Below are 68,307 nucleotides of genomic sequence, written 5' to 3'. Positions count from 1 at the left end.
ATATCTGCCCCAGGCCCTGGACACAGCGAGAGGCACCAGATGAGTTCCCAATGACTGAGACTTCCTGAGGGCCTGGCCAGTGCTCCAAGTTTGCTAGTGAATGTTCCCAACCACTCGAAGAGATAAATCCTGTTTCAATCCAACAGTGACTATTGAGCAACTATTGTGTGTCTGAGAGCACTGTTCTGGGTGCTGTGTATACAGCAGCAAACACAACCAAGTCCTGGTCTTCCCTCTCATGGGACAAGATTGACACCAAACAAATGAGATACAATGTCAGGTTGGGATAAAGGGTGTGTGTAAACAGAGTGAGGGGATGGAGCCTGATGGGGATGCAGTATTATAACTGAGGACTCTCTGAAGAGGTGACATATGAGCTGAGACTTGGAGGTGAGAAAAAGCCATGCTGACATCTAAGGAAGAGGGTACCAGGCAGCAGGAACTGCAGGTGCAAAGGCCCTGGGGCAGGAATGACCTTGGCCTGTACAAAGCACAGCAAGGCCAGTGCCAATGGCTTGGCAGTAGAGACAGCTGGGGCAGGTGAGCTGGGGCCAGAGCTTGCAGGAATGATTTTGGAGTTTATTCTGAGTGAGAAGGGAAGCCCTTGGAGGGTTGTAAGCAGAGAAGTAACACAAGCTGTTTTACACATGTGACTCAGAGAGAGAAGCCCCCAGTGAACGAGTGGACTCATTGTAAGGGCAGTGAGTGTGACTTCAGCCCTGCCTCCTCTCTTGGGGTTTCCTGCAGCTGGGTGGTGGTGGGGAGAGGCTCCGGCTGCTCCCAGGTGACCTGCGCCAGAAGAGAAGGACATTGCCAAAGCAATTATCTTATCAGATCTACCCACACTTGCCCCTGGAGACACGTCCACCCTGTGAGGCCCAAGCATGAGAATATCAAGGACCTGCCATTCCACCAGGCCAGCCCCTCACGTCTGCCCATGGAGATCCCTGACTGGAGGGGTTTCGAGGGGGTTCCCAGACCTCAAACCTGGCACTAAGCACCAAGTTCAAAAAGTCCTTTCCCTACTTTGCACCGTGGTTTCCCCACCTGGGCAGGTTGGGGTGGGGACAGGGGAATGATTGAGGGCTGTGATGGCTGTAGCTGGAGTGGGGCATGCCTCTGGGGTCCTCTGAGCCTCAGTTTCCCCCTCTGCACAATGGGAATAATAGTGCTGCCTTCACAGGGGTTTCTTGCAAGGACCCATGAGAACACATATGTGTAGCACCTGGCACATGTTTGGCAGTGCTGCTGTGAAGTGTGAGTGTTTTCACTGATGGTACCATATGAGAGCCAGGCTCCGGGGTCAAACCTGGGCTGGAATCCTGTCCCTGATACTTAGTCATCGCAACCTTAGGCAAAGTCCTTGACCTCTCTGTGCCTCAGTTTCCCCATCTGTACAATGGGGGCTAATAAGAGAACGTAACTTTGCAGGGCTGTTGTGAGGAGCTAAGGAAGCGTTCAAGCAAAGCACACAGGGCAGACCCAGCACGGAGCAAGTGCTCCCTGAACTGACAGCTATTACAGCGACTGCTGTGAGCACCCCCCCCACCCCTCCTCCGGGTGTCTGGCTCGGCTTCGAAGAGGACACTCTGCAGCCAATCTGCCTGGTTCTGCGTCCTGCCTCCCACGTCCTAGCTTGGGGACATGGGCAAGTGACTTCACCCCTCCGTGCCTCACTCTCCCCATCTGTAAGGGGAGTGGGTAAGAATGGCACTCACCTCAAAGGGTAGTTGTGAGGTTAAATAAATTAATATGTGAAAGCCCTTAGCACAGTGCCAGGCACATAATGAGCACCGTATGTTTGCTATTCCTCTTGTTAGTACAGCTATTCCCAGTGGTTCCCTGATCTCAGTGACAGGTTGCGATGGGGTCCGGGCAGGTAGAGCAGCCCAGTAGGGAATGCCCAAGCTGCCCGGGCCTGGAGGTCACCCCAAGGAGCCCCGTGATCAGCTGTAATCAGGTCCGCCCTGCTCCACCTCCTCTCTCCCTGGGTATATCAGGGCTGGTCCAGGTCCCAGGTTCCGTCTCCGGCAAAGGAGGGCGGCTGCACCGGGCACCATGGGGAAGGCAGTGAGTAGGGTCAGGGGTCGGGGGGTGGAGGTTGGAGGCAGGGGTTCCAGAGGGACCTGATGCCTTCCCCGTCTCCCAACCCCCAGGAGAATTACGAGCTGTACCAGGTAGAGCTGGGTCCTGGTCCCAGTGGGGACATGGCAGCCAAGATGAGCAAGAAGAAGGCGGGCAGTGGAGGGGGCAAGAGGAAGGAGAAGCTGGAGAACATGAAGAAGGAGATGGAGATTGTGAGCAGAGGCCCCAGGGGGCCTGGTGGGGTGGGGGGCGGGGCGGGGCTGGGCAAGGGGAGGCGTGGGGACCCGCGAGACAGTGAGTGTTGTGCCTCCTCCATGCAGAACGACCACCAGCTGTCAGTACCCGAGCTGGAACAGAAATACCGGACCAGTGCGACCAAGGTGAGCTGGGGCAGAGGGAGGGGTGGGTATAGGGAAGAGGAGCCGGGGGTTGGGGGCGCGGGGGGTGGGGGGAGAGGGAGGGAGGGAGGGGGGGAGAGAGAGAGAGAGAGAGAGAGAGAGAGGGAGGGAGAGAGGTGGGGGGAGGGAGAGAGAGGGGGGAGAGGGAGGGGAGAGAGAGGGAGGGAGGGAGGGGAGAGAGAGAGTGTGGGGGGAGGGGGGAGAGAGAGAGAGAGAGAGGGAGGGAGAGAGGTGGGGGGAGGGAGAGAGAGAGGGGGAGAGGGAGGGGGAGAGAGAGAGTGTGGGGGGGAGAGAGAGAGTGTGGGGGGGAGAGAGAGGGGGGAGAGAGAGAGAGAGGGAGGGAGAGAGGGAAGGGGAGAGAGAGAGGGGAAGAAAAAGGGAGGGAGGGAGGGAGGGAGAGAGAGAGAAACACATTAGAAAGAGCCAAACAGACCAAACAGAGAGAGAAGGTAAGAGAAGCAGATAAAAAGAGACAGAAGAGAGACAGAAACAGCAGGAAGAAAGACACTGAGAGAAAGGTGGGAGAGAAGAGAGAGACACAAAGAAGGGATGGGGAGAGGGGCGGCAACAAAGACGGAGAAAGAAAGGAAGAGGCGCAAGGCAAGGGGGGGGCAGGGAGCGGGAGGCAGGGAAGGAGAGCTCTCATTGATGAGAGGAGAGTCCTTAGTGACCACCAAGACCCCACTTCTCCGGCCCCCAGGGCCTGTCTGCCAGCCTGGCCGCCGAGCTGCTGCTGCGGGACGGGCCCAACGCCCTGAGGCCGCCGCGGGGCACCCCCGAGTATGTCAAGTTCGCCCGGCAGCTGGCGGGTGGTCTGCAGTGCCTCATGTGGGTGGCCGCTGCCATCTGCCTCATTGCCTTTGCCATCCAGGCCAGCGAGGGCGACCTCACCACGGACGACAATGTGAGTGGCAGGTGCTGGGGCCAGACATGGGACACAGGGACCTGGGGGACAGAGGACATTGAGCATGGGACTCAGAACACAAATGACATATGATGGGGATATAGAGGGATGGAAAACATCTCTAAGACATGGGTCACGGGGGCCAAAGGACATTGGGATATGAGACAGACCCAAGGACATAGGTCACAGGGGATGCAGGAGAGACTGTGTCACAGAGATAGAGGACATAGGCAGGGATACAAAGACATAGACATGCAACACTTAAGATATGGGACTTGGGAAACAGAGGGCATGGGACAGGCCAAGGACAGAGGGCGCAGGGGACACTGGGACTCACACATGGGCACAAGGGCATGGGGACACAAGAGATACAAGACTCAGGACACAGTACATGGTGAGACATAAGATATTAGACATGGGAGCACAGAGAAATAGAGAATAGTGAGATGGAGGACAAGAGGACATTGGATATATGACCGGGGTCAGGACAAGGGACATGGGGATGTAGGGACATGTGACATTGGACAGAGGCTTGAAAAGTCTTAGGACATGTGACACAGAATGGGGACTCAAGAGTACATAGACATGGGGAGACATCGGACATAGGCACCTGGAATTTGAGACATGGGACACTGGTCATGGAGGACACAGAAAACGAAGCATGAGATCTGCAGCACACGTGGAAATGGGGATGTGAGGGCACAGGAACTGTTGGAATAGGGGACACAGAGGATGGCACACAGACGATGAAAACACAGAATATGAACCTTGGAACACAGGGAATTTAGGACACGGGAACATGGGACAGAGGACTGTGGGGAACGCAAGACTTGGGGGGCACAGGAAAATGGAACACATACCACCAAGGTGCATGGTGACATGGGGCACAAGTCACAGGGTATGGGGCCACAGAGCCAGAGGAAATGGGATGTATGGACACAGGGACATAAGACACAGAGAATACAGGGCAGTTGAATGTGGGATATGAAGAATATGGGGACAGGGACACAGGTCACAGGAAATAGTGCCTGAGGCTTCCTAGTAGAGTGGGGGAAAACCACTGAGGTGACCTTGGAGGAAAACTACCAGGGCACCAGAGAGCAGGCAGGTGGCCTCAGGCAGGGAGCTTCCAGCCCCGAGTCATAACCCAGCCCCTCTCCACCTCCGCCAGCTATACCTGGCCCTGGCCCTCATTGCTGTGGTTGTGGTCACTGGCTGCTTCGGCTACTATCAGGAGTTTAAGAGCACCAACATCATCGCCAGCTTCAAGAACCTTGTGCCCCAGGTGGGTGTCCAGCCCCTGGCCACTTGAGGTTCCAAGTCTCCACAGGGGCACTGGCAGTCTCCTGGCATCTCTCTGTGGCCCCTCCCATCAGGCCCAGCCCGCCCTTCATCCCTGGCCTCCATCTCTCCCCACAGGTCCTCACCTCTCCCCACTTTTCACCTCCCCACCTCCCCACCGCATGCAGCAACTTCTACCCCCATTCCCTACCCTGCTCACCTCTGGTGCTCTTGCCCCACAGCAAGCAACGGTGATCCGAGACGGGGACAAGTTCCAGATCAACGCAGATCAGCTGGTGGTGGGCGACCTGGTGGAGATGAAAGGGGGGGATCGAGTGCCAGCCGACATCCGCATCCTGCAGGCCCAGGGCTGCAAGGTGGACAACTCCTCGCTGACTGGAGAGTCTGAGCCGCAGACCCGCTCGCCCGAGTGCACGCACGAGAGCCCCCTGGAGACCCGCAACATCGCCTTCTTCTCCACCATGTGCCTTGAGGGTCCGTGAGGTCCCCACCCACCCGCCCAGCTGACCACACTGCCTCCACTGCCCCCTTCTGCTTCCTTCCGAGACACACTGCCTCTCTACATCGCGTGACTGCCAACTCTTCGGGTCACACCGCCTCTCTAGCTCCCACTATTGCCACCCCTTCCCAGGTCACGCTGCCCCCGCTGCCTTCCATGACTGCCCCTCCTTTGGTTCACGCCACTGTGCGCGCCCCCAGTGCTGCCCACCCGGCGCTGAGTCACCCTCTTGGCCCCACTGCAGGCACCGCGCAGGGCCTGGTGGTGAGCACTGGCGACCGCACCATCATCGGGCGCATCGCATCACTGGCCTCAGGAGTAGAAAATGAGAAGACACCCATCGCTATCGAAATTGAACATTTTGTGGACATCATCGCAGGCCTGGCCATCCTCTTCGGTGCCACATTTTTCATAGTGGCCATGTGCATTGGCTACACCTTCCTGCGGGCCATGGTATTCTTCATGGCCATTGTGGTAGCCTATGTGCCTGAAGGGCTGCTGGCCACTGTCACAGTGAGTTGGGGAAGCAGAAGAGCGGTGCAGTGAGCTGAGAGGCCTGTCCATCTGTCTGTTCGTTCATCCGGGCTTCCCTCCATCTTCTCCCTATCTGTCCATCTATCCATTTTGCTCCCATCCACCCACCCACCTTCCCGTCATCCATCCTCCCCCATCCATCCTCACCCCAATCCATCCCCCCCATCCCCCCCCCATCCCCATCTCTCCACTTATCCCATCCATTCAGGAAACACCCACCGGGGCTACTCTGGGCCATGTCCTGTGCCACACGCTGAGGACTCGGAGATGAACGGGCAGGGGCTTTGACAGGAGGCGGCTGAGGTCCAGTGTTGAAGGCTGTGGGTAGCCTTCAAGAGTCAGCACTCAGTCCAGGGCCAGCCCAAGGGGAGGCTCAGGAAATGTTAGTTTTCTCATTTTGATTGTGCTGTAAGAGAAATTATAGAATCTCAGCTAGGGCAGCTTAGAGCAGGGCCTGGCTACGTATATCTGGTGGACAGATTGGGGAGGCATCCCAAGTGGAAAGCACAGGCTGGACGAAAGCTTGGAGGCAAGAAAAAGCCTACTCTTTGCAGGGGGATGCTGCATAGGCAGTACTGTGGCTAGGGTAAAGGATCCCCGGTGCCGGGAGAGGAGGGAAGTGGCACTGGGAGCAAGGCCTGGTCCCCAAGCCTGCATTTCTCACCCTTCCCCCAGGTCTGCCTGTCCCTGACAGCCAAGCGGCTGGCCAGCAAGAACTGTGTAGTCAAGAACTTGGAAGCAGTGGAGACACTGGGCTCCACGTCAGTGATCTGCTCTGACAAGACGGGGACCCTCACTCAGAACCGCATGACTGTGTCCCATCTGTGGTTCGACAACCACATCCACACTGCTGACACTACAGAAGACCAGTCAGGTGTGGGGGTGGGAGGAGACAGCAGCTGGGCAGGATCTGGTAGATGGTGGAGACCTAGTGGGGAGCTCTGCGGTTACTGAAGGGAGCCTGGGGAGGGCTTTGCATTAATGGAGAGGGGGCTCCATCTGATCAGGCGAAGGGCTGCGTCCTGGGTCTAGGGAGGGGACTAAGCTGCAAGTCTGTGAAGGGGCTTGGTACTTATTGGGTCTCATGGGAGACGATACGGAATCTGGAGAGAAAGCTCCGTCCTGGGGTATGAGGAGTTGTTTGGGTCCCACCCAGGTCTGGGGCGGCGATCCAGTCCTGATTCCGGGGGGCGGGGCTCGGTTCTGGTATGGGAGAGCTCCTTCGCGGCCCCAGCCTGGATGCCTGACCTCCAGGGCAGACGTTTGACCAGTCCTCGGAGACGTGGCGGGCGTTGTGCCGCGTTCTCACCCTGTGTAATCGTGCTGCCTTCAAGTCGGGCCAGGACGCAGTGCCCGTGCCCAAGGTGAGAGCCGGGGCGCTCGGGGGAGGGGATCCCGGAAGCCTCCTGGTGCAGCCGGGAGCGCTCCTGACACCGGCCTGCGTTCCTAGCGCATCGTGATCGGGGACGCGTCGGAGACTGCGCTGCTCAAGTTCTCGGAGCTGACGCTAGGCAATGCCATGGGCTACCGCGAGCGCTTCCCCAAAGTCTGCGAGATCCCCTTCAACTCCACCAACAAGTTCCAGGTGCGCACCAACCGCGGCCGGCCCCGCCCACGGTCCAGTCCCGCCCACAACAAGCCCTGCCCACTTCAGGCCCCACCCACATTCAGGACTGGCCTGCGGCTGGGCTTCACTCTCAGTCCCCTCCCTCTCCACAGCCAAACCCCACCCACATCTCCCGTCCCGCCCACAGCCAAACCTCACCGAGGTCCCGGGCGCTCCACCCGCTCTCACCTGTCAGGCCCTCCGTGGGGAGAAGCTCCTAGTCCAAATCCCGCTCCAGTCCAACTCCGACCCAAATTCTGCCCGTTCCCCACGTCCAGTCCCCTAACTAGGCCCCTAGGTCCGCCCCAACCCTCAGCCTCTACCAAGGACCTGCCCAACAAGCAAGCCCCTCACCCTCGGTCCCAGCCTGACCTTCCCAGAGCTATTCCGGCAGCGCTTGGGCGCCGTCAGCCCCGCCGTTCCCCAAGCCCCGCCCCTCCCTCTTGACCTCGCCCACAACACCGCCTCCTCCTCCTCCCACAGTTGTCCATCCACACCCTGGAGGACCCGCGCGACCCGAGGCACGTGCTTGTAATGAAGGGGGCCCCAGAGCGTGTGCTGGAGCGCTGTAGCTCCATCCTCATCAAGGGCCAGGAGCTGCCACTGGATGAGCAATGGCGCGAGGCCTTCCAGACTGCCTACCTCAGCTTGGGAGGCCTGGGCGAACGCGTCCTGGGTAAGACCCCCAAGCCAGGGTAGAGGTTAAACCCGCGTGCGAGGAGGCGCTAGCACGGAGCCCGCCCGACCTTCCCGGCCCAGCCCTGACCCTGACCTTTCCCATCATTGCTTGACAGTTGACCTGCCCCAGTCTACACGCTCAGCTTTGACTTTCCCTATCTCAGTCCTGAACCCTGTCCTCAATGCCTACCTTGACCCAACCTCTCCCAACCTGTTCTCACCTGGGTCTTACCTATCCTGACCCAACCTGTGATCCCTTGATTTTCCCCAGCTCTTGCCCCAGCTGATGACCTGCCCTTGCTTTCTTTAACCTCTGCCTTTCAGCGTACTCCTCTTGACCCTTTGACCTCCCTCCCCCCACCGCCAATTTTTGTCTCGACTCCTTAAACTTCTCTAACCCCTGCCTCAACTCCGGAAGGCACAAACCTGTGGTCCAATTTCTGGATCTTCCACTTTACTTGGTGTGTGACCTCTGGCAAGAAACGTCCCTTCTCTAAACCTGTTTCATCATTTGCAAGATGAGGATGCTAGTAGCCTCACAGAGCGGTTGTGGGGATGGATTCAGATACAGTTGTCCCTCAGTATCTATGGGGATTGGTTCCAGGACACCCACCACACTCCCCCACACCCTTACCCGACAGATACCAAAATCTGCAGATGTGCAAATCCCTTATGTAAAATGGTGGAGTATTTGCATATAACCTATGCACTTCCTTCCATATACTTAAAATCGTCTCTAGATTACTTATAATGGCTAATACAATGTAAATGCTATGTAAGTAGCTGTCAGTGTGTGGCAAATTCAAGTTTTACTTTTTGGAATATTCTGGAATTTTTCCCAGAATAGTTTTGATCCACAGTTGGTTAAGTCTGCAGATGTGGAACCTGTGGATACAGAGGGTTAACTGTAATGTGAATGAAGGATTCAGCACAGGGTCAGGCATCCATAGGTGCTTGGTGCAAGGCACCTGGTGATTTCACTCATCACCTGGCCTTGCTATGAAAGGGTTCACCCAGGACTCCTCTCTGACTTCCCTGTTTTCTGGTCAGGCTTCTGCCAGCTCTACCTGAGTGAGAAGGACTACCCGCATGGCTATGCCTTCGACGTGGAGGACATGAACTTTCCAACCAGTGGCCTGTGCTTTGCGGGACTCGTATCCATGATAGACCCACCCCGGGCCACCGTTCCTGATGCTGTGCTCAAGTGCCGCACAGCAGGCATCCGGGTATGTCCCTGGGGAGAGGACCAGGCAGGGGTGAGAACAGAGGATGGCAGTATTTGGGGATGAGGGGCCCTGTGACAGAAACGCACCCGAAAATGGATTGAACCACAAAGGAATATATTGGTTCAAGAACTGAAAAGTTCTGGGGAATGAAGCTTCAGGTATAGCTGGATCCAGGAATTCAATGTCTTTAGGAACTTGCCTTTCTCCACGTCTCAGCTCTGCTTTTCTCTCTGCTGGCTTTATTCTCAAGCAGTTCTCCATTGTGGTGGACAAAGATGACCACCCTCCAGCAGCTCCAACTAACGTCCCACCTGTTTAGCCACCCCATCGAAAAAAGAATGCCTCTCTGACAGTTGTACCAGATTGGGTCACCTGTTCATCTCTGAACCAATCACTATGGCTGGGGCTGGGGGATGTCCACTGGGGAGGACAGGGAGAGTGGGTTAATCTGAAGGGGTCAAGGGTCTGCTGGTTCCCCTTACAGGTGATCATGGTGACAGGTGACCACCCCATCACAGCCAAGGCCATTGCAGCCAGTGTGGGCATCATCTCAGAAGGCAGTGAGACAGTGGAGGACATCGCTTCCCGCCTCCGTGTGCCCGTGGAGCAGGTTAACCGGAAGTAAGCCCCCTTCAGCCTTCCTTGTGGTTCTTCCCACACCCCACACAGACTGAGGCCCCAGCGATGCCCTCCCACCTCCCTCCCTAGGGATGCCCGCGCCTGTGTGATCAATGGCATGCAGCTGAAGGACATGGACCCATCAGAGCTGGTCGAGGCACTGCGTACCCACCCTGAGATGGTGTTTGCTCGTACCAGCCCCCAGCAGAAGCTGGTGATTGTGGAGAGCTGCCAGCGACTGGTGCGACCCTGCTGATGAAGGCAAGCAGGTGGGCTTGGCTGGCCCTGGGCTGCCCTCTCACTGACCAACCTCCCACCTGTACCCACTGCCTGCAGGGTGCAATCGTGGCTGTGACGGGGGATGGTGTGAATGACTCCCCGGCCCTGAAGAAGGCAGACATTGGCGTGGCCATGGGCATTGCCGGCTCGGATGCCGCTAAAAATGCGGCCGACATGATCCTGCTGGATGACAACTTTGCCTCCATTGTGACAGGCGTGGAGCAGGGTCCGGGCTGGGTCAGAGATGGGGGCAGGCGGTGTGGGCACAGGAGGACGTGGGCTCTGAGGAGACTGAGGTGCCTGCTGTACTCCCACAGGCCGACTGATCTTTGACAACCTGAAAAAGTCCATCGCCTACACGCTGACCAAGAACATCCCTGAACTGACGCCGTACCTTATTTACATCACCGTCAGCGTGCCCCTGCCCCTCGGGTGCATCACCATCCTCTTCATAGAACTCTGTACCGACATCGTGAGTCTACGTGATGCCCCAGTGCCCCCCACCCACACGGTGCCCAGAGACATATGCCCACAGACAGGTGTGAGGGACAAGAGACCACCACGGAAAGTCTTGAACTCAGAGTGATACAGATGTGTGTATACCAGACAGCCAGATGTGGACACACAGGCAGGCAGGAAGGTAGCCATGGACAGAATTACAGATGGGGACACATAGGTGGACACTCAGATAGGCAAGGACAGATTCATGGACACACGTGGACTCAGATATGGACACTCAGACAAACACAGATTTTACAGACACGGATATCTGGCCAAACTTGGATCACAGACAGACATCCCTCAACAGACATGGACAGATAAACAGCATCAGATAGACTCCAAGGCAGAGAGACAGAAAAGATCCTCAGATCCAGCCACAAATGCAGCCAGGTGCACGGCCACGTCACACCTTTATTCAACAGCACTTACATAATGTCTGCTCTGGGCCAGGCACACATTAATTACTTAACTTTGTCCTCATAACTACTCTATGAGATGAGCTTTATTTCTTTATCATACCCATTTTACTGATGAGCTAACTGAGGCTTAGACAGCTTGAGCGGCTTGCCCCAGGTCACACAGCTAATAAGTGGCACAGCAGGGATTCAAGCCCAGGTATTCAGGTACCCCAGAACCTCTGCCACTGCTGCCACTCTGTGTCCACAAACAGATGGGGTGGGGGACAGGGAGGAGGACACATGTACACAGAGAGACAGAAGAGATTCAGAGATAGAGGGTGACAAAGAGAGATACAGAGACAGGAACACAGAGACAAAAAAGCAGGGGCACAGTCACAGAGAAAGAGACTGGAGATGGGGACAAAGAAGTGAAGAAAGTAAGGGACAGAAAGAGAGAAAGAGCGCGCAACAGGGAAACAGGCCAAGACCAGAGGACCCCAGAGAAGAAACAGACAGAGAGGAGGACAGAGAGGAGGGGGGCCAAGAAAGGCAGAGACAGAGAACACCCAATAGCAGAGATAATGCAGATGTTCTGATGGAGGCGGACACCAAGACAGATGGGCACACACATGTGGACTGGATATGCTGACATTCCTGACAAGGGCCAGCTGGACCCAGGCTGTCCAGGCAGGTGTGGCTGTGTGGTCACCGTGGGTCCTGCCTCCTAACCTCACTTCTGTCCCTGCCCACTGTAGCGGGGAGGGGGGCTCCAGAGAGTCAGGGACAGGGGCCCAGGCGAGCCATCAACCCCAGTTCCTTCCACTCCTGGCCAGTTCCCCTCTGTGTCCCTGGCGTACGAGAAGGCTGAGAGTGACATCATGCACCTGCGTCCACGGAACCCGAAGCGTGACCGATTGGTCAACGAGCCCCTGGCTGCCTACTCCTACTTCCAGATCGGTGCGTGCCCCAGGGTGGGGCGTGGGCTCCTCTGCAGGGCTGCTCGCCTGCCGTGGAGTCTCTAACGGGGGCTCTGCCTTGTTCTGGATCTTGGTGTCTGCATTTGACCCTGGATCTCTGTCATTCTCTGAGTCTGTGTCTGCACACAATGGTCTCTATGGTCCCCAGTGTCCCTTCTCTGTCCCAGGCCTCATTCTCCATGACCCTGTCTCTGGGTCACTGCCTCCTGTCTTTTTTGGGTTCTCTGGGTGTGTCTCTGTTCCTGCCTCTCTCTGTGTCCTGTCTCTTGTGTCCCTGTCAATCTCTCTTGGAGTCCTTGTCTCTGTGTCTGTCTCTCCATGTCTGTCACTGTGTTCTTGTCTGTCTCCATGCCACTGTTTCTGTGTTCCTGTCTCTGTGTGTGTGTCCCTGACCCTGTCTGTGTCTCCATCTGTGTCTCCCTGTGCCTCCTTGCCTCTCTCCCAGGTGCCATCCAGTCATTTGCTGGCTTCACTGACTACTTCACGGCCATGGCCCAGGAGGGCTGGTTCCCTTTGCTGTGTGTGGGGCTCCGGCCATACTGGGAGAACCACCACCTACAAGATCTGCAGGACAGCTATGGCCAGGAGTGGGTGAGCCCCTGCCCCATCCCATGAGTCCCGTGACTCATGGGATGCCACCTACCTTGAGTGTGGCCCACACTCATTCCTCCACGTGAGACTGAGCTCAGCCAGAGCCTCCCAGACACCCAGGCTCTCTGCCAGTTCTGGGGTGAGGGGCCTTTCCCACCACTGTCCTGAGCTCCGAACTCCTGCTTCTGATGACCCCAGCTGCACATGGGTCCTCTCTGCCCTGACAGCAACACATCGTCTCAGGTGTGGAGCCAGTACCACCCCCCCCACCCCACCCCCCACCCCCATTCTGTTATTTTCCCCGCAGCATCACTTACACAGAGTATTTGCATGTGTGGCTGACTTGAGTGAAAGTCTGGAGCAGAGAGGCTAGATCTGGCTAGCGGGTGTGTTTAGTTTGCTCTACAGAGCGACAGATCAGGATATTCCCCTTAAACATTTACTGTCGTGGTTAAGAATATAGATCTTAGGGCATCCCTGGTGGCGCAGTGGTTGAGAGTCCGCCTGCTGATGCAGGGGACACAGGTTCGTGCCCCAGTCCGGGAAGATCCCACATGCCACGGAGCGGCTGGGCCCGTGAGCCATGGCTGCTGAGCCTGTGCATCCAGAGCCTGTGCTCCGCAACGGGAGAGGCCACAACAGTGAGAGGCCCGTTTACCGCAAAAAACAAACAAACAAAAAGAATATAGATCTTAGAGCCAAACTGCTTGGATTCATTGTCTGCCACTGCTCCTCACAGCTGTGTGGCCCTGGGCAAGGTATTTTGCCTCTCTGTGCCTCAGTTTGCCCACCTCTAAAGTGGAGAGCGTAATAATATACTGATATTATCTCAGTGATTTTCACCGCGGTGATTTTCACAGTGTGGTCCCCAGACCAGCAGCATTACCTGGGAACTTGTTTGAAATGTAGATTCTCAGTTTCCCCCCCAGACCTCTGGGATCAGAGACTCTGGGGGTGGGGCTTGTGTTTTAACCAGTTCTTCTGGGGATTCTGATGTATGTTGAAGTCTGAATACCACCAATCCACTTCTTAGGATTATTAGGAGGATTAAATGAGATAATACATGCGAAACACTTGGGACCTGGAGCATAGTGAGTGTTCCTTACACAATTAACTGATATGTATAAAATAGTTATACTGAAGAAGTGGACTGAATAGTGGCTACCCCCTTTGAAAGGGCATGTGTCGTGTTCCTCAGAGGCCCATCTGGCCCACTGTGGTCATTTTTGCCATCTGCCCGGGTCCTGGAGTCACTGGACTTTGAAAATCCTGCCTCAGGATTCGAATTCCCTTTTCCCAGGTGCCTCCTTTCGGGTGCCCGGGACATTCTACATCACTCTTTTCATTATGAAAGCAACTGGCCTGGCCTACCGCTTGCCCAGGCAGTGACGGCCAAGCTGCGCTAGGCCAGGTTTCTAGGCCCCGCACTCTGGGGCCCTGAAAACGTGGCAGATCCTGCATCTCTCCTCTGCCCCCACCCCAGCCTCTGACGCAAGGAAAGGAGTATTTAGGGGTTCGTGGCCCTAAGCCCCGCAGGCCCGGCTGCCTGCAGAGGCTCTCCGCCTGGGTTCAGGCTGCTCGTGTTCTCTCCTGGCCCACAGACGTTCGGGCAGCGCCTGTACCAGCAGTACACCTGTTACACCGTGTTCTTCATCAGCATCGAGATGTGCCAGATTGCCGACGTCCTCATCCGCAAGACACGCCGCCTCTCTGCCTTCCAGCAGGGCTTCTTCAGGTGTCCCCAGCTGGCCCCAGCCCCGCCCCCACCCTGCCCTCCGAGCCCTGGCTGCAACTCCCAGCAGGTCCTCACCAGGGCTTACTGCAGCCAGCAAACCCCAGCACTGGATGTGCTGATGTGCCGGTGCAGGTGCTAACGTTCCTTATCAATAGCTGGCCAATAGCTCCCACCTCATGCCTCTCAACTGGCCCGTCTATGTTTCATCAGCTAACGGGGTGATGCTGACAGAGTTGGTGTCCACTGCTGGAGGGGCGCGGGCCATGCCAGTGTTCGATGTTTAGAACATCTCCCTGCTGCCGCTATCTGACCTCCTCTGACCCAGTACCCTGATTCCCATCCGGTCCCCAACTCCTCATGGCCTATCTTTGTCCTGTGTCTGCCAGTCTGAGCCTCTCCCATCCTGCCCCACCTGCAGGAACAGGATCCTGGTGATCGCCATCGTGTTCCAGGTCTGCATCGGCTGCTTCCTGTGCTACTGCCCCGGAATGCCCAACATCTTCAACTTCATGCCCATTCGGTGAGGGGGCTGTGAGCTGCATCGGGGTGGGCCTGCAGGACACAGACCTGGGGATAGCCTTGACCTTGCCATCTCGCCTGTGCCTCAGGTTCCAGTGGTGGCTGGTCCCCATGCCCTTTGGCCTCCTCATCTTCGTCTATGATGAGATCCGGAAACTTGGAGTTCGCTGCTGCCCAGGGAGTGAGTGTGGAGACTGGGGACCTGGGGATGGAGGGCTGAAACTTTCTCAGAGCAGCGGCCCTGACCTTTGATTTCCAGTACTTGACCTCCGAGCCCTTGACCCTCCATATCAAACCACCACTGAGCTATAACCTCTGAGCCCCTGGCTCCCCCCCACCCCAGCCCCGCCCCAAATCCCCCCAGCACTGAGTCTCCTTTCTCTCTCTCTCCCAGGCTGGTGGGACCAGGAACTCTACTATTAGAAGGACTGCTGTCTTCAAGCCATCCTCGAATCCACCACAGTAGGGGTGGGGGTGGGGGACACATGGGACCCTCCGGACAGCCACCAAAACATCTGAGCAGTCAATAGTCCCAGCCCCACCTGTGTCTGCTCTTGTGGTCCACGGCAACTCAACCTTGGGGAGACCCTCCCCACTCCCCTTCCCCATCCACCCTCCCGGAGGAGCAGTCCCTAGGCCCAGTCCTCTGAGCTGGCCTCAGGGAAGCCCCCTCCTGAATGGTGGGGGGACTTTGAAGGGGAGTGGGAAGGAGCAGCTCCCGTGACATGGCTCTGTCCTTAGGACTCCAGGCCAGCAAGAGGGCTGCTTGGGGGGTCTTCTTTAAAAACACACTCATGTCTGCATGATAGCAATAAACCAGCTCACGTCCACTGTGTTTTTATTCAGTGCTAGGCATCGTCTTATTAAGTGTTTTTTCATGAACCCCTTTGATCTCCCACAGCCCTACAACTTAGGGGCTATTTGTTCCCGGCTGTATCTCCAGTTTCTAGAACACAGCCTGGCACATAGTAGGTACTCAGTAAACGCTCTTGGGGGAGTGAATTCCCATCTCTTTGCCTAGGTTACAGCATTTCTAGGCGAGCCGGATGTGGCCACGGGCCCTCTCCAGAGAGGTGCCTTTAACCGCTCCACTAGCTGAACACCACCTCTGGGCTCTCCTTTCTCAGCACCCACTCTCCCTCTCTGGTCAGAATCCTTTCCACCTCAAGCATCCCCTCCCCGCTTCACAGGAGTTTCCTCTCTGATTCCACTTATGCCTTTGCAGCTGCAATGGGTGCCCTATCACTGGTTAGTCCCAACCAACTCCTGGAGGCCACGTCACAGGTCCCCTCCTCACACCCCTCACCTGAAGTTAGCCCTTCAACTCCCCTGTTGGAGACTCCCCTGTCCACAGCACCCCCCCCCACCTTTGCCACTGCTTTTCCCAGTCCCCTTTCTTGCCCCTCTTCCCCTTTCTTTGACGAGTCTCTCTGGCTGGACCGCAGGCTTCTCCTTCCTCATCGGCACAGTGCCCCCTTCCCCACTGGCCTCAGTTCTGTCTGCAGTGGTGCCCACATCTGTCTCCAGCTTGCCCCCAGCGTGTTCGAGGGGACCCACACTGGCCTCTGCATCATCCTCCAGACCTGATCCCACCCACTGTCCCATCATCGCAGCTCCTTCTCCCTGGGAAATGTAATGAGCCCTCGGGGAGCTTACAGACCCCAAACTTGGGTTACCCTGGGCTCCTTCACTCTTTCCTTTCTCACTGGTCATCTCCCTACTCCCCCCACCCCCACCCCACCTGGCCAAATAAGCTGGTCACCACCTGTCTACTCTGCTTCTAGCCACTCTCCTCCTACCCCTGCCGGCCCTGCCCTGGTCCAGGCCGGCCTTCTGCCTTGAGTCTCCCCATCCACCCAGCAGCCATGAGCTCTTCCTAAAGTCCAAACTGACTGTCCTTCGCCTGCCTAGAACTCTCTGTGACTCCCCACTGCCCAGGCTCAGAGCCTTCTGTCATCTGGCCCCTGCTGACTTCTGCAGCCTCACAAGCCCCCGCCCCCCGAACTCATTCAACCAGCCCTTGCTTCACTGGAAAGGCCAGGCCCTTCTCTGACTTCAAGGCCTTTACACGGGCCTTGATACCTGCTTTCTTCTCTGCTCCACTAACATCCTCTTGGTCTCAGCTCACACATCCTCTCCTCCAGGACAGACATAGCCCTCTTTTCCCATCACAGCCCTGATCACTGTAGTCTAGCGAATCAGGCCCACCAGTTCCACCAGGCTTCACCCATCACAGCCCTGATCCCTCTGGCCTGTGCTCCCTGATTGTCCCTGAGCCCCATGACAGCTGGGACTGTTTCACAGACAGGTGGCCACCAGTAAGGGGCCTGGATCAGAGTGCCTGCTCAGCAAATAGTTGTTTCACAGTCATTTCTGCAACCTTCACTGTCCCAATATGTGCAAAAGGCTACATGGGGCATAGGATGGCGGTATGGGAGAAAGCAATGCCACTGCATATCCACCGACGTGGGCTGGGGGAGCGCCCCATCTACTCCCTTTTCATATCAAACTCAGGGTGACCTCTCACCTCCCCACCCAAGACCCCTGTGGACCCTGTCTTAACTAGGAGCGACGAGGAGGAGGTGGGGCTAGATGGTGGTTGCCCCACCTTAGAGTAAATGCTCCCTCTGAAAACACCAAGACTCACAGCAGAGCTGAACAGAGCTGTGCTTGGTGCCTTCCTAGGCCCAGGGTCAAATAACATTATCACAGGACCTGGACAGCCTTGTGGAGGGAGGGAGGGGGCACTTGCCCTATCCCATGCCCTGGGGGATCCCACTGGGAACACCAGGACTGGAGAGCACCTTCCCAGGTGGGCAGGACTTGCATCCAGGTGCAGCTTAAGCATGACATTCAAAGCCCTGCTTCTAATCCATCCCCCTCAGGGATGGGGAGAGAAAGGGGCAGGAAGCTGGCCCTACTAGACCAGGGAAGGGCTGGGATGAGAAGGGTGGCATTCAGGACAACATGCAAATTGGTGGGCTCAACAGCTCTACTACTGGGCTGCAGCTGTCTCTGTACTCCACCCTAAGAAGACTCAGGCCAGGATTTAATCTGAGGATCTCAGAATCACAAAATAGGCCCTCAAGGGCAAAACCAACAGTCAAGTCACTGGACTGCTCCTGCGCAAGGAGGAGCCCCAGATGCTTGTAAGCAGGGAAGGGTGAGCTAGTAAGACTGAGGTTTCAGAGATCCCCTTGGCTGCCATATAAAAGGTGGATGGGGGGAATTTCCTGGCGGCGGTCCAGTGGTTAGGACTCCACACTCCCATTGCCGAGGGCCTGGGTTCGATCCCTGGTCAGGGAACTAAAATCCCACAAGCTGCGTGGTGTGCCAAAAAAAAAAAAAAAAGTGGATGGGGGTTTGGTTTGGGGGCTGGGAACCTAGGAGGTGACCAGCCGGGGAAGGGCCATGTGGGAGAGGGCCAGGTTAAGGCTGCGAGGAGAAGCCCCCAAGAACCATCTCTTGGATTCTAGCTCCCCTCTATCACCTGTTCCCTGAGGGCCCTGGTCTCTGCCACTGCTTAAAGACTGTCTGCTTCAAGACCTCAGTCAACTTGTGGAAAACAGAAGCAAAGGAACTGGTCCAGGAACACAGGACCGATGAATGCTGGCTAGTCTCCCAGCTTGTCTACCTGGCTCCAAAACAAGGGCCTCTGGGACCCAGGAGAGCACACTGTTGGTAGATAGTTCCAGACAGAGAGACAGAGGCAGAAACAACTTTCCAAATACTGTTTACTTCACTGAAACCTGGAGACAGGGAAAAGGTATGTGAAAGTCTGGGCCACCAAGCCTAGGAGTGCACGTTGACAACAGCGACATACAGGGCCAGGGTGCTGAGGGCCAGCAGCCCCGTCACCACCGCTCGGGCCAGAAGTGCCGTCCAGCTGCCCAGGGAACACAGGTGGACGAAGGTCCTGTGGGGAAGCATCGCAATGAAGAAGGGAGAAGAGATAATCCAACCCATTTGGGCCCACCCTCGAGCCCCACCCAGCTCACTCCATGACGAAGGCCTTGTAGACGCTAAGGAACATCAGCAGGAGGACTGCTGGCCGGAAAGTGTGGTACAGGTCGTAGCGTGTTATCATCCACACCTGGGCAGATGCGACGATGTAATGGACCTGGAGGGAAGCGGGAAGTCAGGGCCAGGCCTCAGGAGTAGAGCCACCAGCGAAAAGGCGCGTGTGTGGGAAAGCAGGACTGCGTACCAGACTGATGTTGGAGTCAATGCTCATCTGGATGTATTTCCAGTCAAACTCAATGCCCCGAGCTCCAACCCAGAGAGGGATGCAGCTGAAGAAGGCAAAGGGAAGGATTCTCCAGTACCCAGACACCCTCAGCACCCAGAATCTGAGCCCCCACCCTCCGGCACCCCCCTGGAACCCAGGTGTCCTTTCTCAGGAATCTGGGCTCCAGGCTGCTGCACACACCGGGACATAATGAGCTCGGCGGTGGCCCAGCCCAGGGCAGCAACCATGATCTTGTATTCCCCCTTGCCGGCATTCCGGGACATGACAAGGTTTAGGCCTATCAGGTCTGCCACATCCACGCTGGCCTTCATGAACTCCTGTGGGTCAGGTTGAGGCTTGAGTAAGCACAGGTGCCAGGGGGCCCCACTCCTGCAATCCCTCCCCCTCCCTTGCCCCACTCACCCCAATGAAGTCATAGATGCCGCCTTCCCAGGTGGGAAAGAAAGTGGCCAGGAACAGCATCTGAGACCAGAAAACAGAGAGGTCACCTCAAGGTGAGGGAGACCAACCACGTGGGTTTGGTGGGAAGTTAGTGTGTTATGTGGAGGGCAGTACACTGGGGTTCTGGGGGCCCATGAGGAGAGGGACCACCAGATGGAGGCAAGAAGGCAGGAGCAGGGGAGATTGAGGGCAGGGGCTTGGAAGTCTGGGTTCTGTGGTGATCACAAGGGATCGGGGTCAGGTCTGAAGGTGCTGGGGCTGGTTACCCACCAGGGCAGTGGTAGCAGTGCCGGTGGGACCTTGGGGGTTAGTTAGAGGCTCTTAGCAGTATCCAAACCCTTCTTAGTCATACAATTGAATGTTCTCAATGTTACTAAAAGTGCTATACAAAAGTTGCTTGCGGACCTCTCCTCGGGCTCCAGCCCATCCAAGCCCGGCTCCTCCCCGGGAGGTCTGGGCGGGGTGGGCGGGGTGGAGGGGGCGAAGCCCTCGCGCGGCACAGCCGGCGCCCTTACCTTGCACAGCTGCACGAAGAGGTAGGTGACCCCGGCCTGGACGCACTTCCAGAAGGCGTTGTACTCGGACCTGCGGGAGCGGGCGGTGAGGGGTCAGCCCGGCCTGCGCCCCCCTGCCCCGCGGCCGCCCCGCAGCTGCCCCGCACTCACAGGCCGCTGCACTTGTAGGTGATGAAGTAGGGGAAGTAGGCCAGGGCGAAGCAGTTCCCGAAGTGGAACAGCGTCATGGCGCCTGCCGCCCGGCTCGCCGGAGCGCACCTCTCTGCCTCGGCTGCCTGGCGCCCGAGCCCGGGCCTGGCGCCCACCGGCCTCTGCCGCGGCGCGCGCGGCCTTCTGGGAGCCGGAGTCCGCGGCGCGGTGCGCTAACGTCACCAGGCTCCGCCGCGGTGCCCGGGCGACACGCGGGAGGCCGAGCCGGTGCCTGCGCGATTCCGACCCCGCGGGAGCCGCTCTCGGGGTCAGGGCGCGGGGCCTACCGAGCGCGTGCGGGGTGGGCCTGGATCCCGGACCCGACCCCGCTGTGACCGGCGCAGAGACACGGGGCGCAGCTGTGAGCCCTCAGGGTTTTTATTTCACCGTTGGCCCAGCGGCGCGGGCCCCTCGCGCGGGACGCCCTCTTTCTCCCGGGGGGTCGAGGGCGGGGACGGGAGAGACGGGTACCGGCCGGGAGCACTGGGAAACTGAGGCGGGCCAGCCTGCTTCACTTGTCTCGGCTGAACATGTAGCGGAGGAGGTCCACCACTCGGTGACTGTAGCCATATTCGTTGTCGTACCTGGGGAGGGAGGGATGGAGGGGATTCAGGGGATCCCTCCCGACCACCCCCAGCCTCCCTTCACGTTCTCTGACCCCTTTCTTCCCCCTTACCAGGAAATGAGCTTCACGAAGTTGTCGTTGAGCGTGATGCCACCCTTAGCATCAAAGATAGACAAATGAGTATCGCCAACAAAGTCCGTGGACACGACCCGGCCATCAGTATTTCAAAGATAAGCGTGGGTCGTAGAGCAGGGACCTCCAGGAGCTCAGGCTCGTGGGCACACTGTCATACATTCTTCTACAGTATCTGATGGAGCCGCCCTCTGTCCAGCTGCTGGGGACAGGGTATGAGGAAGACAAATGGGGGCGATTCAGGTAGGGGACTGGCCAAAGGATACAGACTGCAAACAGCCTCTGATGCTGCACCAACAGACATCTCTTCCGGGGAAAAATGCACGTGGAATGTGGCAGCGAGAGGCCCTCCCTGCGGGGAGGCAGTGAGTCTGGCTCTGGACGATTAGGAGGATCTGGTCAACTCCAGCCCTCAGCAGGGTCTCAGGTGGAAAGAACTGCAGCACAAAGGCCCTGGGGGTTTGGCCCTAGCATGGTGGAAGGCCACAGGAAGGTTTTCAGCTCTGGGGGTGATGTGATCTGATTTCTTTAAGAGATCCTGGCAGCTGTGTGAGGGTGGACCTTCAGGAGCTAAAGCAGGGAGACAGCACCAAGGTGGACGGACAGAACTGGCAGTACTGGGAGCAAAGAGATGTGATACCCATTCCTCACAGGGAAGGCATCTGGCTGTGGCCGGCCCCGAGCAAGTGTTGAGAAATGGGAGCCCTTGTCTTGTTCGCTAAGCATATATCGAGCACCTGCTATGTGCCAGGCCCTGGGAAGATGGCTGGAGCTATGGAAGTGAAAAACGAGGCCCAAAGTCTCTGCTGTCTTGGAGTGTACATGCTAGCAAGGCCCACAGTGACTGTGAAATGACACTTCAGGTAAGGAAAAGGGCCACAAAAAGAACATCTCTCTGAGATGAGAGGTTGAAGTAGCAACTTGGAGAAGGTGAGGACAGACTATGTGGCCACCTGAGGGAAAAGCTTTCCAGACCAAAGGGGCAGCAAGTGCAAAGACTCTGAGGTAGGGGAGAGCTGACCTTCCCAGCCCTGCAGTTCCTATCTTGATACGCTGCAAAAAGCTCCTTGGCAAGTGGAAAATCACGTTCCCTTCCCAGAGGGCTCTTCCCAGGGTCCCTTCTGCTCAGCCCCTACCTCATCCTCAGTGTAGGCAAGGATGCCGGCCATGGGCCCCTTGGCTTCTGCTTTTATGGCCTCCTCGATGCCTGAGGACGGGGTAGGCTGGGCCAGGCGGCAGGTCAGGTCCACAGCAGACACGACTGGGGTTGGCACTCGGAACGCCATTCCAGTCAGCTTCCTGGAGAATCCCACATCGGGGGCGGGAGTCAGAACCCAGGGACTTCATCATTTCCCCCTTGTCTCTGCTTTCCGCTCAGTAGACACCTCAAGGACTGGGGGCTAGTCCAGTCCTCCTGGGTTGCACCCCCCACCCTTGTTGCAGCTTCATGCCCTCATACCCTTGGAGGTCTTGGATGACTTTGCCCACAGCCTTGGCAGCCCCTGTGGGGGCCGGGATGATGTTCTGGTGGGCACACCGTCCGTCTCGCCGGGCCTTCTCCGATGGCCCGTCCACTGTCTTCTGGGTGGCAGTGTAGGAATGGACTGTGGTCTTGGGGAAGAAGAGGGCTGAGGTGAGGCCTTTTTGCCCCCAAGCTCCCACACCGCTTTTTCCCAGGCCCAGGGTGGTGACCCAGGGGTGGAGGCTGGCAGGGCCTCCACCACCGTCACAGGAGGGGCACATGCAGGCAGGGTCCAGAGTTTAAAAGGCTTCACCACTGGTGGGCTTCTCGTCCCCAAGCCAGTCTCTCCCTGTTAACCCCACACGCTAAGCAAGTATGGGAGGAAGAGGTACAGTTTCCCAGCCGTGCCTCCTGCCCCAGCCCCTCTCCGCACCTCACCATCAGCCCTTCCACAATCCCAAATCACTCATGGATGACCTTGGCGAGGGGGGCCAGGCAGTTGGTGGTGCAGGATGCATTGCTGAAATGGCCTGGGTGTGCAAGGCACTGTGAGGTGAGTCGCAGAGCCACCCTTCCACCCTTACCTCCTTTCAGGGTTTGCACCCAGGCTTGGTTTTGTGAAAAGTCAGGCTGGGGATGAGGGAGCATTGGGGATGCCGTCAGACCGAACGAGGCACCAGAGGTGCAGCTGGGGGAAGCTCCCCAAGCACGTTCTCCAGAAGTCGTGCAGTTCTAACAGATGGTTTTAGGGTAACATTAACAAGATGGCTGTTAAGACTTTGGGGAGGAGAAGTGCATTGATGTGAAAAGAGCACCAGGGGCCGAGTGGGAGTGGGAGTGGGAGTGGGGAGGGTGAGTCGGATTCCTCCCCACCGCAGGCTGGCTTGTCCTCCAGGCACACACTTCAGAATGTTGCTGCCCATTGCCTGACAGTTTTCACGGAGCCGGGGTTATAGTCCTTTTCGTTCACCCCCATGACAAACATGGGTGCCTCTGGAGAGGGCGCGCAGATGACCGCACGCAGGGCACCTGCCTCAATGTGGGCCTAGGGAAGGCTCACAGGTGTCATGAGGTGCTTCAAGTGCCACACCCCCTGGGCGGCCCTGGGCACCTGTCCCGACTTACTGTAGTTTCCTCTAAGGACAGGTGCACGCCTGTGGCCTCCACCACAAAGGGGCTCCCGACAGACTTCCGGGGATTTCTTTGGGCTGCTTGCTGTGGAGGGGCGGTAGCACCGTGAGTCAGTCTCTCGCCTTCATAGTCCGTGGCCTTCACCATTTGAAAGGCTGACCAGACACCTTCCTGCCTGGCCGTCTGTTCCCCTCACCCCACACACCCCTAGCTGCCCCAGATGGGTCCGACCCTGCTGGCCTTTCCTCTCATCGCTAACCCCCCGAGTGGGCCACTTTTCTTGACTGTACCTGCTATGCCTGGGTACAAGCCGCCACCTCCCCAACTCAGGCCGCAAGCCCCGCCTGGGGGACCATCTAGACTACTCCCAGCCAGGTCAGGCCCTTACTACATATGCTGCCCAGGATGTAGACCCCAGGAGGGTGAGGCCTGCCCTACTGCTTCTGGCTTCAGCCCTGGCAACTTCATCACAGCCCTCCTAGCCCTTCTTCTCTTGACTCCTCAGCTCCTGCAACAGGGATCCTGCTGCCAGAGGCCAGGCAAGTCCCTGAAAACACACAGCACATCCAGAGAGCAGCTCCCAGGGGTCTGAAGCCTTGAGGCGGCCCTGGGGCTAGCAGCGGCTAGTGGTTTATATTGGAAAGGTAAAGGAGATTTTCTGTTTCTTGTTTTATCAACATACATTTTCCACTCGATATCAAACATTCGTGTGTGAAATATATTAAACATCTACTATTGCTGTTTTCTACTTGGCTTTAGCAAGCAAACAATACGTGGGTAAACTCTATACGAATCTTTTCCCTCAGCTTTTATCACAACTGCAGTATTTGCTTTTGTGATTGTTAGTGTCTGTCTCATCTTCTAGAGCACTCCATGGCAGCAAGGCTGGGTCTGCTCCCTCCAGAGGGGTTCAGTCAATGTTTGTGTGTGGTTTCTTTTTATTAGCCATTCTACACATGTTTACTGAACACCTGCCATGTGCCTATGTGCTGAGTGCTTTACCTGTATTGAACTCCTTTAACCCTGATGACCTGAGGTAAGTACTGTTATTACTGGCATTTTTCAGAAGAGCCAGGACAGAACTGAAAAGAGTAGGGGCAGAGCTGCCTGGGAGCACAGGCAGGCTGGCCCTAGGGATGAATGAATGAGCAGCTTCCTCTCTTCTCCCTGGGCCACCACACATGGCTCTTCATGCTCCCTGGTCAAATGTCAGGTCACACTTCATCATCTGACCCAAGTAGCTCTTCTCTGATGCCCCCCTCATTTCCTGCCTTCCAAGCTGGGGGAAGGGCACTTCAACAAATTCCTTTGTAGCAGTTGTTGAGCGGGCATGGGGCAGAGACTCGGTGCCCTGGAGACCCCAGCCCCTTCCCCTAGGCTGTCATGGGCCCTGCCCTCCTGCCCAGGGGCTTCTTTTGAGGATTCTGTTCATTCTTCAAGGAAGTACTGAGTCTGCCCCGGGCCAGGGCCTGCGCCTGCGGGTGCCAGAGCAGCAGGGGTGCCACAGGCTGACAGGGCCCTCCTTGCCAGGAGGCTGCGTGAGCCCTTCCTGGTGCTCCTCACACGCCTCTGGCCGTGCTCCCTGCTGTGGCTGTGGTGGGTATGCTGAGGAAACAGGCTTGGGGAAGTTCATTGCCTTGCCCAGGGTCACCCAAGTGGAAAGGGTGGAGCGGGGCAAAGTACACACACAAGCAACGCAGCTCGTGCTGACGGCCTGGAGGATATCCGAGGATATCCGCAGTAGCGCAATGGAGAGCAGTGGGGAAGGGGGAAGACGCGCTGCAGTCGCCAGGGAAGGTGGCACCTGAGCGGGGCACACAGTGAGGGGGCGGCTTTGTGGGGACGGGGCAGCGCTGGGAAAATACCCCAGGTGGCAGCAACGATGGCGCCCAGGCTGAGGAAGGAAAGGACCCAGTGTGTCTGAGTAATGACTGCTCTGCTGGAATTTGGAATTGTTTTTGCTGTCATGATTTCAAATTTGGGTCAAGCAGCTTCTCCCATTCTCACTGACTCTCCAGTCCCCACCTCCACCCACCCCTGACCACCTGACCACAAATAAACAGTGGGGCTGAGAGTGGACCTGCTGGGAGGAGTGCTGGGAAGGCTGCAGATCTTGCCTGGGGCTGGAGAGAGCTCACAAGTGTGCGTGTGCAAGCGTGTGTAAAATTGGAAATTGGAGGCAGCCACAGGGCCGGCAGTGGCTGATAATTTACATTAGAAAGATAAAGTAGGTTTACTGTTTCCCATTTTTATTTTTTTGGGTATTTTGAAAATGTATTTGAAGCTTATTAAACATCCAGTGTTATTGCTTTTGACTTACAGATTCTAAACATATCTTTCAGTGAAGGAGTATTTGTATCAGTGAGAGCTATGTGAAGTGGGTTTTAAGAAGAGCTGCTGGTGCAGGGTCCCGGGAGGTTGGTGGCCAGTGTCGCTGAGGTGACAAGGGAAGGCTGGGGAGCAGGGCATATAGTTGGTGGGAGGCCCCATCAGCAGCTGGGATTTTATTTGTGGGGTGATGGGAAGCCACTGGAGGGTTTAAGTGGGGGCGTAATCAGGTCCAGTTGATGTTTTGAAAAGGTCTCTGTGGCTTCTATGTAGGAACTGAGTGGGAGCAGTTGGCTAGATGGTGATGCCATTTCCTGGGCAGGGAGATGAATAGATTTGAGGGTTGAAGGATAATCAAGAGTTGAGTTTTAGACAGGTTGAGCGGATATGCCTGAGAGAAAACACGCACATGTGCGTTAAATAAAAAAGTATTTTGAGTACAGTGGGCCCCCTCTCCAAACCAGTACCCAGAGGCGTGTGCACACACAATTTGGGGGGTTATGAACCCCATGTGAGAGTCTGGAATCCCCTTCTAGTCACCTCTACATCCCCTGCATTAGTATATTGCAGGCTTGCATAAGACAGCCGCCCTTACCGCTGGAAGACGCTGATCTCATTGTTACCGACGGCCAGCCGTCCATTCCTGTATTCCACGCTCCCCTTGTATTGGCCGTGGGTGGAGTCATACTTAAACATGTACACCTGCAGGAGACAGAATGGCTCCTAGTCTTGGGCTGGACGGGGAGCGAGCATTGCCAGGGAGTCCCCACTTCAGTGACGGTTCCACATGGCAGCTGAGCGCCTTCCACAGAGCTCCCCTGAACCCCTTCCCCACCCTGGTACCACTCTCCCCGGTCCTGCCCTTTGTCTGCTGCTCATCATGTATTCTGGGTCGATGAACGGATCGTTCACTGCTACCACCTTAACACCCTTCTCCATGCAGGCACGCCGCACCAGGCGACCAGTGCGTCCAAATCTGTCCAGGAACGAAAGCTGAGGGGGTTGCCTCAGAATCCTCAACCAGCACGCAGAGGAGGGGATGAGGGGGAAGGGGGTGACAGAGGAGAGTCCCACTCAAGGGGACTGGGTGGGGAAGAAGGCAGCCATCCCTGTGTGGGCCAGTGTCTTGCCCAGATGACCTCACCAGCCTGTTCACTGCTTTCTGTGCTTCCTCTGACCATCTGTCCTCTACCCCTGTTCCCAACCTTGTAGCTGGGTGGATCTTGTAGAACTTCGGGTCAGATTATATCTCTTGACCTGAAAACCTCCACCACTCTCTAACAGTAAAGCCAGGTCCAGACTCCTTACCACGGTCTGCCAGGCCCCTGCCAGCTTTCCGCTGCCCTCCCTCTTCTCCCTTGCTTGTGCCACACCAGCCATGCTGAAATCCTGCCCGTCCTTATTACACTGAGCTGCCACCTACGCCCCACAGCCATTGCTTGCTGCACAGTTGTCACTCAGGCCTTACTCCAGTGTCACCTCCCAGAGGCCTTCCCTGAGTTCCCCGGCCTAACACTGCCCTCTTCAGTCTTACTGTACTTCCCACCGGAATGTGAGCTCTCTGAAGGTGGAGCCCTGTTTACCTTACCCCTGTGTTTTTCCAGGATGGGCAGAATGAAAGCATTGCTGAGACATGAAGAAATGCTCCAGTTAGTAACTGAGGAGAGGCCGGGCCCTAAAGCTTCAGGAATGGCTCAAGGGCCGGGGCGACTCACCCATTGATGCCAACAGTCAGCTCCCGAACCACAGAAACCTTCTTAGGTGCAGGAGGTGGAGGTGGTGGGACTTGCTCTTTGATTGGCTGGGGCTCCGGAGGGGGTGGTGCTCTGGTCACTGTTGGGAGTGGGGGAGGGGCAGTGAGCCGCACCATCACTGCGACAGAATGAGCCATCTTTGCCACCCAGAACCTGCTGCTGGCTCCTGGCCCTGAGTGGCTAACCATATAGCCCAGTGTTTCCTAAACCGACCCGATCAACAGAATGAGCAGGGGGTGGGCTTGTTTTAAAATATCCATGCCAGGGCCTCTTCCCTGGAGATTCTAACTCAGTGGGTATATATTTTTAACAATTGCTTGGGGGTGATAGTCTCTGTGCCTCAGTTTCCTCCTCTGTAAAATGGAGATGATAATAGTACTTCTCTCAGAGGGTCACTGTGAGGATTAAATGAGTGATACATGTAGTGCTTATGATAGAGTCTAGGAAACATTCCACGTACGTTAATATTTCAAAGATCATTTCCCAAACTTGCCTGATAATTGATCTAGTCCAGTGGTCCCCAAACTGTTCTGGTAAGAATCACCGGGAGGCTGATTCCTAGGGAAATCTGACTCTAGGTTTGCACTGAGGCCTAGGGATCCTGTTTCCAACAAGGTGATGCTTACCCTCAGAGAAGTTTAGGAAACACAGGTCTCTTGTAACATATGAAACAAATGGAAACCCATGTCAGCTTCGGCCTCTCCGGACACATAGATCTACACCCATGCTGCACTGGGAGCACCTGTGCTTGAAGCTATGCCACCTGAGCTACAGGTGAGGGCTTCAGGTAGGGAGGAGAAGCGTGGAGACAGCAGTCAGGGGCCTAGCTGGTAGAGGGTTTCAAGCCGGGGGTCAGGCCTTGATGTCAGCTCTGGCTCAGCCACCTGCCAGCTGAGTTGTTTTGAGCAAGTTAATGAAACTCTGGCTTGTTTCTTGATGTCACATCTGACCCTCCACCTGGGGGGCTACTGTAAGGACTCAGTGAGATCTCAAGGCCCAGGAGGTGCTGATTTTAATAGAGGGGAGAAAGTCTGACATGAAGTGTATTCGTGAGGAAAGGGAGAGGGAAGGGATTGGAGAGAGCCTGGAGGATGAAGGTAGGAGTTGCGCTTGGCACCAGAATCAAAGGCACCTTGGCGGGGGTGGGGTTAGGAGCTGGGGGTCAGCCGACCTGTCTCTCTCCCTGGTCTCTCCAGGCTGCCACAGGCCTTGTGGCGTGAGGCTGGGCTGTGCGTGTTTCCAGTAGCACTACAAGTTCATAAAGGTATTAGTCAGTGTTTACTGGTGGTTATTGGTGACCTTAAGAATGTTTGTATCCCTGGGGGTTCTGTTTCTGCTCTCATGAAAAGGGGAGATTTGTCCATATGGGTGAAGAGTGGGGATCTGAGCCCACTCAGTGACCTTTCAAAAGAAAACCCAGGTGGTCCTTCTCTCACAACTTCCCCCAGCTTTCCCTTCTCCCTTTGCTCCAGGGTGGGGTACATGGGCTGGAGGAGAGCTGCTGCGCTGGGAAGGAAGAGCCCGGAGGAGCTTCAGTGATGAAGCATCAGCCGGTAGGTGAAACACTGGATCGGGTGTGCTCTCTACCAATTACAACGTCGCTCCCATTTCCCGGGTGCCGCCAAGGGCTAGGTGCGGTGCTGAGCTCTCCACATGCATCAGCTCACTGAGTCCTGTGAGGTATGTGCTATATACCCACTTTACAGTGGGGAAACCGAGGCCCGAGATCACTGAGCGAGTGATAAGCAGGGAGAGTTTTCAAGGCCCACAGCTGTTAACCTGCCTGCTGCTGCGTCTAGCAGGGTCTCCAGGACCCTGGAGCCCCGCCCAAACCCCGCCCCGCGTCGGCCGCGCCCACCCCTGCGTTGCTGAGGCCGCCGACTGCCTCGCCCGAGGCCAGGCAGGAGGCCGGGAGCGAATGGGGTGGCCTTCCGGAAGGCCTGGATTCGTCTGGCTGGAGCGTGGAGCGTGTGCGCGCACCTCTGGCCGGGGGAGGTAGGGCGAGCAGGGACTCCGAGTCCCAACTCCACTATTCCCGTGCTGAGACCCAGAAACGTGCTTTGTGTCCTCTTACATCTGGTGGCCGCTCTGTAAAATGGGGACACTAAACACTGAACTCAAAGGTGGTTGTGAGGCTTCACAGAGCGCACACCTGTAAAGTGCTCGGCACCTGGCGGGCTCAAGTGTCCTCGCTTTGTGCGATCCAGGGAGGACAAAGTCCACCGATCCCCAAGCGGCTCTTTCGCAGCAGCGTCAATTTTATGTGAAACCTTGCTCGCCCAGGTACTTCAACAACCAGCGGCTGTCCTAGAGGTGTCCCCTCGTAAACCCGGCTCCAGCCTCCCTCCTGGCCCCTGTTTCTACCCTTCCACCGCGCTATTGGTGCAAAACCCAACCTGGGGGCGGGAGTCTTCGTCCCCTCCACCATCGCCGTAGAAACCACTTTGCCGGCAAACCCGGTGGTGAGGAGGGTGGGGCTGGAGGGAGCAGGGGCAGCGGCTCCGGATGGAAGAGCCCCGGCAGGCAAGGCCACCCCGCACCTCCTGCCCGGCTCCCGGTGGACACTATTGGTGCGCCGCTCGCCGTCAGGTACTCAGACCCGGCTACAGGAGCTCCCCGACCGCCCTTTCCTCCCCTCCCCGGGGTCACTCCGCCGCCTCCCTCACCTGGGCAAGGCTGTCGCGGGAGCTGGACAACGGTGACATTGGTGAGGGTGACGTCGCGTTTCGACATGGCCTCCTAAGGTTTCATGGCCCAGCCAGCTGCCTCGGCACCCGCCGCGATGTTACTGCGAGACGGGGGCTCGGGGGCTGGAGGAGCTGGAGCGTCTTTCCGTGACGTCACAGTCCAGTGACGTCACAAGAGGAGGCGGCGCGAAGGCCCCCTCCCAGTTGAGACCTGTGGCCGTGTACCACCGTTCCAAGCCCACCCCTGGCGTCTAGAATGGAATCCAACATTTTACACTGGTCTTCAAAGCCCTTGCTCTGCTGTCTTCTTTCTTCTTTCTTCTCCTTGGGCACACCGGCTCCATGCCGGTCTGGACCCTGTTCTGGAATTACCCTAGCTATTTCTTTGTGCCTGGAAGTCCTACCCAGGTCTTCCCTTGGCTGCCTCTTGGTTTCCCTCAGGTGCCGCCCTTTGAGAGGCCCTCCTAACTCCACATCTAAAGTTCTCTCCTTTCTCAGTCGCTATCTGCCATCAACCCCACTCCCTCCGTCTGCCCGTCGTCCGGGAAGCCTTGTCTGACTTCCCATCCTGGGTTAAATATTGCAATGTGCATAACTGCTCTAAGGTTACACTCTTTACTTTCCACGCAGCATATGTCTCTCTAAAAATCATCCAGTTTATTCGTTAGCTTGCCAATTGTATTTGCCCACTAGAGAGTGCTTGTCTGCCTCCCTCACTATTTTTTTTAGAAAATCAGTTTTTGTTTTTTAATTAATTATTTTAATTTATTCATTTAAATTTATTTTTGGCTGCATTGGGTCTTCGTTGCTGCGCATGGGCTTTCTCTAGTTGCATCGAGCGGGGGCTACTCATTCTGGTGGCTTGTTGCAGAGCACAGGCTCTAAGCACGTGGGCTTCAGTAGTTGTGGTGCACGGGCTCAGTTGCTCCGTGGCACGTGGGATCTTCCTGGACCAGGGCTCAAACCCATGTACCCTGCATTGGCAGGCAGATTCTTAACCACTGCACCACCAGGGAAGCCCATGCCTTCCTCACTTTTATACCTGTTGACTAGAAGAATGTTTGGCACTTGAAAGGTACTCCCTCAATAACTAGTACCAGAATGAATGAATAAATGTCACCTCCTGAGGTTTCTTCTTCTTTTTTTTTTTTTCGGTACGCGGGCCTCTCACTGTTGTGGCCTCTCCCGTTGCGGAGCACAGGCTCCGGACATGCAGGCTCAGCGGCCATGGCTTACGGGCCCAGCCGCTCTGCGGCATGTGGGATCTTCCCGGACCGGGGCACGAACCCGTGTGCCCTGCATCGGCAGGCGGACTCTCAACCACTGCGCCACCAGGGAAGCCCCTGAGGTTTCTTCTGGTCTCCAATCTTAGAGCAACCCCCCAGTCCTATCCTCTCACAGCACTCTGTTCTTTTCCTTATGGTTTTTCATGTAGTTTTCCATGATCAAGTTACTGACTTACTTGTTCATTGTCTCCCTGTTGGGCCCACTCTTTTCTGTTTTGTTCACCACTGGTCCTCCAGCTCCTAGAACTGTGCCTGACACAAAGCAGGCTTTCAGTAAACATTAGCGGAAGAACAAATAGACAGACGGCTCCCATCCCCCAAAGCATGGGAGGTGGGGGCTTGCTTGCGTATCTGTGACACACAGGCAGGCACCTTCCCCTGCAGGGCCAGTTGGCACACAGCTGTGACCAAGATTTAGGGGCTGTGGGATTTAGGCCAGGAAGGAGTCATCATTCCAGAGAGAGGTGTGGAAGCAAGAAGGGGCAGAATGACATAACCTCTTCTTTCGCCAGACCTCCATGAGAACTGAGTTTGCTAAGCACCTGCCATGGCACAGAGTAAGGGTGAAGCGCTCCTGCTTGGATGGCCCGGGAAAGGTGGAACTGAAAATGAATTGAGTGTACAGCGGGGGAGATTTCAATGAACCAAGACCGAAAAAAACAGAACAAAGGGGGACAAATTTAACATGTATAATCAAGATGGGGGAAAAGCGTACACAAATAAAACCCGGACTGAAAAGGGACCAATTTGGTACGGCTTTACAAGAATAGATATGAAAAGCTAGATGCAATTAAAATTGTCTTAGAAAATATGAGAGATCAAAACTGGTACAAAAAGAAATGGCAAATCTGAGTAGGCCAATAACAAGAGTTAAGATGTATCTTCCCAAAGGCTGATTCAGATCCCGATGATTTTATGGGCAAGATTTGCTGAAGCACGGGGCAGAAATATTTGCCATTCTACAGGACCTGCTGCAGAGCCGAAGCAGAGCTGGGAAGCCAAGTAGCAGCTCCTGTGCTGAGAGGCTGTGGGTAGGGCACGCGCTCTGAGGCCCTGTGGAGCGGCAAGCACACCGTGTATGAGCACATCGCATATTGCGTGCTTTGTGGGCGCTGCGGTAGCTCAGCTACTGAAACCTCCTCTATTCACTCTAGGAAACAGCACAGCCACGTTACTAAAACCAGCAGAGAAAGGACAACTCCGGGCTAATCTCATGTATGGAGATAGATGCCAAAGTCCTGAATCAAATAGTGGCAAATGGGAATGAGGCACTGAGGAGAGGGACGGAGGCTGACAGAAGATGGTAGGGCGGGGCAGAGAGAGAGGTGGAAAAGAGACATGGAGTACGTTTCGAAGGAAAAATCCCACCTCTCAATCTCGGGGCGGATTAGAATTCTGAAGCTCACCCTTCCCTACCCAGCAATCTCCTGGCATGGGAAACTCCCTCACTCAGGTGCTGGACAAGGGCAGGAAAGTCACACCTAAGGTTGCCCAGAGATTTGACTTTGTCCCTGGACCGTGAAACTGGGAAACAGATTTGGTGAGCTCAAGCTTGGAGAGGTGGCACAGTTAGTCACCCTCTGTAGACAGAACCTAGAGATGGCAGAAGCTTCTGGGTCTCTGGGTCTGGGAGGTGGTTCTGGGTGGAGCCAAGTGTCCAGGATCTAGGATGGAACCTTGGGTCCTCCAAGGGGAGTGGGCCTTGTCACCCTTGTTTGAGCAAAGTCTGAAAGCATGTGCAGCTTCTCGTCACACCTGGGCACCCACACATATAACTCTGCTGACCCCACTTTTGCTCACACCCTACACATTCCTTTGTGCCTGGCCTTTCCACCAGCGATCCCACAACCACCCCCTCTCCCAGGCTCTCCTCTTGGCACCCAAACCAAATATCTTTTACCCCTGCACCCAACTGTACCCACCCACTGGCCCCTATCCTTCTGGTCTCAGGCTCCCTCTGAACTAGCTCGACAGACCTACCAACGACAGACCTACCACCCACCCCCTGCCCTTCCCTCTGATGTCCCTCTCCACACCTAGGCCACACTCGCAGCTGTTTCCCTCTCCAACCCTTGCCAATATGTCAACACTTGAGGCTTCAGCTGGGACTTAGGAGGCCTCAGGGGGAGGAGGGCAGGAGGGATGAGCTCCTGGCCCTCAGCCCAGCTTCTGGCTGACAGTCTTCTGCTGCCCTGGGTCTTCAGCCCCTCCCCACGACTGCCTCAACTGGCTTTTCAGGAGACACTGCGTCCTGCCCCTGCTCATGGCAGTCAGCCCCCTGCCCTTGCCCAAGGGCTGGGAGGTAGGACAAGAATGTGATCCTGGCTCCAAAATCTGCAACCCTCAACAAGGGACCTTGTGCTGCTCTGGGGATACAGGCAACCTTCCCTCCAGCACCCTCTGAGACTCAGGCTCAGGCCTGGACTTTCTTCCCCTGGCATCTTCTAATCCATCCATTTGTTCAAATGTTTACTGAACCCCAGGCAATGTTCTTGAAGCTGGGGACGTGACAATGATCAATACAGACAAAGGCCCTCTGGAAGTTTACTATCTGATAGGTGAGACAGACAATAAAATAAGATAATTTCAGATCGTGGTAGGAGCTATAAAAACTAAAGGATGATATTACAGAGTATAGCTGTGGGATGGCCAGGGAAAGGTCTTTTTGGGAAGGTGACATTTGAGCCAAGAAGAGAGTGAGGAGGAAACCACCTTGTGAAGATCTGACTTCTGCATTCCAGGCAGAGACAACAGCAAGTGCAAAGGCCATGAGGCAGGAATGAGCTTGGTGTGTTTGAGGACCAGGGAGAAGACCCGTGAGGCCGGAGCATAAGAAGTGTGGGCGTTGGGGGTCAACAAGAACAACAAACAACAAGAACAAGGTCTGATGATTCCCTCAACTCCCTGGGGTTGCTCCCCACCCCCTGACTGTGCCTCCCACCCTTCCAAAATCTTGCTGCTGGGGAAACTGGATCCTTAGGTCCCCGGAGAGGAGTGAAGACGCTGAAGAACCAGGCCTGGGTCCCAGGGATGGAGGGTGCCTGAAGGTGCAGTTGGGAGAAAGGAGGCCTGGATAGTGGGTGAGGAATAGAAAGGGGAAGTGATTGGAAGGGCAGACATCTGGGCTCCGGGGTGGAGGGCCTGAGCTGGGCAAGGAGCAAAGATGCCATGTGAGTCTTCTCCATTTATGACTCACCTACTCTTCCTCCTCCTCTTCATTGCTCAACCCCAAATCTCCCTGGGAATTACCTCACTGACTGGAGATCAAGTCAGTGCCTCACAGGGTAATTGAGTCATGAGGGGTGGAGCAGAGGAAAGGAAGCAGAGGATAAATAGTAGCTTTGCCTCCCTGGCCCCTCTCTGCATCCTCCCCACTTCCCCAACAATATGCATCTTGCCAGTTTGCTCAGCTCCTGCTTCCTCTTGCTGCTGCTGGGACCTTTGCCTGGATGGGCGGCCAGTGCTGACCCCGTTAAGAAGGTCACTGAAGGGATCAGCAAAGGGCTGAGCAATACAGAGAGAGAGGTGGGCAAGGCCCTGGAAGGCATCAATAATGGAATCCCTCAAGCTGGAAGGGAGAAAGATTTTAGTGGACTCAACAGTGTGGGGAGCCAGGCCGGTAAGGAGCTGGACAAGGGCGTCCAGGGGCTCAACCACAACTTGGACAAGGTAACCCATGGAATCAACAATGTCGCCGGACAAGCAGGAAAGGGAGCAGAGAAGTTTGTCCCTGGGGTCAACAGTGCTACTGGACAGGTTGAGAAGGAGGCAAACAAAGTGATTCAGGGGGTCCACGATGGGGTCAACCAGGCAGGAAATGAGGCAAGTGGGTTTGGCCAGGGGGTCCACCATGCCGGGAAAGAGGGAGAAAAAATAGTCCAGGGGGTCCATCATGGAGTTAATCATAATGGAGAGGAGGTGGGAAAGTTTGGTCAGGGGGTCAGCCACGCTGCAGGGCAGGCTGGGAAAGAGGGAGAAAAAATAGTCCAAGGGGGGCATCATGGAGTTAATCAGGCTGGAAAGGAGGTGGGAAAGTTTGGTCAGGGGGTCAGCCACGCTGCTGGTCAGGCTGGAAAGGAAGTGGAGAAACTTGGCCAAGGTGTCCCCCACGCTGCTGGCGAGGCCGGGAAGGAGGAGGACGGGTTGCATCAGACGGTTCATGATGGGACCAACCAAGCCGGCAAGGAAGCCAACCAGCTGCTGAATGTAGGTGAACAGGGGTGGGGAAATGGGGAGAAGGGTGTTGGGGGAGGGAGAGGTTAAACCCTTGGGACATTTGGGGCGCCCAGGTCCCTATCATTTGGTGAAAGAAGCTTGGGCAGCTCTGTAACCGTGTCCTCCTTCTCCCTTTACAAAGGAGCTGGTGGTCAGCTGGTCAGAAGGATTAAGCCATCTTATCTGCAAAGCCCTGTATCAGAGAATGGGAATGGGACCCAGCCCCACCTTCAGGGGGCTGCCTCCTAGTTAAGGAGATCTAAAGGGAGGGACGTGAAGCCTCTCCTGGGGAACAGGAAGCAGTGACTGAGGCCAAGATCTATTACGGTGCGAAGAGAATGAGTGTTCAGAAAAGCCAGAGCATTCGCTGGAGCTTGAGGAATAGCTTTGGGAGAAAAGCCCTGTTCTGTTTAATGTTCATAACAAGCCTGTGAGGTAGGCGGGCTGAGGACTCCCTGATTCTCAGGTAAGGAAACAGAGGCTCAGCGAGGCTTAAGGGATTTGCCAAGGTCATGTGGCTAGCACACAGCTCTGGAGAATCACAAGTCGGAGTTCCTTCTCTTCCTCCCCACCGCCCCACCAGAGGAGGCCTTCTGGAGGATGTCTGATCCCCACTTACATAGGGGGAATAGATACCGGAGCCCAGGAGAGGCAAGCAGAAGCACGCACAGCGTAACAGGCTCCAAGGAGGAACAGGAGAAGGCTGACTCCCGCCTGCCCCGGGTCCCCACTCCCCAGTCTCCACGAGGACTCTTTGGGACACCGTCTTGAGGACTGGCCCAGGCCTCAAAGCCCATAGCTACAGGGGCTACCAGCCACGGAACCAGAGAGGCGTGGGGTGGGGAGGAAGAAACTATGTAGAAAGTGTGCAGGGTGAAGGAGGGGCTCTGAGTTAGATGCCAGGATTCACCACATAGAGACCGAGAGAGGGCTGTTTGTTTGGGGATTTGAGGCCGGCAGCAGCAGTGCAGCAGGGGAGACACTGCTGAGTGGGGAGAGGATTAAGGACAGGGATCCCCGAGTTAGGGATCAGGTTAGCGTGTGTGTAGAAGGGGGAGCTTTGAAGTCAGGGCTGGGGTTATACTATGGTCCTGGTATTTGCGTGGCTTCTCTGGGTTCCCTTTCCAGTCGGGCCCCTTCTCAGTGACTGAGAACATCTCATTAACTGAAAGAAAAGGGAATTGAGGGAAGACTAAGCAGTAGGGGCAGACGTTCTTCCTGGCTTCTCCTCCCATCTCTCACAGAATCCCCACAGCAACATGGGTTTCCTTTCTGGACAGTGAGGGGCAGGGGGTTAGCCTATGCCTTCTGCCCCAGCCCCGGTCGCCCTAGGGGAAGCTGGCCACTGGGGAAAAGGAACTTGGGAGACCCTTAGGGTCTGGGGGGGGGCGTGTAATGACAGCCTGGGCTTCATCCACAGGGCAGTCCTCAAGGCAGATTCACTCACCAGAACGGAGGGGCTGCAACCACAACCTTAACATCTGGAGTAAGTCTCGCGAGCACAGGGTGGGTGGGGGGCGGTGGCGTGGAGGCTCTCCTAGGAGGGCTGGTGCGACAGATGCTGGGGACTAACCTTCTTGTCCTTGAATTTCAGGCTTTGGTCAACAAGCCCTTCATTGACCTTTCAGTTCTGTGGAAGGTGAGTGCCCACGTGGTTTCTACGTCCTACTTGGGACATGCTCTTACATCCTCTTCCCGTTGCCTGTTCACTGACAATTGCACTGTGGACAGACACTCAGCCTCTGCAGACACCATCCAACCCATTTTCCAGCTCTGGTTTTCCTTTCCTCACTGCTCTTTGCCCTTCACATCCTGCTTTCATCTTTCGGGCGCTTTCCGTTCCCACTGAGGCACAAAAGTCCTGTGTACATCTCGGAGCCAGGAAGGGAGGGGCTGCTGAAACCCTCCCCTCTGTGTGCCTGTCCCCTCTCCACGGCATCTCCCGTCAGACTCCCTCCCTGTTCTGTGCATCCCTCCTCTGCTCTGTCCCTGCTGCCTTGTGGCAACGTGCTGGGTGGCGGGAACCTGTGGCTCTGTCCTCTCCCTGGTTGACAGCGACCTACCTGCCCCGCCAGCCCAGGAGAAAGGTTCCTGTGGGATGCTGGTCCTCCCTCTGGGCCCAAAGGAAAGTCCTAGCTCTTCTCTTTGCATTTAGTACATTCAGATGCCTGAGCCTGGGGCAAAAGGGTGAGGGTGTGTAACAGCCCTAAGACTGTGCCAGGAACCCAAAGGCACACCCTTGTTTGTTCCCGGGCTGTGGAGGTGGCAGGGGATCCTCTCAGGCAAAACACACAAGGCTTCTCTGTCCCTACAGAGGCCCCTGGCACCTCTGCCTGGGAGGACCGTCTCCCTATTCTTCCTGAATCTAGGTGCCGCCTTCCGTATGTTCTTCCCCAGAACATAAGCAATTCCGGAGCTAGAGTAGTCAGTCTCCCTCCCATCTCTTTAGGGTGCGTGAGGGTAGAGTTCTTGCGACTGTGTGCCCTGCATCCACCCCCTCTCTCCTCTCTTCCAGAGCCTCACCAACATCATTCCCTAAACTGACGAACTGGCCTTGTTGAACAGACTGACATTCCTGTTGTCATATCAGCTGAAATGACCCGAAGGAACCGGGGGGAAGTAGGAGGATAGATTTCTGGAGTACCTTAAGGGGCTGTACTGAGATTTGTGGATAATACAACACACTGTACTCTCATCATGGTTCACTGTGCTCCCTCAGGAGGGATTCGTGGAGGGGAGGCTTGTCTTTTCTCCTCTTGCTTCTTCACCGGAGACGCTGGGGGGTCCGATGCACAGGATGGGTTGAGCTGGAGATTTCAGGCTGATTCGATGGAAGAGGGCCATCACAGGGACGAGCCATGCTTCACTAGTGCAAAATTCATGCTCAGCACGGGGAGGAAATTCGTGCAGGGGAAGCCCTTCCAGGCCAGTAGCAGGGGCAGAAGCACCAGGGAGAAAGTGGCAGGAACCTGGGTGAAGCCCAAGGGGGTAGCATCCTCATTCGGGAGTGTGGCACCAAAGGGATATCAATAGTCACTTGTGTGTATTGCGCAATCAGGGCCTGCGAGGCTCCCTGCGCTTTGCCTGCATGACCTCACCGAATCCTCCCAACCACCCAGTTAGGTAAGAGGCACTGCCATTGCCCCATGTTATAGAAAATCCCGTGGAGGCTCACGCAAGTTAAGAAACGTGACTAAGGACACACAATAAGTGGAGGGAGAAACAGCCTAAGAGCTACCGAGGACATTCCGAAAACGAAGAGGTCCCTCTCCTGTTTAGTATCAGTAAGGAGGAGACTCAGAGAATAGGAGAGAGGAAAGACGTACATGTGGGAGGTCCTCTCTTGGGGACGAGGGCCAAAGGCTCAGGGGGGAAGCCACTCTGATGACAGGAGGCCTCTTTACAAGGACAGGAATAGGGACACAGAAGGCCCGGCTCAAAGCCCGGACCAGTAATGATAGCAACCACTACATACTGAGCACTTCGTAGCTTCCAGGTACTGTGTGAAGGGCTGTTCATACTCTGTAACCATTTAAGCCTCCCACAACCCAAAGGCAGAAGTTCCCTTATGATCCCCATTGTATGGATGAGGAAACTGAGGCTCAGAGGGGCCAGGGCACTTGCCGGGGGCAACCCAGGAGAAAGCAGCAGGCCTGTCTATTGCCAGAACCTGACCTTGCACGGTCGCCTGTAACGTCTCTAGAACACTTGCCAAGCACCGGCCTGAGCGCTGAGAGACCTACATTCCAGTCAGAACCGTGCGCCTGTAGGCCGCATCCTTCCCCTCCAGGGGCCACCATTTCCTCCCATATAAAGGGGGGTGGGTGTCTGCAGGAGAGGACTGCAAACATGGCTTCCAGCTCCAAAATTCCATCAACCGTGGGAAGAGACAGCGTTCTTGCCCTTTGGGGAATTTACAGGCTTCGTGGGGAGATGAGGTGTATAAACAGAGCATGAAAACAAATACAAAGCGATGCATCACTAAGGACTAAATGCCACAGCAGGGAGGGGAGGGGCCTGACGTGCACAGTAAAGGTGGTGCTCCTGGCGCTTTATGTTCTCCTTGTTTTTCCTTATCTGTAGAACACCACCATTTTCTTTTAAGTTTTATTTTTGTATTGATTTTTTACTTTTTTTTTTTCTTTTCTTTTTGGCTGCGCTGTGTGGCTTGCGGGGTCTTAGTTCCCTGACCAGGGATTGAACCCGTGCCCCCGGCAGTGGAAGCGCTGAGTCCTAACCACTGGACCGCCAGGGAAGTCCCCAGAATACCACCATTTTGGTCACATGTGTTGCTTCTCTCCCCTGGCAATATTTTACTGCAAAGATGAAAGAATTTTATAGTGGCTACCTGCATACCCGCCACTTAGATTCCACGCCTAGCACATGACTACGCTTGCTTTACTGCACTTCCACTCATCACAGATCACCTAGATCTGTGATTACCTAGATCACCTAGCCATCTAGCCACGTAACGATACATTTTTGATGTATTTCCTAGTAAATCGCAGACCTTTGTTTCATGCACTTCAAGAAGCAGAAGTGTTCATTCCTGCCACACATTTCCTGAAGGTCTACTCTGTGCTGGACGTCTTTTCACCTGGACTGGAGGAGTCCCTTCCGAGAAGGGAATTCTTCTTTCAGAAAGTAAAAGCTTTCATTGATTTTATTGTATGCCCATGTTCTTGCTTGGTTGGGGGTCCTGGAAGTGCCAAAGAGATATAGGATAATGAGTATGTGCTGGAGGTCAATCCTGGGAGGCTTCTGGAAGAGAAGAGCTGAGCCAGAACTTAAAGGTGAAAGCGGCATGGCTCAGTCCTGCCTTGAGGCCTGGTGGGCTGCTTCCTCTGCTAAGAGCGTCCTCCCTGCCTCTATGCCTCTGTGTGCCCCACCTCCCCGAACCTCACCCAACCTGAACCTAGGGACGCCTCTGTTACTCTCTCATGGCATGCTGATACCGGTCTTCACAGTGCTGTGACAAGCTGTAATTATATACTTACCTGTTTCATGTCCATTCTCCCCCTAGACTAAGAGGTTCCAGAGGAGGGGTCGAGGCCGGGTACACTTGTCTGGCAACTAGTAGAGGGGAGCCTATTGGCCTGAGCGGACTTGGGAAAGGCCTTGGAATGAGGGTGAGCAAGGGCCTGTCACCTGGGCCAGACAGGGAGAGCCAGGCGAGGGCATGAGAGAGAGAGGGCAGTTTCTGCAGTTGTGCAAGAACAGGGAGAGGAGTCTGGGTGGGACCCTCACAGCCATCTTTTATTGGGTGTTCACTCTGGGCTAAGCACTTACAGACATGATTCATTCACCCTCACGACCTCCCTCGAGGTAGGTCCCACGTTTACCCCCTTAGACATGGTGAAGCCGAGGCTCAGAGAAGGGAGAGAGTTGAGGGAGGCCACCCAGCTAGTAAGCACTGATGGCCAGCTCCTTGTCCAGAGCAACTACCTGCTGGGGACCTCTGCTGGAGGGGCGGCAGGCTTCTCCCGTGACCCTGGGGTGGGGGAGGGGCAACTTCAAAATAAGTCCCCTTCACCAAGTTCAATCTGACCCCTTTACCTGGGTCAGATTCTGACAGCTCCATTTTTTTTTAACCATTTTAATTAATTTATTTATTTATTTTTGGCTGCGTTGGGTCTTTGTTGCTGCGCACGGGCTTTCTCTAGTTGCGGCGAGCAGTGGCTACTCTTCGCTGCGGTGCGCGGGCTTCTCATTGCGGCGGCTTCTCTTGTTGCGGAGCACGGGCTCCAGGCGCGAGGGCTTCAGGAGTTGTGGCTCGTGGGCTCTAGAGCGCAGGCTCAGTAGTTGTGGCGCACGGGCTTAGTTGCTCCACGGCGTGTGGGATCTTCCTGGACCAGGGCTCAAACCCACGTGCCCTGCAATGGCAGGTGGATTCTTAACCACTGCGCCACCAGGGAAGCCCTGACAGCTCCATTTTACCATGATCTTGTATATGATTTTGTATGTTTGTTTAACAGCTCTAGGCCTCAGTTACCTTATCTGTAACATGGGAATAATATTTATCTCTCGAGGTTATAGTGAGGACTACATGAGATCATGCATGTGAAAGCACCTAGTCTTCTGTTTGGTTCACAACAGGTATTTAATAAATATGCCTTAAGACTGATTTGAGGTGACCCCTCAGGTCCAGGGATGTCTGAGGGTGGTTTTTCCCAGAAGGTAGAACATGGGACTGCTGGTGGCATGGGAGAATTTAGGTGGTTCGTGAATATGGCTTTGAATAAGTCTGAATCACACAGTGAGAAATTTACTCTTTTCTTAATTCTCTTTGAAGCTTTCTGATTAGGTAAAGAGGAAAACTCCATTTCTGTGCTGGTGTGCCTGGAACACCTCTCTCATACTTGCTAATCTCCCTTTTTAACAAAGAGGGTACAGGAGCTGCCGCCAGCTATAATGTAATACGATAGTTTGCTTCTCACTTTGCTTTTCTGGTTCTTTCTATATATGGGCCACTGAGCCTGGCTTTCCACTTAAGAGTGGTGATATAAAGTATTCTCTTAAAATATACTTAAGAAAGTAAGCTGGCTTAAAGAAAAATATTAGTAACAGAGAAGGGAGAGGGCAGCTCTACACCATGGTGAGGGTGTCCCGCGAAGGAAGTGTGGGAAGGAGTCCTGGAGTCAGTGAGCGTGCACACCACCTCCTGCCCTGTGGTCCTGCCCCGCGGGAATGGGAAGCAGCAGGCTCAGGGGGCTGGAATGTCCATCACCAACCCCGGAGGCCTCAGATTTCCTCCTGCTCCCTGCCCCTTACATGGCCCCGGAGCAAAATCCAAACTAATTCTGTCCAGGGAAGAATGAGGGCTTCGAAAAGCAGGGGAAGGTCTGAGACACGGAGATGACAGAATACGCTGGAAGCCAGGCTCAGGAATGAGACAGGCTGGGCTTAGCTTTGCCTCTACCGCATACTCACCATGTCCCCTCTGAGCCCCAAGTTCTCTGTCCCTAAATGTGGTGTCTGCTTCTCCACTCCCAGGAACCCCAGGTCCTCCCACTTGGCACTGCCTTGGGTCACTGGGACTCATCGCCGAGTCATCCCATGGGGAGGCAACAGGCTCTGGAGTCAGGGAGGCCATGGGCCCCGGGGTGGGGGATGCTCTCGCCCGTGGGGTTGAGGAAGCAGCCCATGCTCTTGGAAACACTGGGAGTGAGGCTGGCAGACAGGCTGAGAATAAGACCGATTCTCCCAGGGCTGTCTGAGCCTTAAAGTGCCTAGTCCGGTGCTGGGCACATAGAAAGCCCTGGATAAACTGCAGCTACAACGAAGATGATGCTTTTTATTGTTATTACCCCCACCACTATTATCATCATTAAAGAGTCAGCGGTGGAATAATAAGGAGCTAGGAAGGAGCAGCGGAGGACAGACAGGGATTGTGTTTACATCGTGAGAGGTGATGGGTGTTACAAGTTGGGGTGAAGGTGTTGGGGTGGAGAGAGAGACTGACGGAGAGACGCTGAGAAAGGCGGATAGAAACCGGCCCCTCCTAACTCGGCGATGAGTCCCAGCGATACAAGGCAGTGCCAAGTGGGAGGACCTGGGGTTCCTGGGAGTGGAGAAGCAGCCTCGCTCGCTGAGCAGCGATGAGACCTCGGGAGGCTGCCCGAGTTCTGCATCCTGAGCTGGGCCCAGGGGAGAGGGCCACTGGCTGACCCGGGGCTCCTGCCCCTGTGCTGACCCCTCCTCCCTTGTCAGTGCCACTCTGGCCCCTCTGGGAGGGGCTGGGGGCAGCAGTGGGGTGCGCTGGTGTAGTTCCAGCCCTCGCGGCAGGCCGTGAGCTCACACACGTGCCCCCACCAGGCCCGGTAAACAGGATGGGTGCCTGGGTCAGCAGCTCCCTCCCTAGGTCTTCCCCGCCCCCTCATTCCTTGGGGATGGCCCGCCTGCCCAGCTCCCCAGCTCCCCGCCCAGCTTTCTCAGCTCAGAGCAGCCGGGATGCTAACTGAGGCGCCCCGATGACCCCTCTCAGGGTCGTAGCCACTTCCTTCCCCGACAGATGCCTGGCGTCCCCACCGAGGGCGGTCTCCCGGGTCCCAGGCTCTCTGTGGCTGGAAGGTGTGGAAGTGTGAGGCAGTCACCTTTAGGTGGCAGTATGGGAGGGGAGAGAGATGGGAGAGACAAACGCCGATGGAAACGGAGAGGAAGGCTGAGGAAGGGCACCTGCAGCGGCAGGTGGCGTCCTGCCATTCTGGCATCCCCGACCCAGGCTGGCTTACACCTAGGGTGGGTCCTATCCCGCTGGGTTCCCTACCCTCGCCCCCCTGATGAGGTCCTGCCTGATTCCTCTCTCCTAAGTCCCCCCCACCCCACCACCTCTAGGAGACACTACCAGCCTATCACCTCAGATGCGACCTCCTACCCTGCGCCCCAGACTTCTGGGGTTGGGAAATGGGAACACTTTGGCACCGGTCTCATCCCATTTGCCCCTCCCTCCCTGATGCACGGGCTCCCTTTCTGTTTCGACACAGGCTCTCAGACTCACAATTACAGCTCACCTATGGGTGGCTGGGCCTGAGTCACTGGGGGGAGGGACTCTGGGCTGCCCAGCCCTGCCACCTTCTTCCAAGCTACAGTATAAGGAGTAGCGGCGGGGACAAGGGCTCTGGGAAAACAGGGACATCTGGGAAAGGAGAGAGAAGGCTGCAGACCTAGAGGAAGGGAGAACGAGAAGTCAGAAGGAAGGAGAGAAGGGAGGAGGGCACGCAGACGCAGGGAAAGAGAAAGGGCAAGCGAGTAAACTTGGGTGGGAAGAAGACACTCAGGAGAGAAGGAACGAGGCAGAGATGAAGCTACAGGGGTGTCTGGCCTGCCTCCTGCTGGCCCTGTGCCTGGGCAGTGGGGAGGCTGGCCTACTGCTGAGTGGAGGGGAGAGCTCTGGAGCAGGGGCCATGGAGACCACTGGACACGGGGTGGGAGAGGCCATTGGACAAGAAGTGGGAGAGGCCATCAAGCACGGAGTCGGGGAGGCCACTGGCGGAGGGGATGGAGAGGCAGCGGGTTCTGGAGTCAAGGAGACCATGGGCCCCGGCGTGGGGGATGCTCTCGCCCGTGGGGTTGAGGAAGCGGCCCATGCTCTTGGAAACACTGGGAGTGAGGCTGGCAGACAGGCTGAGAATGTCATTCAGCACGGAGTGGACGCTGCCCACAGCTCCTCGCAGGGGATGCCTGGCGGCAACGGTGCTTTGGTGAGTGGCTGGAAGCCGGGTGTGGAAATGGGAGGCTGCGGGCAGCTGGGTTGAGAGTCCTGGGAAGCAGTTAATAGGAGGAAGGGCTCCCTTATTGGTGGCTGTCTGGGCCAGTTTCCTTCTACGTTAGGCATCCCTCACCCACCACCCTGAGGTCTCTCTCCACCTGCTTCTCCCTGTGGCTCCTCTATCTGAGTTGCTCTGCCTGTCCTACCCCATCCCAGAGGGAGGTGGCCACACACACTCAGTGCGGCCACGTTGTTCTTGCAGGGAACCAATGGGCAGCCTCCATCTGGAGGCCATGGCTCCTCTGGCTCTCCAGGCAATCCTGGAGGTCCAGGGATTCCCTGGGACCACGTGTATTCTGGAGGCTCAGGTGACAGCTTTGGGACCAACTCTCAGGGAGGCTCCTGGGGCCACGAAGGCTATGGAGGGGCATTCAACCTAGGCACCAACACTCAGGTACATCAGGACATCACCCTGGCCCTGACGCCTGCCACCTCCCTCCCTTCAAGCCCACACTTTTGGCGTTTCCCCCGTGTCCTTCCCGATCCCATGCTCAGTCTCACCCTCCCTGCAGGCAGCTGTGGCCCAACCTCCTTATGGCTCAAAGAGAAGCAGCGACAACCCAAATGCAGAGGTAAGAGGAAGAGTCTGGAGAAGAAGAGGTGTCTGGATGCGTGTGATAGAAAGTGGGAGAGACGAAGCGGAAAGAAAGATGGGCAGGGGAGGGGTTGAGGGAAGAGGCAGATCGGACAGGGGAGAGATAGGTGTGGGGAGGAGGCTTGGAAGAGTGAGATGGGCATGGAAGAGAGATGCGATGGGAAAGAAGGCCAAGCCAGGGAAGCAGGAGAGCCTGGCCTGTGGGGATGGCTTTGACTGGAGCCTCAAACCTCACCCGTCCCCTTCCCTCTGCAATGCACCAACCGCCCACCATCTGGCTCAGGTGGAAGCTCTAGGAACTCTGGGGTAAGAGGACAGGACAACCTGGGGCATTCTGCAGAAATTCTGCTCCCCTCAGACTGGGCGGGAAATAGTCCTGAGCAAGGGAGGCCGGGGAGAGAGGAAAGCAATCTCGGTGTCCTCATCTTTAGACCTCACTCTGATCTCTTCCTGACCCTCAGGGAAGCAGCAGTGATGGCAGGAACAGCGGTGGCAGCATCAGTGGTGGCAGCAGCGGCGGCAGCAACAGCAGCAGCGGTGGCAGTTCTGAGCTCCACTGGGTAAGTTCTCCTTTGTTGAAGGCAGAGGTGGGGCCCCTGGTGCTCCCTGCTGAGGAAACCCACTCCGAGGTCTTCCCGAAAGCTGCCAGCCCCAGGGTAGGTGGCATCACCGGAGTTGTCATCCTGGGCTCCCTCAGCTTCTGTTCCCCACCTTCCCAGCCTCACCAGGAAGTGTGGCTTAAATGTGCCCTCTAATTTCCAGAAGAGGTGCCCTGCCTACTCTGCTCACTCTACCCCCTCGTCATCCACTCCCTGATGCCGGGGATGCCCTGTCTTCTGTCTGACCTCTAGTTCTGCAGGCGTGTCCACTTGGCGAATTGGACTAGAGCTGGGGTAGTGGATGGAGCAAGAGAGGTGGGCACAGGGAAACATGACACTTGTTTGGGAAGCTCCCAGAAGGATTGGGGCAGAACCGCACGTGGAAACTTAAGGACATTTACAGAGCTGAGGTGTGGACGCTAACAAATACAGTGTCCCTACGTGAGGGGTGAGAGGGCCAGGAGGGGACCACTACCTGGCAGCCGGATTGGGGTGGAACTCCCGTCAGGGGTCCTGCTGAGAGGGAGCACAGCTGGCTTCCTTGGGGATCTGGGAAAGGCCTCAGGCAAGAGGAGGGTCTGAGGCAAGAACAAGCCAGGTGTTAATTTACTGCTCCCTGTACTACCTGCTTTCCCCCCGCACCTACAACTGACCCTTCGAAAACTCTAGAAATTTTGATCAAGGCGGTTACTCCCAGGTAAGGACTCTAGGGGTCCCTTCCCCTTTCTAGGTTCCAGGAGAGGGTGAGGGGTGAGGAGAGGCAGGAGGAGGGCCGAAGGAGCCCCAGGGTGCCAGGGTCACGGCTCTTATGAAGTTGGTCTCCAGTGGCCTTTCCACCCCTGGCATGAAGTGGAGGTTGGACGGCAGCAGCTCAGAATCCCCCAATTACCCCACATCTCCAAATACACGTGGCCACACCTACCCTTCTCCGTGCCCCGAATAACTTCCCTCCGTGACTGACCGGCTGAAGATGGGACAGTGTGGAGCTTGGGCAGGGCGTTAAAATATCATAGTGCCTATTATGGGATGACTTCCTATTTTGGGAACGATTTGGGCCCTTCCAAGCCCTTTGGAGACCCCACATGGACTCTCGCTTTCCCTTGCTGGGATACAATACCAGCTCCTCCTTGGGTAGCGGGGTGGAAGTGGTGGGAACAAACCCGAGGTGAGCGTCTGGCGAGGGCGTGTCCGTGCAGATCTGCCCCGAACGGTGGGAAGGAAAACAAGAGGCGTTGAGGGATGGGCGGGGAACGGGCTGACTGCCGCCGGATCGGCGGACCCGGGCCAGCCACGGAGTTAAAATGCTGCAGTCTGGGGACTGGACTAGGTGTCTTCGTGGGAAATGAGAGTTTCTCTTTCTCTCTCCCACCGTGCGATAATCCATGCAGTGAAGTCCGGGAATCTGGGGGTCAGGTGAGAGATGAACTTGCAGTGACGGCAGCTCATCACGGCAGCTGTGCGCCCTCCTCAAGGCAACTCCACTCCGGCCCCCCCTCCTAAGGCTAGCTGTGGTCCCAACCCCGTCTCTGGGGAATTTACAATCTAGAGGGAAGAAACCAAACACATGCTCCTGAAAAGACTAACCAGCTCCGAAGTAATAATTAATTGCAGATCCTTACACGATATACCTCACTTTATACCACAGATGGGGCTGTGAAAAATCGTATGAAAACCAATCCTTCTAGAAACATGATTGTTTCAAACGTCCTATACCCTGCGGGGAAACAGTATTCGGGTGACTTCTTTGAAGGACTTTGGAAACAATGTTTCGAGAGCGTACATGGAAACAGTGTTTCGAGAGCATACATGGAAACTGTTTCGAGAGCGTACATTTCCCTCCTAGTTATTCTGGAAATCTGCCTCTCCTTCAGCAACTGCTGTGCTGACAGAGGAAGTGTTGGCTAAGGCTCACAGGAATCACCTAGAGGTCTTGTGAAAATACAGATTCGCATTCAGCAGGGCTGGGGTGGGGCTGAGATTCTGGTTTCTAACAGGCATCCTGGAGAGGCTGCCAGCCCGTGCCCCGGGGTTGAGTGGGGCCCACAGGGCGAGGAGCACGCCTAACGGGGAGGAGGAGGCGAGGGGTGGTGATGCCACCCTGGAAGGCTCTCGGGAGAGCTCCTTGCATATCAGGGATACTAACCTTTCCTGGGTAGACAGGTTTTAAGGAACCCTCTCCCAGTTTGTAATTCTATTTCTAGTTTTATACTACCGAAGTCTTCAATATATCGTGAGGTGGAAAAACAGACAAAAATGACAGAATCATCAAGGGGATATTTTTTTAAACCATATTTAAGAAGGCAGGGTTGACAAGTGGAAAGGCAGTGAACTTTGATTCAGAAGATGGGGGTTCAAACGCCAGCTGTGTTACCTGTCATCTGTGTGTCATCAGACAAGTCGATTAACCTCTCTGAGCCCAGGCTCCCTCTTGGGTAACATGGGGACAGCAAAGCCTAACTTGTTCACGCCCCCCAGTTACTGCAGCGCTTTCTGCATCATAATCACATCAGGGTGGTTCAGAGTCCCGACACTGGAGTCTGACACGGAGACAGATGCTGAGAAAAGCTGTTGGACAGCCCTACGTTTCAGTTTCTCCATCTGTACAGTGGAGGCATCTCCACGTGGGAAAGAGGCGGGTGGAGGCGCAGTGCCCCGCGCACAGTGGGACTACATATTGGCTACTAGCAGTGTTTGGGGGGGGCAGGGCATGGGGGGAGCACGAATATGGATGTGATTCGAGGGACTGGGTGGGGTTATTCTGCTGAGCATGTAGCGAGTCAGTCCAGGAAGGCTTTCTGGAGGTGGGGCTCTTAGGTACTGTGTTGAGAAGAGGAGAAGGCGGCTTGGCCAGAGGCGGAGAAGGGCGGGCCAGGAGTGGGATGATAGGTGGCACGCACGACGACGGGATGTAGAGCCTTGACCATCAGTTCCCTTTTCCCCACCCAGGGGCAAGGGCCGAGCGGGGGAGGGGAAGCTGTCAATAGAACCAACATCTTGGTGAATGAGGACGTCCCTCCTCCTTGGGCTGCCTCCGCCCGACACCCACATCTCCTGCCCCTGCCTCGTGCTCACAGCTGGGTTCTTACTCTCATCCCATTTCTCATCGTCCCTTAGAACTCTCAGCTGTTTCCTGGGCTCTTTGGCTTGGACACTTTCTGGAAGGTGAGTTCGACGAGTGCTCTGCGCGCTCTCCTTTGCAAAATCAAACCTCTGTCCCTTGGTCCCACAGGCTGAAGTCTTCTTTCTATAATGACTGTCAGCAGTGGCCCTTGACCTCTCTTGTCCTGGGGCCCTGAGCCAATTACATGATGACCCAATGTGGTCATTCTCCTTCTTTTTATCTGCAGAATTTAAAATCCAAGCTGGGTTTCATGAACTGGGACAGCATCAACAAGGTGAGGGCTGGAAGGCCGTTCATTCTGATCTTTGTGGGAGAAGGGATGTAGAGAAGAAAGCTAAACCCTTGCTTGGTGAGCCAGGGAGCAATGAGGATGGTCACGAAGACAGCATCCCAGCCAGTGCTTTCAAAAGAAAAGATGAAAACAAGGAGGAAGGACAGCAGAGACCTGAAAAGAGAGGGGGAACTTGCAAGCAGCTGGGAGTGGGGGGACGAGGAGGCAATGGGCCTCTTTCATGTCTCAACATGCAGACCTGAACTGGTCTGAACCTCAGTGTCCCCTTTGACACCAGAAGGTTAAGGGGAGAGTCAGTAGGCCTAATCCTCAGGGACCAGAGGCAGAGGTAGGGGACGGACCGAATCATCAGGCGAAGCTAAAAGACCACCTGAGGACTGACGCCCGGAGAGATGGGAAAAGGAAGCGAACACGCCGAGAGCCTGGCGGTGTCGTGAGTCCGGGCCCTGCACATATGCAATGTTAGGAGTCGCTTGGGGCCCGGAACCTGCTCCTCCTTCCTCCCCGCCCACCCCTTCCTCCTGCAGCGGAAGCCCTGGCCAGGCTGATTTGACGCCAGAATAGCAGATGTACCTCCAGAGCAGAGGGTGTGGACTGAGAGAGGAGGCGAAGAACAAACAAACAATCCAGATACCAAAGGCAGAAGCTGCAATCTGCGGCCCACTGACTGTTTGATTCATTTTTAAAGAACAGTATGGCAACACCGGGCCCCTCTTGGTCAGACTCCCACCGCCCACCACACTTCTTCTAGCCACCCGCCTGGCTCCTGTGAGAAGTGTAGTTTCTGACCCTTCACGTAAAAGAAGGCAGACTAGGACCCCTGCCCTCCAGAACTTGTGAGGGAGGGGGTTAGTGGCAGGTGGGGAGGCAAAGAGACAGCCCTCAGGAACGTCACTTTCTGGCAGTAAGGTGGGGAGTGAAAGACAGGAGATGCAGAAGCTCCCAGCTACAGTGGAGTCCTGTTCTGGATGCACAAAATAGACTGTTTTGTTCTGTTTCGTAAAGAGCTGTCTCTGGTAGGGGTGAGACGCCCTACCATGGACCACGGGGAGACCAGGCCCCTGAGCATGGGGCACTTAGGGTCTGATGGGAGAACCAGGGCACACACAGATACTTCCCGGAGGGCCAGAGGACTGACAGCCAAACGTTTTTGCACATCCAGGGGGGCAGTAAGGGGAGTGCTTGCAGTCAGGTGGCATTCATTTGGGGTGGCTCCCCCGAGGATCAGATCTCCTAGGGAAGGGGCAACACAGAGGTGGGCAGAGAAGAGGATGGAGCGTCCCCCGCTCCTTCACGGTGGAGGGAGGGGCGACGAGGCAGCCGAGGACTTCAGCCAGGGTGAGGAGTAAGGAGGGGGGACCAAACATTCCTGGCAAGTATGGGGGCAGGGTGGGTTTCAAGCCCAAGCTGGACTCTCTGGATTTGCCCCGATGACAGCCGTGGGCCAAAAGGTCCCTGCGGATTTCCGGAGCAGGGGTCCAATCTACCCTTGGCCAGGTCCACGAGTCCCTGAATTCCTAGTCATTGACCTCCCCCTTAGGACTTATTTCTTTGCTCAGGACCAGAGGAGTTTTCACACCCCGTGACCTCCAGATGGATGGGGGCCCCACCCATTCTCTTTTTTAAAAAATTTTTATTTAATTTTAATTTTTGGCTGCGTTGAGTCTTCGTTGCTGCACGCGGGCTTTTCTCTAGTTGCGGCGAGCGGGGGCTACTCTTCGTTGCCGTGCGCAGGCTTCTCATTGCGGTAGCTTCTCTTGTTGCAGAGCACAGACTCTAGGTGCGCGGGCTTCAGTAGTTGTGGCACGCGGGCTCAGTAGTTGTGGCTCATGGGCTCTAGAGCACAGGCTCAGTAGTTGTGGCGCACAGGCTTAGTTGCTCCGTGGCATGTGGGATCTTCCCAGACCAGGGTATCAAACCGATGTCCCCTGCATTGGCAGGCGGATTCTTAACCACTGTGCCACCAGGGAAGTCCCCCTGACCAGGGAAGCCACTGTCTCCCCACTAATCTCAACCCTTGTCCTTGAAATAAATATCAGCTCTCCCACACTCCTGGTGTCTCCTCCTTTCTTACATCTCCACTGTTGTTCAGCCCTACAGCTTTGGGAGATGGGCTGGAGGTGGCGTGACAGGTGCAAAGGTGGGCATGTCAGGGGCAGGTTCTGGTCCTGAGGTTTTGCCACAGCTGTGTTCTGCCTGAGGCCGGGGGGTAAATGGGGCTAGAGAAGAATGGTGTCGTGTGCTGTGTATGTGGCGGAGGGGTGGTCAGTGGCTCCAGAGACCTAGCTTCTCTCTCCTTGTTTCCAGAAACAGTTTTCTGGTGTCCCTAAAGACACCCAGCTCCCCCTGGACCTTAGTCACAGTGAATCCTGTAGGCTGAGGAATGGTGGTCGCAGGAGCAGAGGGGCTTAGGTGAGCAGGGGTCAGACTCCCTGCTCACCTGTTCCCCACTTTCATCCACAGGACCAAGTCCCAGACCTCAGGACTCGCATCTTCCTCTACTTCTGTCGACTCTGGGAGGTAGGAGAATTCTCCGTCTTTGAAGAACTGAGGATCCTGGTCATCCTGTCCCTTTCCCCTCCCTCCCTCAAGGCAGCTACCCCTCCCTCCAGCCTACCTGTCACAAAATTCCCCCTCTTCTCACTTTTGAGATAGGTAATCTCACCCAAGTCTTATCACCAATGCCACCAGAAATGCTGACACCCTCAGTCTCCTGTAGGCTTATCTTTATCTAACCCCAAACTACACCCAGAGCCAAACTTTCCCAACCAGCTGCCCCCCTCCACCCTTGGAATTCTCTTTCCTCATGGCCCACTCATCTCTCCTTCTCCCTCCAGAAGTTCAAACAAAACACTCCTTTCTTGAACTGGAAAGCAATTACTGAGGTAAGGGCAGTGGGACCCCTCATTTCAGGGTCGGGAAGCTCAGCTCTGAGGACGTGGGGTTCTGGGCCCTGGGCAGTGGCTTGCAGGTTCTGTTCCGGTTCCTCCCCGTCCCTGCTGAGGGGGGGGTGCCTTGCTCCCTTCCCACTTTCCTCCCTTCCCACTTTCCTCCCTCTGCGCAACGCCTCACCAGTGGAGGTGGGATGGGAGAGGGAAGCTGTGAGTCACTGAAGAAGGAGCAGAGTGGGAGGTCCTCCCTGGGATAAAAGCCGAGGTCCAGGGTTAGGGCCTCCACGGGCACAAGATCATGAAGCCAGCCACTGTCTCCGCCTGCTGCTGTTCCGGCTGGGCGTGGCCTGGCTTGGGGGAAGCCACAGCTGCCGTGAGCAGGTGGAGGGGACCATGGGGTGGGGAAGAGGGAAGGACCTGGGACTGGGGCCAACTCTCAGAGCTGGAAAGGGGTCACTAAGGAGGAAAGTTGAAGGGCGGCAGGAGGGCAGTGTGCATGGGGGGAGGACGGAGGGTCATGGTCGAGTGCAGGCAGCTGCAGGGGGTCTGATTATCTGGGTTCTGGGAAGGATGGGCAGGGCCACTGGGTCCTGTCAAAGGCCACACGTCCATTCCGCATGGCCAGTGGCCTTCGGGAATCAGGACGCTTGGGCACTGAGGCAAGGGCTGCCCACTCACTTGTCCATGTGGGCACGTGAGGCTGGACAGATGGGGCCACATTGTCTGATTTTTCAAGAAAAGCTAGAAATCTGGTTTTCAACTAATTTAATTTAAACATGTGGACCAAGCAAAAAATGTCTGGAGGCCTACGGTCTACCAGTTTGTGCCCACGGTGTAAGGCCTAATAGTGGGGTTGGAATTCAGGTATGGGTAAGGCAGAGAGTTAAGCCAGACTTGGGAAGAACATTGTGACCCTGAGAGAGAGAGAGAGAGAGAGAGAGAGAGAGAGAGAGAGAGAGAGAGAGTGTGTGTGTGTGTGTGTGTGTGTGTTTCTAGTAGAGAAGTGACAATGGCAGGAACTAAACTTCCCTCCTACTGAGGAGATCTTCCTCTCGCCTCGATCGGGGCAGGGGAGGTGGCCAGCGCACCTGCAGTGCTTCTTAAGGGGACTCCATCTCCTTTCTTGTATTTCTCCCCTTCCTTTCTCTCCTTTGACCCAGAGCTAACCTAACGTACTCCACTTCGCCTCTATGAATAACAGACCATCCTTCCAAGGACCGTATAGAGAACAGCATTTGGGAACAGGGATTAAAAGGCCTGTGAGGGGAGCGGGGTTTGCTGCAGGCAGAAGGCGGGCTGGGGCTGAGGTGCCCAGCTCTGCCCCGGGAGCTTGTGCGGGTACCGCTCATTTGTTATTCTAGCTCCGGCTCCAGGTGCCTGGGTGGCGGAGGTGTTGCCAACCCGTTCTCTACCCTGGCTGCCCAATGCTGAGTGTAGGAATCTGTCCTGTGTCTATCTGGGCCATCAGTTTCCTCCAGGCCTTCTCTGTAGGCAGCGCTTATCACAGACCGCTGAGAGGGGTGGGGTGGGCTGGGCGGGGTGCTGGGGCTCTAAAGGGAGGGCAGAGCCTGGGTGGTGGGATGCTGGAGCCTCGAGAGTCCAGCAAGGCCTGAAGCACCACGGAGCCACCCTCACCGTGGCGCCCTCTCCCTTTGCATCCGTGCGTCATCGGACCAGAGGAGGGTAGGCGCTGCTGGTCAAGTGAGCCCCTCCCTCAGGAGGCCCTAGAAGGTCCCTGGTTCCTCTCAGCCTTGCTCCCGGGTCTGGCCAATCTGCAGTTCTCTCTCCCCATGCCCCCCGTTCTGTAATTTTCTCAGCCTGGCACAGGATGCCAAGATGCGGCAGCTGTAACTTCTAAGGTAACTGCCACCCGACCACCTGATTCAGACTTCACTTCTTTCCTTGGTCTCCTCGCCTCACCTCCCCAGGGACACTTGAGGAGCTGGGAGAGGTGGAGAGGGACGAGAGAGGCAGGGCCATCTGGGCTGGGACCATAAAGCGAGGTGAGGGCATGGGCTCTGGCTCAAGGAGATTCTGTAGAAGAAAACACATGACACAAGGAGGGGAGGAGGCAGGGGCTTTGAGAAAGGTCCAGCCAGGGCCGGGATGTGGGAGCAAAATGCCTTCATCCCTTCTCTCCCGCCCCCTGCTTCCTTCCGCAGAACTACGATTATAACCGGCAGAAATACCCTACTGCCAGTGGGGGGCAGCACTCAGCCCAGATCCCCACTAAGGTAAGGCTTGCAACCTTCCTGACTCCCACTGCACGGGGTCTGCCTGGGGGTGACAGGGGAGACCTTCACTGCCAAGGTCCTCTGGGTAGGCTAGCTGAGGCCGAATCCTGTTCACTTTGATAGTCATGTCTCCCCACCCCTGTGCAGGGGGACTCCAGCTCCCTGAGAGCAGTTTGGAAGAGAAGGGTAGAAGGTTCACACCCACTCCCTCAGAAAAGGTTCTAGGGGAGCCGTGGGTGCATCGCCTGCCATGGAGAAAACTGGGACCCAAGATCCTCTCAGTGAGGAATATAAGCCTCCAAAAAAAAAAAAAAAAAAAATCACACGACACACGGCAAAACAGACAGACAGGTTTCCTTTGTCTGCTGACCTTTCTTGGGGAGAGGAGGCCAGCCCAGAAACTCTTGGTTGGTGGGAAAATAAATGCTTCCTTTCACAAAGGAGATAACAGGAAAAACAATGTGACGATTTTGTTTTATACGGGTGCAAAGAAAACGATCTGATAAATTCAGTAAATGAATGTGCTACATACTAATTAGGCTGGTTAGAAACACACAAACAAACAGGCAGTATTATCCCTCCATCTCTCAGAGTAATAAAGGGAGAGAAGTCCTCTCCCCTCCCCTCTCCTTGGGGAGAGGACTTCTACTGAGAGATCAGAAACTAGCTGCTGACTGAAAGGAGGTGAAGATGTAGTTAACACTACCTGTGGGTATCCACTTCTGCCCATTGCTCGTGGCCAATTTCTATCCCCCTAGCAGGCAGAGGGAGACCTACCTTCCCTCTTTTCACTCCCCTTGGTCAGTGTGTGCTCAGGGACCATATTCAATATCATCTTGGGTAAAATGCGCTCAGGGTGAGATATCTGCTGTGGCTGAAGGGCCACAATCAGACCAAAGGACCTTTGGGGTGATCCTGACCCGAGCCTGTCCCCGCCATGGGCCCCTCCTGAGCCCTAAGGACATGGTCGAGAACAGAGGGGGCACCGAGGTCCTCACCTCACCTCCTCTGATCTTCTCTTTACAGTGCGGAGTCACGGTTTCTTCCTCGGTAAGTACTGGGGCAGAGAAAATCCGGCTGGCGAGAGAAGGGGTCTGAGGCCAGAGGGTGTGCCGGGGACGGCGCTCTGTCCACTCAGACATTCTCCTCGTCCTGCAGGCTTCCCGGGTGCGACCTGACCTGCTGCAGTGGGTGAAGTTTTGGTAGGTGAGTGTCAGTGAGCTGTGCAAGGCTGCAGCCAGGAGCTGAGGCACGCCGCCCCGGGGGGTGGGCGGGGGGAGGGAGGGCTGGGGGCTTGGCCCTCCCTTTGCTCTGGGTGGACACACTAAAGGTATTAAGGAGGAGACCCCAGCGTGGGGTGTGGAGAAAAACTCATGAGAAGATGACCTAGAACACTCGGAACACCCTCTGAGTGCTGGGTGGTGGCCTGACAGAGGCAGGGCCAGAGAACAGCAAGGCAGGCTCAGTTAAGCAGTGGGAACAGGACAGGCATTGTAGGGCGGGGGCGGGGGGGACTGTAGTGAGGTGAACCTTTCGGGTTTAAAGGCTCAGAGGCAGAAAGACGCGAGTCGCTGGTGGGGAAGAGGTAATATTTGCTTTAGGGAGGAGTGAAAGTGAGGGGACCGCAGGTGACATAGGCAGGACACGAGGGAACTGTGGGCGCAGAAGCTGGGTGAGAGGATGCCTGGTTTCAGCAGCTCTAGGAGTGGCCGTGTTCTACCATTTTCTCTTTTCTTGTCTTCTAGAAAATCACTTCCAACTGCGACTGAAGCCCTGAGAGCCGTCAGTCATCAAGGGACCTGACTGTGCCCCTCCCCCAGCTCTTGGTATGGGTGCTAACACCTGCTTTTTCTAGGTTGGGTACCTATCTGTCTATCCCTTGTTTCCTCCCACCCACTGTGGTGTCTCCTTGACCGTCAGCCTCAGTGGATACACCAGCCATTGCTTCACCTGCTCCATTTTGTGACCTGAAGTTACCGTGACAGAAATTCAGGAGGCGCGTCCTACTTTAGAGTTTCTCTGTGGAAATAAAACATGAGTCTTGTTTCCCTAAGACTTTGGCAAATTTTTTTTTTTTTTTTTTTTTTTTTTTTTTGCGGTACGTGGGCCTCTCACTGTTGTGGCCTCTCCCATTGCGGAGCACAGGCTCCGGACACACAGGCTCAGCGGCCATGGCTCACGGGCCCAGCTGCTCCACGGCATGTGGGATCTTCCCGGACCGGGGCACGAACCCGTGTCCCCTGCATCGGCAGGCAGACTCTCAACCACTGCACCACCAGGGAAGCCCAACTTTGGCAAATTTTATTCTTTAATACTACACTGATGGCCTGGATCAGGGAGGAGGGAAGAGGGAGGTTCAGGGGCAGGTAACTCGCCTTCTTCCTGAGAGGGGTATACAGGATGGGCCGAGAGAGAGAAGACTGGGACGTCCTGATGAGAAGTAGCGGATCTCACCGGGCCTGGGTTTCTCCATCTGTGAAAAATCATCTTTGCCCAATTTACATGTGACTAGCAGGCTTACTGCACTTGGAGCAGTCACGGATGTTCCGCTGGCCTGAAAAAGCCACAGGGGAGCTACTGAAATCAGGAGGTGGGAGTTAAGGGGCTCTTCCAAGAGAGGAGACCCATCCTGGAGGGTCAGGGCGGGGCAGAAGGAAGAGCGAAGGAGGAGCGCGGGACCGGCAGAGAATACGACGCAGCCTCAGCCTCGGGCACACGCCAAGGTGTGGACAAGGGTGAGTCTGGGTTGACATGTTTAGGAAGCTGGGGGGAGTGGCGAGTCCCCAGTCCCTCATCACGTGCCGTAGAGGCTCTCCAGGAGACAGAGGGGTGGTGAAAAACTTCTACTCCATTCATGCACCAGGGAAACAGCCAGAAGCTGGGGCGCAGGCTGAGCCCGGGCTGATCACCAGCGGAGGAACCCTGGGCACGGGGCGGGGAGTCTGTGCTTAGAGTCTCTGAGCAAAGTCCCGCCAAGCCCACACAGTGAGCTTAAACTAAGGGGCCCCACCGCTCTCTGACACCTCGGAGGTCCTTGACCGCCTCTGGCGGACCCAGGAAATGAAAGGAGGACGGGAAGCACCCTGCCAGCTTCAGTGACGCCCTCAGAGATTGCAAGTTCCCCGAGGGCACGACCCGCTGTCTGCCTCGATCACTGTTGCGTTCCCAGGGCTTAGCACAGGGGCTGGCACAGGGTGGGCCTCAAATGGTTGATGAATAAATGAAAGGAGTCGGGCCCCAAAAGGACTTGGGGGAACCAATTTGATGTGCATCCTCTTCTCACTTCTGTCCTTAAACTGCGGCTCCTGCCTTCTGTTCACCTTGGGTTTCACCTGGGAAGGGAGGGCCTTGCACTACCTCCTCGCAGCCACAGGGAAGAGAGCGCGGTCCGTCCTGGGGCCTGAGGCTCAGTCCTTCCCGCTGACTGACAGCGGGCTTCCTGGGGTGTGGGGTGAGGGCTACAGACTGCTGGACCTCGGGTTGCCACGTGCCGGTCCCTGAGGGACTGAGGGAGAAGCTGAAGGGGTCAACATTGTTTCTGGACTTGGGGCGTGCCTGGTCCAAAAGGCTGAAAGCCACCCTCTGAAGTTTAAAGCACAGGCTAAGGCCCTCAGGTGTGAAGGAGTCTCTTAAAATGGCAGCCTTCCCTTTGCCCTGCCGGAGCCTCTGAAGCAGCTTCGTGGCAGAGCCTCCGACGTTCGATTTTCCCCTAACGTCCATTGTCCCACCGCAGCCAGGGAGTTTCCCCTGCTCGGAATCCCCCACGAGCTCCATTAGTTGTAGAGTAACATCCCCTCGGCATGGCCCCACACCGTTCACCTCTGCTTCCAATGTCAACCTGGACCTGCTGGGAAAGGCTCCCGAGGAACACCGCTGCTACCTGTCCCTGGAACCCGAGATCTTCAGAAGGTTGAAACTTTAACGACTTTTGGTCTAAATTCAAAACCCCAAGCCAGCTGAACCGAGGACACCTACCCAATCGCTCTCACGTCACCTTGTTTTATTTTCTTCACAGACCTTGTCATGTTCTCGAAATGATCTTGTTTCCTAATTTTTGGTGAGGTTATAATCTGTCTCTCTTTAACTGGAACACAAGCTTCACAGGACAGGTACCCTGTCCACCTCGTATCCTTGGCACCAGGAGTCAAAATGGCTGCATAATAAATATCTGGGTTAGAGGATGGAAGGAGAGATCAGAATTAAGGGGGCTCAATCCAGGAGGTCTTCCTGGGAGAAGTTTAAGCAAAGCGTGCACAGGGCAGAGGGTGGGCGGTGAAGGAAGAAACCAGACCTGCTGGGCAACGTGATTGCTTTCTTGCCCTAACCCTGGCAGAGGGAGAACAGGACGGGATAGGGATGCCCTGGGCTCTGCCCCCCAGTAGCCCACACCCCAGCCCCCTTTCTCTCCAATGATTCTAGGCTTTTCCCCTAGATATTCGCCAAGACCCTGAGGCCCCAGTGTGCATCCCTTCAAAACCCCGTTCCCTCCCTGAACCCAGGAGGCTGGCTCCCAGCCCCTAGGTGTGTCTGTAATGTAGCAACAAGGCTGGGCCTGGCCTCCTACCCACACTCAAGTTCTGGCAGATTTGGGGTGGGGTGGGCGAAGGCCTGTGGGAAAACAGGGGTTTATTGGTATTCTCGGAGTGGGAACTAGATCAAGCAGACTTGGAGGTGGGGTGACGCAGAGCCAGGCTCTGTGCCTCTGTCCGACTCCACTAACCCTCTGTGATGCAGCCGACGCTGAATCCCAGGTAGATTCTCCTGCCACCCGTTACTCCAACCGCTGGGACCCTCTGCCAGTGAGGATCCCCCTACCCTCTCTCCCCCAGCCTGCCCCACCGTTGGACACTGCACACTCGGGGAACACAAACTCACTGAGGCAGTTTAGGTGGGGGAAGGGGAGGGAACTGGGAGAGAGACACCAGACTCTAGATTAGCATTTACAGCAGAAATCATGTAAGGCCAAAATTACCCTTGAAAATGCCAAATGGAGATCGATCATAAGTCTAGCCCGGCCAGTTCTTTTCCTCCAGAAAAAGAACAGCATTCCTTTGGTTGTGCACATGAAGGAGTAGGCTTGTAGTTAGTGGCATTATATAAAAGAACCCATCTTTAAACACTAGAACTTCACACACTAGAGCTAGAAGACTGTCTTTTAAACACACACTTGCTGTGACAAGATGCTCATACTATAAGAGGCATCTGGAATCTGAGGCAATCACAGGTTCACCCTGAGACGTAGGCTCATTGAATACCATCCGTCTCTCAGTTCTCGGTTTTCATTTGGCAAGAGCATAGCTTAACCCACCGGAACTAATGCATGTCTGCTCAGAGATGCCACCTGTGGCTGTGCAGGCTGCACACCACAAAAGGACACCTGGTCGAGAGGACAAAAGGGGGCTACCTGCAGCCTTGCCCCCGGACTCTCAGGGCATGGGTCTCATTCATACAGGGCACTAGGTGGGCTGGCCGAGGCCCTGGGTAGGACACAGTACAGCAAAGGGGCAATACAGGTGCAGCCTCTGGAACTCTGGGGTTCTAACACTGGCCTTGCCACGCCCTGGCTGTGTGACCTAGGGTGAGTTATTTAACCTCTATGTGCTGTGGTTCCCCTGCCTACAGAATGTGGATAACCGTTAGTACCTGTCTCACAGAAGCACTGTGATATTTCAGTGAGATCACGCATTTAGAATACCTAGCACAAGGCCTGCCCCAGAGTACGACATCAGTAAATTGGCTAACGTTATTATTAGCCGCATTAGCATGAGGAGGAACAAGGGGAACAGGGAAATGAATTTGTTGGAAAAGAAAGCTGGAGCCCAGCGGATGACGGCGTTGGGCTCCTCTGTTGCTCTGGAGTTACCCGGGCTGAAGTGCTCCTCCACTAGCAGGTCTGATTGGACTTCATCACTGAATATCAGCTCTCCTTTGTTGATCCTTCATTCTGCTCATTCTTCATTCAACTTCGTTCACAGTTGACGCTATGCTGACAGAACGGCGGTGAATGAACTCTTTCAGTCCCTGTTAATGAATTGGTGAGAATTCATTACACATAAAAACTTGTGTCCTCCAGAAAAACCTTTTGGGGAGGCGCTCCACCCATCTGTCATTTTCTCACTCGTCCCCTCTAGGAACACCAGCCTTGCGTGACGTCTGCGTGACACGGTCATCTGTGCTTAGCGGGTTTTCCTCAAGCACTGCCTCCTCAGGTAGCTCTGCGAAAGGGGACGTGCTGTTAGAAAAACGGAGGAGGCTTCCTGAGGCTGAAGAGGGGCGGGATGCCGGGGACTGGGGAGTCGGGGCAGGAGGAGAATCGAACTGAAGTACCAGGTTCTGGGGCTCATGAAGACTGTTGGTGGATAAGCCCAGCCCGCTACGCCTCCAGGCCTGTTATCTCTGTGTATTGCATCAGGACGGGGTAAAGAGCCCACGCTGAAATGAGGTGTTGCTTTGTCCTGGCAGCACCCGTCTGTGTTCCAGCACCTCCCTTTTACACCAGGAGCCGGTTGGGCCACCTGAGCCTCAGTTGTGGAGAACGCTACTCGATTAGGATGTTCTGTCACTTGGAGGTGATACAACTGCCAAGCTGGGGGAGTCGGGTGGGGAGCAGAATAAGCTCAACGAAATGGTGTGGGTGCTCAAAGTTCAGGACCTAGAGCCCAGCTGGGTAGCTCTAAGACCTATTTTTGCTCTTTTGTGTTTCTCTATTCTTTCTTTCTTTTTTTCTTTTTTTTAATTTTTGGCTGCGTTGGGTCTTCATTGCTGCACAGGCTTTCTCTAGTTGCGGCACATGGGCTCAGCAGTTGTGGTTTGGGGGCTCTAGAGCTCAGGCTCAGTAGTTGCGATGCACGGGCTTAGTTGCTCTGCGGCACGTGGGATCTTCCCTGACCAGGGATCGAACCCGTGTCCCTTGCGTTGGCAGGTGGATTCTTAACCACTGCACCACCAGGGAAGTCCCCGTGTTTCTCTATTCCTTGTCTTCTTAGCTCAAGACAGTTACCTCTCTGAAGACCCAAGAGTGTAAGATGGGCAGCTGGATAATGGGTCCGGCCCCAAAGGAAGAAAGCGCACAACTTGGTGGAAGGATGCTTGAATTCTAAGATATCCAACCTAGCGTATGCTGAATCCACCTCCACTGTGTAAGGGCATGGTGCTAGGGCATGGTGATGTATAGGTGATTAAGACATAGTTCCTGACCTCAAGAACTTGATATTCTAAGAGGGAAGAACACAAGTTACTCTAGGTACAATGCCAGAGAGATACAAATGAATTGCTATGGCAATTACGAGAAGGGAAAAGTTTGGGAAGGGGGATGACAGATGATGGGAGACATCTGGGAAGCTTAATCCAGGATGGATGTTGGGTTCTGAGAACAAGAGATGAGAGAAGGGCATTTTAGGCATAAGGGGTAGCATGGGCAGCTGCTTGGAGGAGGAAAAAGAAGGATATCTTCGGTAAGGAGTCCAGTTTGGCCAGAATGTGAAGTATGTGCAAAGGGAATGAAAGAAGGAAAAGTTAGAAGGGTGGATTGAGGTCAGAGCATGGAAGGCCTTCAATGCCAGTATAGGGAGTTTAGACAGAATTGGATAGGGTGGGAAAAAGCCTGAATTATAAGAAAGGAACGAAGAGATATAAGGCAAAGTGACAAAGACAAAAGGAGAGGTTGCTTGGGTGCCATGGCCAGTCTCTGGGAGGGACAGGTCCAACCTGTCTCCATCTCAGCTCCACTGGCATGAAGAACCCCATTGCCAGCCTACCTTCCAAGTGCCCAGGGCAGAATGTGAATTGAGAAATCCAAGGCAAGTGGGAAACAGTCCACACCTCCCCTTCCCAGAGCCCCAGGGGTGGGCGACAGGATCTGGGGGTGAGTCAGTAGGGTGGGGACCCCAGTTCTGTTCAGATCTGCCTCCCTGGGAATATAAAGGGCAAGCCTTGCCTTGCCTCAGAACACCCCAAACTTGACACCATGAAGATCCCAGTTCTTGCTGCTGTGGTTCTCCTCTCTCTCCTGGCGTTCCACTCTGCTCAGGGGGCTACCCTGGGCAGTTCTGAGGTGAGCACGTCACCTGGGTTCTCTTTCTCTTATACCTGTTAGCTGACTCAATCGGTCACTGGATAAGTGGCTCTTATCTTTGGCTATTGCCGGGGGCTGAATGAGAAGCTGGGGCTCTGAGGAAGGGAAGAAAGGAGGAAGGAGACAAAGCTTTCCTGGGAAGGGGCAGAGAGGCTTATATTTCTGGAAAGGATGGTAAAGTGTGGGGTAGAGGCTGGACATCCTGAGAGGAGACAGGGGCTGAAGTTGGTCTTCTGGGTTCAGCCCCACATCTGTTTTGTTTGTATCCCTGGGAATGGCTCTCAGGTGGCTAGAAGCACCCTGCTACCTCTGGAGCTTAGGCCATACCAAGAATCCTTAGGAGTCAGTCTCCAGCCAGGAAAAATCCCGAGGTCCCTCTCTCCCCACCTTATCGCACTGTGAGGGGGATGGGGGAATGCGCATGTCGGATTTGCAAGTCTACGATAGGGGTCACAGACTCCACTGCTTAGGATCCCAGCAAGTGATGTCGGTGCACAAGAGGGCTGGTGGGGCCTCAGGGGAGGTGGAATGAATTTGCCCAACCTGGAAGGGGACAGTCTCTATGCCATCTGACTGCTGCTAAGTGGGAAAATGTGCCCAGTGTGGCTGGAGTTTAAAAATTTTCAAGAGAAACTGGAAATCGGATTTCTGAATTCTTACTAATTAAAAACCTTTAATTCAAATTAAAAAACAAACAAGCCAAATTGTGATGAGATCTAAACATTTGGGTCTAGGCTGTAGGCTACCTGTTTGTGACCTCTGTTGTGGGAAGGAAGAAATGAGGGGCAATGAGGCTGGGCAGCTAAGGTCGGGATGGCAACAGATGGGAGGCACTGAAGTACGGGGGTGGGAGGTGGGCTTCCAGCTGGAGCAGGGAGACAGAGACTCAGACTTTGGTGGCAATTCAAGTCACAAAGCAAACCGACCTCCAGAAGTAAAGGCAGACAGGGCACCTCAGAAACTTGGCCCCCCCCTGCCTTCCAATCTCCCGTGCCCAGCTCCGTGGGCTGAGCGTGGGTGTCTCGGGAACACCCCGAGTCCACGGCAGAACCGCACTAGCTCGTTTTTCTTGGGAGGAATCCTCTTTCTCCGCCCTCTCCTCCTGCTGCCGACGGTGGATGCGGGCCTGGGCTCCGACTTCTCTGTCTCCCCCGTGCCACTCTCCCATCCCTTCTCGACATGTGCACATCTGTCAATCATCTGCCACACCGGGACAGAGTGGGTTAACGGAGGCCCCGTGGTGGAGAATGGGACTGGCCTGTGGAGGGAAGCAGAGCTGGCAGAGAGGGTTTGGGGAAGGGGATTTGCCATCGTGTGATCGATCATTTGTCTCCTTTCTCCCCTTCGCTTTCCAGGAAGGAATCACCATTGGTAATAAAGCGGCAGGAATCAAGGAGGTAAACCACCTGTTTTCCCACCATCTGACTACGAGTTCGTCCCCCATCTGTTCATGTTCCTAAATAACTTTCTGAACACCCTGCTGCTTTGCCTAGACCGCTTATGCCCAGTTTCCGAACACTGAAAAGTCGCGACCTGTAAGTTTAATTCTTTAATTCGGCCCCCATAAATACCCAAATCCTAAAGGAGATCGAGGCCTGAGTAGAGAGCTTGCAGAGCTGTCATGGTCCTTCACCTTTCCCAGAGGGCTAGGGGCTAAGCTCTGTCCTTCCCTGGAACTGATTCTCTTCTGGTCTCTTTCTCTCTCTGCAAAGGTTCTTAAGGGTAATGAATTCCTGAACTGGAAGGCCCTCTTCGAGGTAAGCAATTGGGCGCCCTTTTTCTCCTGACGGTTGGTCCGGGTAGTGGCAACGCATTCTAGTCTAGCCCTTTTGGTTCTTTCCTGGGCTCTAGGAGGGAGTAACTGTCCCACTTAGATGCTGCCCAACTGAAGAAAACTTCCCGGGGAGGCTGTCGTGGCCAGACCTTATTTTCCTAACGTGGCCCACAAAGACAATCTCTGAAAAGGAAGAACTTAATCAGTCAAGAGTTTATTCGAATTCCCTCATCCTCCAGGAAGACACTGAGGCTCTAAGTTGGGTGACTTACCCAAGCTTAGAAGGCTAAGTCAGTGGTAGCGCTGGAATTAGAGCCTGTAGTGCGTGACCCGCACATACTCGCTACATGCCCTCTTGCAAATGTCTTAACTTCTCTGAGCCACGGTTTCCTCATCTGTGATGTGGAGACGATGACAGTACCAACATCAAAAGACTGCTATGGGGCTTCCCTGGTGGCGCAGTGGTTGAGAGTCTGCCTGCCGATGCAGGGGACGCGGGTTCGCGCCCCGGTCCGGGAAGATCCCACATGCCGCGGGGCAGCTGGGCCCGTGAGCCATTGCCGCTGAGCCTGCGCGTCTGGAGCCTGTGCTCCGCAACGGGAGAGGCCACAACAGTGAGAGGCCCGCGTACCGCAAAAAAAAAAAAAAAAAAAAAAAAAAAAGACTGCTGTGAAGACCAAATGAAATCATGCCCGTAAAGCAGTCAGTATAAGGCAGGCACAGAAGAAGTGCTCAGGAAATATTAATGCTTACCGTAATTATAAAACAATGACACCATCACTGCTACAGAGTCTTCAGCAAGCGCTTACTGATCCATGCTCACCTGACCTGTAACACATCACTCTCATTCTCTTTTTCTGTTTTAGTCTGTCAAAAGGAGGCTTCCTTTCATCAACTGGGATGTTTTTCCTAAGGTAAGAGGCAGTGGGCATTAGGAGAGAAAGGAGGCTGGGGGTGAGGGAAAAAGCAGAGGATCTCAGTGGGAGAGTGGGGAAAGTGAAAGGAGGATAAACCTTCTTCTGATCAAAGCTAAGTAAATCACACAGAGAAAGACACATATCATATGATATCACTTATATGTGGGATCTAAAAAAAGGCTACAAGTGAACTTACCTACAAAACAGAAATAGAGTTACAGATGTAGAAAATAAACTTATGGTTACCTGGGGCGGGGGTAAAGGTGCGGAGGGATAAATTGGAAGACTGGGATTGACATATACATACTCACTACTATATATAAAATAGATAACTAATACAGACCTACTGTATAGCACAGGGAACTCTACTCAATACTCTGTAATGGCCTATATGGGAAAAGAATCTAAAAAAGAGTGGGTATATGTATATGTATAACAGATTCACTTTGCTGTACACCTGAAACTAACACAACATTGTAAATCAACTATACTCCAATAAAGATTAAGAAAAACAAAGCTAAGGGACATCGCAACTACTATAACTCAGAGGAGAACAGGAGCTTAGACTGGGGCAGAGATTCCTTTCCACCAGGGCCCCACCCTATCCTGGGCTTTCTTAGGACTCCGGCTCCCCGCCCCCAAGGGTCTCCAAACTGACCGTACCCTCTCTCCCCACAGCTGAGAGGAATGATGGGTAAAGCTGCGGATGCCCAATGACCAGCCCCTTCGAGACCCAGCACTGCTGATACCACTGAAAGAGGGGGCCAGTGTGGGATCTGATCACCATCCTATCTATGATCACTCTTTGCTGCCTCAGTAACTCCAATAAAATGTTTTCCAAACAAACGGCTCCCGTATCTGCATCTCTGCCCTTATCCTACTGGGCTCTAGAAAGGAATTAAGATGGAGTGAGCTCCAAGGCTGATGGGCAGAAATCTTGACTTCTGAGAGGGTAGTAAGTAGTGAGACAGGAGAAAGTGGGAAGGGCAGGTATATCAAGCCGGCAAGAGACCCCTTGTGTCTTAGCACCTTAGTACTAGTTGATATCCTTGAGAAGCATGAAGCTGTGAGTGGTTTGGTAACATCCCCAAGGAAGCAATCCTGCCCCCTGAACTCCTGGCACCCTCCCCGACCTGCCTTCTGGGAACCTGACTCCTCTGATGGTGGCAATTCGGTATAACAGAGCTATCTGGAATCCAAGGCTCAGGACCCAGCTTAAATCATAAGAGTTCATCTGAAATCCTGTTTTTAAAATTAAGTAGGTTATAAATAAAGAAAACTGGTGGTGTGACCCTGGATCTTTCTAAGCTCCTTTCTTTATCTGTGAAATGAGTGTGGAAATAAGCAAGAATGATAATAACTACCTTGAAGTTTTGTTATGAAAGTCAAATGAGATAAGGTATATACAGCCCTTTGCACAGGGCCAGGCATAGAGTAGGTACTCAACAATTGCTTGTTTTCTCCACTAACCGCTCCCCTCCCCCAGAGCTACCACTCATTATTCACTCACTCACTCACTCACTCACCAATCCATCCATCCATCCATCCATTTACTGAAAAGGTCTAGAAATGTGGAAGGGATTCAGTTTCAGTTCCTGCAGGTGTACTCTGTATGGAATCTGTGTACTCTGTGTGCCTGCTCTGGGTACTTAAAATGTTGCATTAGTTGGGATTATTTCTGGTTTCTCTTGAAAACTGGGAAAATGAGAAAACAAGGGAGCCGCGATTGGCTTAAACCCAAGTAATAGCTGCCCTCTTTACCTAGGACGTGGTCTCCAGATCAGCAAAGTTCCACTTGTCAGGTTTCATTTATTTAATTGTCTTTTGGCTCTTACAAGCAACTGAATTTGCAAATTATGGCCTGTAGCTTACTTGAAGAGGTAGACTACATAGGGAAATTAAACTTGTGTAGGGGGAGGAAAAACTTCCTTCTACCCTCTTAAATGCTGCAGCTGGCCTAATAATTAAACTGACATGAGACAGATTAACAGGAGAAAAGCATACAAATTTAATTTTTTTTTTTTTTTTTTTTTTTATATATACACGGGTGTCTTCACAGAAGGAAAATGAAGACCCAAAGAAGTTGTTAGGTCCAAAAGCCTGTAAGGTACATACCTTTTTACAAAAAGAATGATAAATTGTGGGGATGTGACAAAGCAAAGGCCCTTGGACTAGGGGCAGTAAATCGTGGCTCAGTGACTAGGAAGTATGTGAGGGGAACTAATGGAAGATAAGGGTTATTTTAGTAAGTTTGCTTATACAGACCAGAGTCAACTCCCAGTCTCTGATGATAAGAATGTCCTTCTCTTCCTGGTACAGGGAGGGCACCTTTCTCAAGGAAAAATTTACATCCTGCTCTTAGATAGAAAGGGGGAGAGCCCTTCCTGTATCTGCTGTTTCACAAGTGTCTTCAGCTCAAAATGATCAGTAATCAATAATTAAAGAAGAATATTTTGGGGTCGCATGTTCTGAATCCCTTCACTTGGTTCCAGCTTTCAAGGAGCTTAAAGTCTAGATGAATAAGACATGTAAATGTTGTTTATACCCATCCTTCTAGTTAACTTACAACAAGAGACACACACACACTAATGAGAAGCAACTTATAAATGGGCTTATTAACGGAAAAGAAAAAAATGGAAAGTGGTCAAATGTCACAATCAATTAAAATATTTTGCAAAGACTGAGTGCTCATAAACTGGGTGATAGGAAATGGAGTAGAGGAAGAAGGAGGGGAAGTC

At 54.9% G+C, this 68,307-nt stretch overlaps 6 protein-coding genes across 6 annotated transcripts; 4 read left to right on the top strand and 2 right to left on the bottom strand.

The window, feature by feature from the left end:
* Positions 1-2,129: 2,129 nt before the first annotated feature.
* ATP4A (ATPase H+/K+ transporting subunit alpha) lies at positions 2,130-15,273 on the top strand (the record flags this gene model as incomplete). The annotated part of the gene is made up of 21 exons (XM_082862313.1): positions 2,130-2,297; positions 2,406-2,465; positions 3,184-3,387; positions 4,559-4,672; positions 4,911-5,163; positions 5,433-5,701; positions 6,398-6,596; positions 6,977-7,086; positions 7,173-7,307; positions 7,812-8,004; positions 9,057-9,232; positions 9,717-9,853; positions 9,941-10,091; positions 10,187-10,355; positions 10,447-10,601; positions 11,862-11,985; positions 12,451-12,596; positions 14,198-14,331; positions 14,750-14,851; positions 14,940-15,031; positions 15,245-15,273. The coding sequence occupies 21 exons, from the start codon at positions 2,130-2,132 to the stop codon at positions 15,271-15,273; spliced, it is 3,120 nt and encodes a 1,039-aa protein (XP_082718439.1).
* Positions 15,274-18,580: 3,307 nt separating this feature from the next.
* TMEM147 (transmembrane protein 147) lies at positions 18,581-20,375 on the bottom strand. Its single transcript, XM_082862111.1, has 7 exons — positions 20,206-20,375; positions 20,056-20,125; positions 19,502-19,561; positions 19,280-19,416; positions 19,058-19,142; positions 18,849-18,970; positions 18,581-18,766 (listed from the first exon to the last, which is right to left on the bottom strand). Exons 1-7 carry the CDS (start codon positions 20,280-20,282, stop codon positions 18,643-18,645), a joined length of 675 nt encoding a protein of 224 aa, XP_082718237.1. The 5' UTR covers positions 20,283-20,375; the 3' UTR covers positions 18,581-18,642.
* Positions 20,376-20,653: 278 nt separating this feature from the next.
* GAPDHS (glyceraldehyde-3-phosphate dehydrogenase, spermatogenic) lies at positions 20,654-30,349 on the bottom strand (the record flags this gene model as incomplete). Its single annotated transcript, XM_082861993.1, is given in 13 exon segments — positions 20,654-20,828; positions 20,921-21,018; positions 22,078-22,240; positions 22,401-22,552; positions 22,842-22,865; positions 22,869-22,923; positions 23,330-23,448; positions 23,529-23,596; positions 23,599-23,618; positions 26,458-26,564; positions 26,742-26,838; positions 27,578-27,695; positions 30,283-30,349. Coding segments are annotated over 13 exon segments (1,161 nt in total). The 3' UTR covers positions 20,654-20,755.
* A 4,627-nt stretch (positions 30,350-34,976) lies between these two features.
* On the top strand, positions 34,977-38,428 carry SBSN (suprabasin; the record flags this gene model as incomplete). Its single annotated transcript, XM_082863591.1, has 4 exons — positions 34,977-35,795; positions 37,225-37,290; positions 37,399-37,443; positions 38,320-38,428. 4 exons carry the CDS (start codon positions 34,977-34,979, stop codon positions 38,341-38,343), a joined length of 954 nt encoding a protein of 317 aa, XP_082719717.1. The 3' UTR covers positions 38,344-38,428.
* Positions 38,429-44,602: 6,174 nt separating this feature from the next.
* DMKN (dermokine) lies at positions 44,603-56,010 on the top strand (the record flags this gene model as incomplete). The annotated part of the gene is made up of 10 exons (XM_082861885.1): positions 44,603-45,004; positions 45,275-45,466; positions 45,585-45,644; positions 46,129-46,227; positions 49,381-49,428; positions 49,614-49,661; positions 52,143-52,199; positions 54,733-54,804; positions 55,831-55,854; positions 55,963-56,010. The coding sequence occupies 10 exons, from the start codon at positions 44,603-44,605 to the stop codon at positions 56,008-56,010; spliced, it is 1,050 nt and encodes a 349-aa protein (XP_082718011.1).
* Positions 56,011-62,770: 6,760 nt separating this feature from the next.
* KRTDAP (keratinocyte differentiation associated protein) lies at positions 62,771-66,286 on the top strand (the record flags this gene model as incomplete). Its single annotated transcript, XM_082862700.1, has 6 exons — positions 62,771-62,857; positions 64,234-64,275; positions 64,372-64,413; positions 64,591-64,635; positions 65,519-65,566; positions 66,248-66,286. The coding sequence occupies 6 exons, from the start codon at positions 62,771-62,773 to the stop codon at positions 66,284-66,286; spliced, it is 303 nt and encodes a 100-aa protein (XP_082718826.1).
* Between the last annotated feature and the right edge of the window lie 2,021 nt (positions 66,287-68,307).

Source organism: Leucopleurus acutus (assembly GCF_964270905.1).
Source record: "Leucopleurus acutus genome assembly, chromosome: 20".
NCBI classification, from domain to species: Eukaryota; Metazoa; Chordata; class Mammalia; order Artiodactyla; family Delphinidae; genus Leucopleurus; species Leucopleurus acutus.
The sequence above is the reverse complement of the archived record's forward strand: the minus strand, read 5'-3'. Positions and strand labels throughout refer to the sequence as shown.

What these genes read in the sequence shown, in the direction of transcription:
- TMEM147 (XM_082862111.1), bottom strand. Translation starts at nt 20,282, where the DNA reads ATGACGCTGTTCCACTTCGGGAACTGCTTCGCCCTGGCCTACTTCCCC. An exon ending in TCTTCGTGCAGCTGTGCAAG is followed by an intron (nt 19,562 to 20,055) that starts GTAAGGGCGCCG and finishes TTCTGGTCTCAG; the next exon opens with ATGCTGTTCCTGGCCACTTT. An exon ending in GCCGAGCTCATTATGTCCCG is followed by an intron (nt 19,143 to 19,279) that starts GTGTGTGCAGCA and finishes TGCCTTCTTCAG; the next exon opens with CTGCATCCCTCTCTGGGTTG.